Source organism: Vigna umbellata, chromosome 7 (genome assembly GCF_029865625.1).
Source record: "Vigna umbellata cultivar VRB3 chromosome 7, Vumbellata_1.0, whole genome shotgun sequence".
Lineage (NCBI taxonomy): Eukaryota > Viridiplantae > Streptophyta > Magnoliopsida > Fabales > Fabaceae > Vigna > Vigna umbellata.
In genome coordinates, this window is record NC_142171.1 from 34,816,840 (window position 1) to 34,888,928 (window position 72,089).

At 37.1% G+C, this 72,089-nt stretch overlaps 2 protein-coding genes, 2 long non-coding RNA genes and 1 pseudogene across 8 annotated transcripts; 3 read left to right on the forward strand and 2 right to left on the reverse strand.

Moving 5' to 3' along the window:
* Nucleotides 1–6,763: 6,763 nt before the first annotated feature.
* LOC148195839 (uncharacterized) lies at nucleotides 6,764–11,253 on the reverse strand. 2 transcript variants are annotated; one of them, XR_015780721.1, is made up of 6 exons: nucleotides 10,696–11,253; nucleotides 7,941–8,014; nucleotides 7,768–7,844; nucleotides 7,402–7,534; nucleotides 7,207–7,306; nucleotides 6,764–7,090 (listed from the first exon to the last, which is right to left on the reverse strand). It is a non-coding gene; the product is annotated as an uncharacterized LOC148195839 (long non-coding RNA). The 2 variants fall into 2 exon arrangements; XR_015780722.1 differs by having other exon boundaries at nucleotides 6,764–7,099.
* Nucleotides 11,254–14,283: 3,030 nt separating this feature from the next.
* LOC148195840 (uncharacterized) lies at nucleotides 14,284–15,404 on the forward strand (annotated as a pseudogene).
* An 8-nt stretch (nucleotides 15,405–15,412) lies between these two features.
* LOC148195841 (uncharacterized) lies at nucleotides 15,413–16,300 on the forward strand. Its single transcript, XM_088094192.1, has one exon. It carries the CDS (start codon nucleotides 15,413–15,415, stop codon nucleotides 16,298–16,300), a length of 888 nt encoding a protein of 295 aa, XP_087950318.1.
* A 16,565-nt stretch (nucleotides 16,301–32,865) lies between these two features.
* On the reverse strand, nucleotides 32,866–35,121 carry LOC148195842 (uncharacterized). Of its 4 annotated transcripts, XR_015780713.1 has the most exons (4): nucleotides 34,592–35,121; nucleotides 34,352–34,475; nucleotides 34,105–34,265; nucleotides 32,866–33,713 (listed from the first exon to the last, which is right to left on the reverse strand). It is a non-coding gene; the product is annotated as an uncharacterized LOC148195842 (long non-coding RNA). The 4 variants fall into 4 exon arrangements; XR_015780710.1 differs by lacking the exon at nucleotides 34,352–34,475; XR_015780712.1 differs by lacking the exon at nucleotides 34,352–34,475 and having other exon boundaries at nucleotides 34,105–34,351.
* Nucleotides 35,122–41,325: 6,204 nt separating this feature from the next.
* Nucleotides 41,326–45,990, forward strand: LOC148195843 (uncharacterized). Its single transcript, XM_088095301.1, has 3 exons — nucleotides 41,326–41,463; nucleotides 41,517–42,950; nucleotides 45,613–45,990. Exons 1-3 carry the CDS (start codon nucleotides 41,326–41,328, stop codon nucleotides 45,661–45,663), a joined length of 1,623 nt encoding a protein of 540 aa, XP_087951427.1. The 3' UTR covers nucleotides 45,664–45,990.
* The last annotated feature ends 26,099 nt before the right edge of the window (nucleotides 45,991–72,089 follow it).

Genomic DNA, 72,089 nt, shown 5'->3' on the forward strand with positions numbered 1-72,089 from the left:
CGGGTACCAAGAAAAACACGAGAAATATAGGATACGTATGCATTTACGACATCTCCACAAAAACATTAAATTTTGATAAAAGAATCTTGATAAATAATTATAAACTTTCCACATTTATTATAACCTTCCTTTTAGTCGTGTTAAGTTTAACAAAACCAATAACCTCTCTAATGCATTATAGAGAAACTCTGGATATCAAATTCAAAGAATTGGTGCGTCTTAGGTCTAGATTATATACTTAGTCTTGCTAAGAAAATGCAATGGGAAAAAAAGGAAACAATATAAAAAGAAACTATATAAATGCTAATGAAGAAAATATACAAACAGTGATGGGAACAATTTGAAAATGATATTTATGAATGAATAATACAAGATAAAACAATGAATGTATGCATGGAACCTGAATTTTTACAATTTTACAAAACCTGATGCAGATATGAAGATTCAACCTAAATTGTATCCACAATGCTGTCTTACGCAGAAAAAAAAAAGAATACTATGAATGGAGATAAACTGCAGATGCAATCAATGCAATGAATTTAGTCAAATCTGATGCAATCAGACTATATGCAAAAATGGAATGAATTTAATAGTATTGAATTGGTAAAAAACTGCAAAGTATGCACGAACTCTAAGTGGGTATTAAAGACAATGCATGAAAACGGGAAAACGAATACAGAATTTAGATTCCTATGTGACAGGCTACAAGAGAGATGTTTCTATGCAATTTTTCTGGTTTGAAAACAGAACTGGAGTTTCCAAGTTGCTAATGCAATTGAAATGACTTAAACAATTGAAACGGGCCATTTCTAAGCAAATAAGGCTAGATGAGCAATTGAATAACGGAAGAAAATAAAAATTTTCCTGATAAGAAACTAAATGAAAACTGGAATGACAATGCAAACAAAGAAAATACATAACCAAAAATGGCCAATTTGGCATCAACTATTATGCCCAAAGTGAGAATTCTAAATGCTTATACAGTGTAGGATTGGAAATAAAGAACAGAAATGTGGTTTTGATTTTGATTTGAACGTGGCACAATGAACATTTATGCAGCAAAAACAGTCCGAGACAAAATCTAGCAGCAATCATTACATTGGTTTGGTTAAATGAGTCTTAATTTTTTTTCAAAAAGACATTTTGGATTCGTTAAGCACAATCTGGAGTCTTTTAGTTTCCATTTCAGAATGTTAAAGGCTGGAAACTCATCCAATTCACTAAAGACTACAACAAGAAATCCTAGATTATGCTGAAAACTGAATGAGCATGGATGCAATAATCAATGCACCTACACCTAGCTTTAATATTAGAATCATGGCAAGAATGAAAAGAATGGACGTACCTAAATTTGATATTTCCTTTTATCAAAATTTAATCAAAACTAAGAATTACAAAGACAAAACATTACTTCTAAACAAACGAAAATAATACAAACTGAAAAAATTACAGAGCAAGATGGAATTAACAGAGCAAGATGGAATTAACAGAGCAAGAAAAGAATTCCAAACGGGTTATCACAATTAAGAATACAAAAATCATAATCTCGAAATAAGAAAACAAATTCAGATAAAAAGTTTGATCAAACACCTTATTTTTGAAGTTTCACCTCTCATTTCTTGGTTTGAAGATCTCTCCCTCTTTGATCTGCAACTGAACACAATTTTACATTGAACAAAATATTAATAGGACAAACAAGATATTTACATGCTAATGAAGAAAACAATGCTAATGAAGAAAATATACATGCAGTGATGGAAAATATTTTAAAGTGATATTTATGAATGAATAATACAAGATAAAAACAATGAATGTATGCATGCAAAAACCCGTTGAAACATAGAAATGTAAAGTCTAGGAACACAATTTTCATTTATTCTAGAAAAGGCATAGGTTCTACTTGAGTTTCTACTTGAGTAAATCCAAACTGCTAAACATCCGGAGCACAGGTTCGGATCCGCATTTGCTTTGACCCAATCTCTGTAATAACATAAAAAAAATCATCAAACTTTTGCAATAGAACAATTGCCCAAAGCATCTCGTCGTCCTCAGTACGATCATCACCATCCACTCATGAAACCAAGCTTTTGAATCAACTAAGAATTACCTAAGGAAAAAAAGATTAAAAAGAATCTATTGATTACATATATGCATAACATAATACTCTTTACACAAATAATTCAATATTTCAACACCAAGTCCTATTTGATTTTGGTATATTCTTGATTGCCATTTAGTTCCATCTCAATTGGAGTCTAATTGGAGTCAAGTATTTCTGAGTAGACAGCAGCACCAACACTTCAGTGTAGAGCTTGGAGCAGGCTAGAAACTACCATCCAAATAGGAAAGTTGTCTAACTTATCCTTGTTTTGAATTGTTGCTTCGGTTTTAGCTCTTAAGTGATAGTATTGAATGGATACTGTACTTATTGAAGTTTAAATATCTGTGCAGCTTTGGATTCATGAGAATAAGAAGGTTAGTGCACAAGATTGCAAATTGAGTGCAACTAGGATCCATTTTCCACGTCAATTGTGCAAGATCGGGAAAGAGAGAATTCTTTATTCTTTCTGGACTGCTTTTGTTTTTGGACTCTTTATATTTATTTATTATGTCGTATGTTCTTGCTATCTTTTAGTTCTTGTTAGTTTTTTACTTGGTTTAGGACTTGGTGTTGAAATATTGAATTATTTGTGTAAAGAGTATTATGTTATGCATATATGTAATTGTTGAATATAGGGAAAAACTATATTTAGATTAATCTCCCTTGTGTAAAATACACACATAGGGTTCTCTATTTATAATAGAAGAAATATGGGCTAAGCCCAAAATACAAATGAGAAATAATAACAAACTAACTAAAAGATAAAAGATATAATATATCTAACACTCCCCCTCAAGCTGGAGCATACAAATTGTATGATCTAAGCTTGAAATAGATGAACTCAGTGTTGAACTAGATGATTTGTCTTCAAGAGTGTGAGGCAAACATAGATGGACTAACAGCAGCTTGTGAAACTTCAACTTCAAAAGTGGATGAAGGAGAGCAGTGGTGGACAATGACAAACTGCAAGGACTGATTCCCAATCGATGATGGATGAGTGACGGGATCAACAGTGGTAGCTGAAAGCTAAGAGCTACAAAACTGCAGGGACTACACTAAATCTTCATCAATGATGGCTGGGTGACGGGATCAACAGTAGTAGCTGAAATCTACAAAACTGCAGGGACTACACCCATATATATGTGACTTGCAGTGTCTTGGAAACGTACTCCCCCTTAGTGTGAAGGGCGGAAATGTGGAATATCACAGTTGCTGGACCACTAAAACAAAACACAAGATTAAGCTACAATGCTGAAACAAAGGCATCAAAGATCCAAATTGGAGGTCCAAAAATTCTTTGCTGGACAACTCCCAAGTGGTGATACTTAGTAGTGTTTCACAAGAAGATCGGGCTAACTCTAGCATCGAACAACGGCAAACAGTGCTAACTCTAGCACCAAACAGCAACAAACAGTGCTAACTCTAGCACTGAACAGCGGCAAACAGGGCCAAACATCGGGCTAACTCTAGCACCGAAAAGTGGCAAACAGGGCCGAACAGCGGCAAACTAAACGGCGCCGGACAGCGGAAACGGCACCTGGACAGCGATCAATAGTGGCTGGACAGTGGTCAAACGGCGCGGACAGTGGTCAAACGGCGCGGACAGTGGTCAAACGGCGCGGACAGTGGTCAAACGGCGCGGACAGCGGGAAACGGCGCCTGGACAGCGGGAAACGGCGCGTGGACAGCGACAAACGGCGCGGGGACAGCGACAAACGGCGCGGGGACAGCGACAAACGGCGCGGGGACAGCGGCGATGGTCTGGTTGGCGAGACCGACTCCGATCATAAGTTGGGCAGCCATGGAGAGGGAGAAACCCTAAAAATTCAAAGTACTCCGATTTATGCAACGACCACAGATCCAGAAAGAGGGCGAAGAGGCGATCACGGCAGTGCTGATCGGCGGCGGAAATCTCCGGCGACGCGCCGGCACGCGCGGCGGCAGCAGCGGCAGCGGTGACTCTTGCGGCGGCGCGTGGAGGCGCGTGAGAGGTCCGTTCGCCGCGATCTTCATACCACGGTGGTCGCCCGGTCGAGACGATTCCGATGGTGTGGTCGCCGGTCGATTCTGGAACTCCGGCGGCGGCGGCGGCGGCGGCCGGAGGCGGCGACGGACTGGCCGGAAAGAAGCGGCGGCGACGGTGGAGAGATCTGACTGCACGGTGCTGACTGTGGCACAGATTTAAGAGAAAAAGAAAGAGAGAAGGGTTGCCCACTGAAATTTTAGGGGCTGCCGGCGGCCATGGCGGCCAGCCGCCGGCAGACAGCAGAGACACCAGAAGAAGATCAGAGAACCTGCTCTGATACCATGTTGAATATAGGGAAAAACTATATTTAGATTAATCTCCCTTGTGTAAAATACACACATAGGGTTCTCTATTTATAATAGAAGAAATATGGGCTAAGCCCAAAATACAAATGAGAAATAATAACAAACTAACTAAAAGATAAAAGATATAATATATCTAACAGATGGTAGTTTCTAGCCTGCTCCAAGCTCTACACTGAAGTGTTGGTGCTGCTGTCTACTCAGAAATACTTGACTCCAATTAGACTCCAATTGAGATGGAACTAAATGGCAATCAAGAATATACCAAAATCAAATTGGACAAACTGACATCTGCACATAAATCAGCAAACAAATTTAAAAAATTGGAAGTGAATGTCGTAGTAGTAAACAATTTTAAAAGTTGAAGTAAATGCAATAGACATTTTCTCTTTTGTTATGTTGATTGCACTCCAGTTTAAGCAATCTGCACAAGAAACAATTAGCAAGTTAGTTAGGCTAAACTCACTCAATTTGCCAATAGACTTAGGCCAAGTTAGCCTCAAAAAGCTCACTACGCTCTACGCTCTACTTTCTCTCTAGAAGCTTGCACACTCAAAGGATAAAACACTCAGCTGATTGTTAAGGAAATTAAGCATGGACCAGAGAATCCTGTGGATCACCACCACCCAATTTTAGGGGTGGGCAAATCAAATTGAACTCCACTGCACTATTAAAAACTACACTGAACTAAAAACTAGTTTGTCTAAACTGAGTTGAACTAAAAAATAGTTCAGACAAACTCAACTGAACTATTTTTTGTTTTATCAAATTGTACAAAACTACAATATAAACTGAACTGCACTACTAACTATACTAGTTTTGAACTGAATTGTACTAATTTTAACCAAAAACTCAGCAATTCAGGAACACTGACATTATAATCAGGGATAAAAACCTGAAACTGGATCAATAAGAGATATGCCAACAAAAATACAATGTACTTAACAGGTTCATCTTAAGTTATACTACATAGAAACTATAAATTGCACTAATCTATCATATATACAACATAAAAGCTATCTAAACATATTCAAAATGGTTCAAACAGTCTAAGAACTACTACAATATCTATTTCTATCACAAACCAAAAATTTGTCTACCTAAAGCCTAACTTACTTGACAGTCTAAGTTAAAATGCAAGAATTGTAACTACCCTATAATAAAACCTCAAGGTAAGTGCCGAAACAAGTTTTGAATATTAAAAGGTTACAAAAGACTGAACTAGTTACTAAGAATCATTAGCAAATCAAAATATACCTGTACTACTAAAAATTACAGCACTAACTAATAAAATTAGGTTAATAAAACTGTACTAGTTCTAAAATATGATTTTAACACTACCTAATAACAAAGTAACTATGCACACAACTTTAAAATCACTTAACTGAACTAACTGAACTAACTGAACTCATATTTACTTCATAAGGGTGAAAATATAAAATCTGACTATATAAATCTAAGAAACTGGATTAAATCAACAAAAACAGCACATAACACTAAGTACTCCTACAAACACAACTTAAAAATAACCTGATTCCTACAGGTTTCAAACAACTAATGAAAGCTAGAAACAAAGTTAACTACTATAATTGATGATAGATTCGAATTTTGACCTATTCACTAAAATCTATCCACTAAAACTACGCCTGTTTAAAAGCTATGCAGAATTATGACTTACTAAACCAAGGGAAATGTAACAGAAGCTATCTCAAGAAGTTCTAATTGGTAAAAATTAATGTAGAAAGCTTTAAAACAATACAAACAAATACTATACAAAAATTCACTATGCAAAGCTGAAATTTAAAACTAATCTACTAACTATAAATTAGAATGAACATATAAAATCTGAACAAACCTAATACTACTATAATCAACTAAACAATAACTAAGCAATTTCAAATTCATCTAACTATGTTATGACTACATGTATTTAGAAACTTGAAACTAAAAATACAAAAACTATGAAATACTTCACTTAAGAGCTAAAACAGAAGCAACAATTCAAAACAAGGGTAAGTTAGACAACTTCCCTATTTGGATGGTTGTTTCTAGACTGCTCCAAGCTCCACACTGAGGTGTTGTTGTTGTTGTCTACTCGGAAGTACTTGACTCCAATTAGACTCTAATTGAGATGGAACTAAATGACAATAAAGAATATACAAAAATCAAACTGGACAAACTGACATCTGCCCATAAATCAGCAAACAAATTTAAAAAATTGGAAGTGAATGTCGTATTAGTAAACAATTTTAAAAGCTGAAGTAAATGCAATAGCAATTTTCTCTTTTGTTAAGTTGATTGCACTCCAGTTTAAGCAATCTGCACAAGAAACAATTAGCAAGTTAGTTAGGCTAAACTCTCTCAATTTGCCAATAGACTTAGGCCAAGTTAGCCTCACAAAACATAACAAAAATTTGATCTGCAACTGAACACAACTTTACATTGAACAAAACATTAGTAGGACAAACAATTGATAAAACTACAACTCTGTATATAGCTTATCTCAAACAAAAAAAATAAATTAAAAAAATGCTGATAGTGCATGATAAAAATGGCAGGGTAGTAGCATAAATATACAATAATCTACCTTGGGAGTTGTAAAACTCGAGTTTCTACTTGAGTAAATCCAAACTGCTAGACATCGGGAGCACAGGTTCTGATCTGCATTTGCTTTGACCCAATGTTTGTAATAACATAAGTAACATCAAAAAAATCATCAAACTTTTACAATAAAACAATTGCACAAAAAACACACCGTAAAGACTAACAGTTAACACCTTTTCCATCCTCCCTCGCGGCTTTTGATTGGATTTCTCGACAGATGAGTTCCTTTGACATGCGATTAAAGCTTTTTTGTAGGGACACCAAAGAACAAGGCTAGGCACAAAATAAGCGAAAATAAAAAATGTTGTTACTAAATGATGATCAATTTCATATCCAGGGCCAACAAAAGCCAAAACACCAAAATATACCTCAAAAGGAAAATATGTTGGCTGATTTTACTTTGAACATTAAAACGTGGTCGATCCATTGATCAGTGAAGATGATCATACAAAGCATCTCGTCGTCCTCAGTATGATCATCACCATCCACTCCACCCTTTTTCTTCCATGTAAACGTAATACATCAATAATGAAAATATTACTAAAACAAATGAAATCACAAAATTGTACAAAATGAACAATGACAAAAAAGAGTAAATATACGCTTTTTCTAATTGAATGGGATGTTACTTAGCAATGTAATTTTATGCATTGGATCGGATGTATTTGCTTTAATACTAAAGGTTTTCAATGTAAATAAAACATATTATACATACAATAAGGATATTTGTTTACCTTTGTACAAAATAAAGAAAATGGACTTTTTGTCTTTTGATTAGAAATTTAAAAGTACACCAGACACCCAATTGTAACTATCAAGAAAAAACGAGTTAAACATAATTAGCAACAATAGAAATTTCATGCCACATTAATTACCACAAGGCAACAAATCAAGCAACACATCATACCCAAAGTATGCGACAAGCCATTTTGTGTACTTCCATAACTACAATGAAGTCTCATGCACCAAAGCCACCTCCTCCTATATCAGAAAAAATAGACGAATATGGAAGAACGACCGACACACAAGCAGATAATCTTTGCAGACAAACATTGTTCTTCAATAAGTGAAAACTGTCATATAGAGATAAAGTTGAACAAAAGTATTCACAAAAATGATCGACAATATTTATAGAATAATAAGAACATAGCATAAACCACAAAAATTTAACCACATATTGTCATAGAATATATCATAGGATATAAGATAGGGGTAAAAGAATTAAACGGGGGAATAGTGGAGAAGGCGGCCAAGGGGCCTATAAATGTAAACCTTTGGTAAGTCTGTGGGGGAGTTAGTCAATTGTATACTTTGTACAGACCGGTTTCGAACCTGGTGAGAGGGGTTAGGCCCTCGAGTTCCACTTTGTACTCAGTGATTGTTACTGTGAATAACATACCCATTGTTTGATTCTTTCTGTCTTGTGTGAGTGCATAGCAGGGGTGAGGAGGACTGTAGGTTCATACACTAAAGATCCCTAACAAATTGGTCTGACCTGCCGGATCTGTTTCGGAGGGAAGAAGAGCTAGCGAGGAGAAACGGGAACGAGAATCTGCCTGATCGGAGTGGGGGGTGAAGGATCAAGAAGTAATCAAGAAATTATCGGATCATCAAGGGAGAACTGCCGGATTCAAAGTGGGGTGTGCCGGTTCGAGAAACTGCCGTCTCGAGACGTTGCCGGAATCGTGTGGGGGTGAAGGAAATGGCGGTTGATAGAATGAAGGTGCAGACAGGAGCACTACGACCAAATTAGCAGCAATATGCCAAGATTATAAAGCAATACACCAAGATTTGCAAGAAATCATAAGGAGGTTGGGTGGTCGAGGCCACAACCAGGACGACCAACATGGGGACCAACGAGAAGAAAAGGAAGGGGAGAGAGGGGATGAACACCATGAAGTGAAACCCAACGGGAAGAAAAGGGTAGAAGTGCCCACTTTCGAAGGGTTAAACCCGTTAAACTGGATCGATAGGGCAGAGAGGGTTTTCGAGCTTCAAGGAGTAGCGGAGGAGGAGAAAGTGTTGTCCACGGACATAAGCATGTAGGGCAGCGCGGGCTACTGGTTCAGAGCCTGGAAGGAGAAAGCCAAGAATCGTTCATGGGATGGGTTGAAGGAAGCCCTGGTGACAAGGTTTGGAACCTATGTTGAGCGTTTGGCGGCATCGAAACAAACGGGGACGGTGGCGATGCTAATTATAAAGGATGTTGAAGAATTCCAGGGAGGCGAGAAGGTCGGGAACGGGAGCGGGATTAAAGACCGGCCGTCTTGGGGACGACCGAGCGAAGAAGTGACACTGTCCGAGACCTATTGCTATAACTCATTCCGATTGAAAGTTACCGAGCGGTCAGAGGCCGATCGCCATAATCCAGGATGACCGTTCGGTCCATGCCATCAGTGGCCAGAAAAGAGTCGAGGGACGGTTATTTTGGGGGAGGATGAAGAGGTGGAGACTGAGGAAGTTGAGACCGAAGTAGACCGGAAGCAGATGGAGATGTCCATTTTCTCAACTGGAGGCCTCACTCAGCCAAAAATGATGAAGCCGAACAGTTTGATAGGGGGCCGAACGAGTATGGTTTTGACCGACAGTGGAGCCAGCCACAATTTCATAGGCAAGGGACTGGTCAGGGATCGGGGTTTACCCATGGAGGATACCCAACCGTACCAGGTGAGCTTGGGGGATGAGCAGAGGAAGAAAACCAACACCGACCGAACGGTTGAAGTTAAGGGAAAGGAAACGAACGGTAGATTGAGTGTTGCCGAGCGCTCCGAGGTCGAACACAATATCCCAGGTGAGGTTGCCGAACGGTCCGAGACAGAATTAGACCTGAAGCAGACGGAGTTGTCCACTCTCTCGGCTGGAGGCCCGATTCAGCCAAAAGCAATGAACCTGCTCGGGTCGACAGGGGATCGAACGGTTTTGACCAATATAGGACGAAACCGATCGGTATTGACCAATATAGGACGATACCGATCGGTATTGTCTAGCATAAACCGATCGGTATTGACTAGTATAAACCGATCGGTATTGACTAGTATAGGTCAAACCCGAACGGTATTGACTAGTATAGGTCAAACCCGAACGATATTGACTAGTATAGGTCAAACCCGAATGGTATTGAGGGTGATAGGAAAGAAAGAGGAAGAATGGAAGATAGTGGGGTAGGAGTTGCCACCACCTAAGCCTCCAGACCTGATGTTGCAAGTAGTATGCAATGGGCTCAAGTTTCATTGTTCCAAGCTTGAGGACAAGGTTGTTTTGCAGCGGGATGTAATGATAGGATATAAGATAGGGGTGAAAGAATTAAACGGCGGAATAGTGGAGAAGGCGGGCAAGGGGCCTATAAATGTAAACCTTTGGTAAGTCTGTGGGGGAGTTAGTCAATTGTATACTTTGTACAGACCGGTTCAAACCTGGTGAGAGGGGTTAGGCCCTCGAGTTACACTTTGTACTCAGTGATTGTTACTGTGAATAACATACCCATTGTTTGATTCTTTCTGTCTTGTGTGAGTATATATCAGTGGTGAGGAGGACTGTAGGTTCTTACACTAAAGATTCCTAACAATGTGATTCAGAACACCAATTGCTTCTAGATAATTATCCAAACACTATCCACAAAAAATCACAAGAAGTGGAATACTTGAATGAAAAGATATTTCTACCATAATGTTTTGATTTTATTTGTGCGCCTCATCCTCTTTCGGAAACTTAAATTTCCAGTTCAAAGAAATCTACAAAATACAACAAGTAGGCAATGTTAAAAAGAAAACAACCACAATAACAAAACCATTTAGTTGAAGCAATTCAAACTTTGAGAACAAATTTGAACTTAAGTGGCAGAGCACTAAGTTCTAACCTTTCAGGCCTAAGTCTTATGTCTTAGTATACTAAGCCTTAATCCCTAATCATACTTTGACCTAAGCCTTCAAGCCCTACTATGTCCTATGTCCGATGCTCAATGTCGTATCCCTTATGCATTATGCTATAGGTCAAATGTTCTAAGCGCTATGCCCTATGTTCTAAGCGTTGACCGCTATGCCTTAAGCCCTCAGCCCTCAGCCCTCAGCCCTCAGCCCTAAGCCCTAAGCCCTAAGCCCTAAGCCCTAAGCCCTAAGCCCTAAGCCCTAAGCCCTAAGCCCTAAGCCCTAAGCCCTAAGCCCTAAGCCCTATGCCCTATGCCCTATGCCCTATGCCCTATGCCCTATGCCCCCTATGCCCTATGCCCCCTATGCCCCCTATGCCCCCTATGCATATAAATGGTACTCATACAATGCTAAACAATTCTTGGTTCAAAATAAATAGTGTCATAAAGAGAACATAAGATTTCTTATCTGTCACTACTACAATTGAAGGAGTAGCTCTTGGGAGCCAAGGGACACAACAGTGCCAATAATGAGGGTGATAGCGTTGGAAACAACTACGACTTCATCGGGTAGTATATAATTCAAGCCTCCAAGCTACACAACAAAGAAAAATCATGATAAGACAAACAATTTTCAATTGCAGACAATTACTACAACTAATTATATTTGAAGAAACAAATCAAATGTAATATTGTACCTTAACTTTCATCTTCAACCAAACGTTTGTTACATTTTGATCGTTGACAGTTAATGGTGGACCCAAAAACTGGGTAACAGTTCCCATTTCAGCAAGTATCTTATTCTTCCTTAAAGCCAATAAAATTCAATTAGTTTTAGAGCAATAATGAACTTGAATAATTTCATAGTGAAAAAGATAAACATAATAACTCATCGTAGATAACGAAATTTTTTCTAACAAGAACGAGAAACATATGGAATTACAAATTTCAAAGAATACCATTTATGAAGTCAACTACTTTCTCCGCTCCTAGTTGAGCTGCAAAGTATTTATTGCGAAGAGTCCCACAAGATGTATAAATCACTTGTAACAAAACAAATAGAAAGACATAGTAAAATTATCATGGTTAATTGGTTAATTGCACAATTGATATGGTAGATTAGGAAATGTTTGTGTAGTGTCATAGCTAATATAAGAAATTATCTATAAACCTTAATTTTGGAAAGCATAATAAAATAACCTGTATGGAACCATTCATCGATCAGAAACTCTTTTGTGAGATCTTTGAAAAAAAGGTTTTACCCCTCTACACAAATTTCTCTCCTTGGTGTGCTTGCTAGAGCATCATATCCCATTTCAGGAACAGATTCTAGGCACACATCAACATTTGGTACTGAGGGCCCACTGTTCCAAGCATTTCCATTTCATTTGGTAATAAGACAAAGGTTCTCGCACATGTTTCAGTCAGGTCAGGCCTGTTTGCATTTTAACAGGAGCACCAAGTAAATAAACTAGTATTCAAATATCCAACTCTAATAACTATTTGACAAATATAAAATGGCTATAACTGTTCTGAATTGAAAGTAGTACCCAAATTTTACGTAATTGAAATGCATTTGAAGTAAATCTTTCAACATTTACAAGTTAAATATGAAATGAACTAAAGAGTAAAGAAGAAAAACAAGAAACTCTTCCTTTAAAAATATACGGTTAGTTTTAAACCAGTTTTGGATATTTTTTTCAACTCCTATTACTATTGCTATCAAATGTTATCTGCTTTCTCAAATTTTACGTGATTACAACTAAGGGAACAATTATAAAACTGGTTCCATTCTACCTAGTGTTATTTTGAACTGTGACAAACACTCTTTAAAATATTATAACATATGTAATCCTTGGATAAAAATAAAATACTAGTATTTTCTAATAAAAAATCATTTTCAACTAAGAGCATATGTTTGTGTCACCATCACATGGAAATCAAATTAATGACATTTTTCTTGAAAAGTGATAGCATGATATAAGTTTGATTCTCATATTTAAAAAGAACATACCATATCCTTGTAGGACATTACAAGAAGTCACCACCCATAAGTAACCTTCTCCACATGTGCAGATAAAGGTGTTGCTCCAGACAAAATAAGACAAACTCTACCTCCTAAACCCTCCTACGAACTCTACCTCCTAAACCCTCCTTTGCCCGATGATGATTAGCAAAGCTGTAATCCATTGTATGCACAAAACAGTTGGTACGTATTATCAACCACACCTCACTAAATTGTAGAATTTTGTACATATTATCCACCACACCTTACTAAATTGTAGAATTTTGAAAGCTGGAAAATAAAAGCTCACCAATTTCGGTAGGGATTATCGCTAGGGCATGAGCGTTTCTTTCTTCTATCAAGGATGTTTTAGATGAACTATCATTCAACCCCTGCAGCCACGAAAAAGAATGAAGTTTAAGAAAAACATAATCTTAAACAATTGAACCTTCTATTAAAGTTTTACCAGCAAGTCTCAAGTTGTATGCTTATATTTAGAGCTAAGATTAGGGTAAGAGTTATGATTAGGGTTAGGGTAATGATTATGATTAGGGTCAAGGATATGATTAAGGATTAAGTAGAAAAAAAATGTTACATGACCACAGATGTTGCAACTTTTCTCACAACATCAAAGCTTTTAAGATAATTGTTCCTTGATAGCAGCAACTCTTTGTACAATAATAGATGACAAAAGTAAATTTTAATTGCATGAGTATAAGCATGAACATGGTGTAGAAACAAGATAACGAAAGGGTGACATACCCATGGTATCGTATAAAGGAACACAATAAAGTCCGAGTCCATGAGTCCATGAGCATTACAGACCGACGATTTTTTTGTCCATATGTTAAAGACTATTGGGTGAAAGTAGTTCAGGAGCCAGGGATACCCATAACTGGCACAATATAAGTATAGAGATATAATTAAAGAATTGAAACTCTCTGAATAGAGTAGATATTCAAAATATAAGAAACAAAGCTTCATTGTAGAAATATCTTATTCTCCTTTTAGCTCAATCAGTATCAAACTCTCTGATAGGAGACTAAGAGTCTATGAGAGGAGAAGGAAGAGTTAGTAGAGTTAGTTAACAGTTAGAAAGGGCGCGGGTTAGACTTGTATATATACGTAGTAGTTATCTGCTGAAAGACACTTTTGGACTACTTGTATTCTTTGTACAAGATTCGTTATTCCTGTGGGGGAGGTTAGGCTCCCATAGCTGCCCTGCATCTCACTTTCTTGTTGTTAATAATACGTGTGGAGGTTATTCAATGTTCAGTGTCAGCCCTGGGCGTGTGTTAGTGAGGTTTTCTTTAGGTTTCTTGATTAGAAACCTAACAATTTGGTCCGACCTGCCAGATGCAAATTTGGGGGACGACGCGAGAAATGGAGAGTGCGACGGAGGCGAGATTGGAAGCGATTGAGATAACGATGGAAGGGATGAAGGCGGAATCGGCGGCGGTACGGCGGGATTTACAACAATCATGAAGATTTTGGGTAAGCAAGCCGATTAGGCAGAAGGGAGTTCCGATGATAGTTCTGTGAATGACAATCGACAAAGAGTGGTGAGGGAGATCGGAGGCGGAGGAACCGACGTTGGGAGTAACGAACAGAAACCGTGGAGGAAGAGGGGGGAGTTGCCCGTGTTCGAAGGATTAGATCCATTGAATTGGATCAATTGGGCGGAGCGATTCTTCGAATTTCAAGGAGTAGCGGAAGAGGAGAAGGTACGATTAGCGTATGTGAGCATGGAGGGGAGCGCTGGCTACTGGTTCAAAGCTTGGAAGGAGAAAGCCAAGAATCGTTCATGGGATGGTTTGAAGGAAGCCCTAGTGATAATGTTTGGAACCATTGTTGAGCGGTTGACAGCATTGAGACCGACGGGGACGGTGGACGAGTATGTACAATACTTCAAGATATTGGCGGGTCGAACGAAGAGGGTACCGGACGAGCAGCTGTTGGGATATTTTCTTGCAGGATTGAAAGAGGACATCCGGAATCAAGTCCGACAGCATGAACCGCAGGAATGGATGGTGGCGATGCAGATCACAAGGGATGTCGAGGAGTTCTAGAGAGTTGCCGAACGGTCTGAGGACAAGTGCTATAGCCCATACCGATCGGGAGTGGCCGAGCAGTCTGAGGCCATAGAAGACCAATTGTCTGGGGGACGAACGTGCGGTGAGGTGACATGGTCCGAGGCCAATTGCTATGAACCAAGCAGATCGAAAGTTGCCGAGCGGTTTGAGGACAAGTGCTATAGCCCATGCCGATCGAGAGATGTCAAGCGGTCTGAGGCCATAGAAGACGAGTCATCTTGGGGTCGAACGAGCGATGAGGTGACACGGTCCGAGGCCGATCGCTATAACCCAGACCGATCGAGAGTTACCGAACGGTCAGAGGCCGATCGCTATAACCCATGCCGATCTGGAGCCACCAAGAGGGTGGGGTCAGTTTGGAATATGCACGGTCTGCCAGGGAACCGAACGGTATTGGTCATTAAAGAATGAACGGTTGAATGCAGGGGGAGGAGCCGAACGGCATAAAGATATGGAGAAGAGAACCGCACGGCAGAGGACTGTTGGATCCGAACGTGAGAGGACGACCGGAACCAAACGTGAGGAAACTGCTGGAACCGAACGGCAGAGGACTGTTGGATCCGAACGTGAGAGGACGACCGGAACCAAACGTGAGGGAACTGCTGGAACCGAACGGTCGAGGACTGCCAGAACCGAACGGGAGAGGACGTCGGGAAGCGAACGTGAGAGGATTGCCGGATCCGCACGGGAGAGGACTGCCGGACCCGAATGGAAGGGAACGGGAGGAACCGAACGGTCTTATAGCTACAGTAAAAGGCCGAACGGTTTTACACTCAAAACAGTCTCCTACTCATTGGCTGAACGGTCTTACAATTACATTCAAAGGCCGAATGGGCTTACAGTCCAAACAGCCTCTCAGTAATTGGCCGAACGGGCTTCCGATTAGAATGAAGGATAAGGAGGGAAAGGTGGAGGATGGAAGAATCAATGGCCGGGAGAGAAGGATGGATTTTGTGAAGAGATGGACCAGCAAACAAAAGAAGGGTCTTGCCGTTCGTGAGGCACCTACAGAGGGGAGAGAACTTTTTGAAGCTTTGAAAGACATCGAAGACCATTTCTTCAGGGATTATAATTCTGGAAAAGAGGTGACCAGAATACTGGAAGCTAATAAAATCCAAGAAGAATGGAAGTCATTGGAGGAGGAATTGCCACCACCCAAACCTCCAGACCTGAATTGGAGGGCAATTGCCAGAGGGTTCCATTCATATGAGTACACGATGATGAAGAGGAGCCATGAGATCAAGCCTCCCGTTTCCAACCTTAAGGATAAGGTTGTTCGGCAGCGGGGTGTAATGATAGGAGACTAAGAGTCTATGAGAGGAGAAGGAAAAGTTAGTAGAGTTAGTTACTCTAACTGTCTTAACAGTTAGAAAGGGCGCGAGTTAGACTTGTATATATAGGTAGTATTTGCTGAAAGACACTTTTGGACTACTTGTATTCTTTGTACAGGATTCGTTATTCCTGTGGGGAAGGTTAGGCTCCCATAGCTGCCCTGTATCTCACTTTCTTGCTGTTAATAATACGTGTGGAGGTTATTCAATGTTTAGTGTGAGCCCTGGGCGTGTGTTAGTGAGGTTTTCTTTAGGTTTCTTGATTAGAAACCTAACACTCTCCACCAAATAAACGACAAAATAGACACAAAAATAATAATAAATACTCAAACCCCAAATACAAGCAAATGTCAACACATGAATACTACAAAAAACTCCTACATGTAGGCTAACTACTTCCAAGCGAGCAGCAAAATTAAGATGGAAAAAACACACAAAACAGAAGGCAAGGGAATTCAAAATAAAATTTACCTCCATGCTCATAATTCATTCTGCTGGATTGGCACCCTGTATATATGAATTAAGCTCAAAAGAACAAAATGCTAGAAAATAAAAATAATATCATATCATATGCAAAAAAATAAAATATCAAAACATATAAACAAGGATCCAATATGCAAACTTATGTACAAAAGGGGAATTTGTCATATGCTAAGCACTTCAACTCATGAAACAAAGTTTTTCAATCAACTAAGAATTACCTAAGGAAAAAAAGATTAACATACTAACTGTATTGTTCAACTGAAGATTTAGTCACAATTGGTGCAGATTTTTTCTCGCGATAACTCATGCCAAATTCTTCATCAATTACCCAAGAAGGCTGCCAAAGGAGTTAGAATTAATATGTTGAAACAAAATAAAGCTAAACTTTGTGGACAAAATAAAGGAAAACAAAAATCACATGCTCCACTTTTGTTGTTTCTAGACAACTTTGTGCTCCCTTAATTCAATTCTTTTGGTCTGATTTTCCAATCCTGCACACATATATCACACAACTTAATATCCTCTTGGCTAAACAGATTGCAAGATACAATGCACAAGATAAAGAGTTCTCCCTTTCCCGGTCTTGCACAATTGACATGGAAAATGGATCCTAGTTGCACTCAATTTGCAATCTTGTGCATTCACCTTCCTATTCTCATGAATCCAAAGCTGCACAGATATTTAAACTTCAATCAGTAGAGTATCCATTCAATACTATCAATTAAGAGCTAAAACCGAAGCAACAATTCAAAACAAGGGTAAGTTAGACAACTTCCCTATTTGCATGGTTCTTTCTAGTCTGCTCCAAGCTCGACACTGAAGTGTTGGTGCTGCTGTCTACTCAAAAATACTTGACTCCAATTAGACTCCAATTGAGATGGAACTAAATGGCAATCAAGAATATACCAAAATCAAATTGGACAAACTGACATCTGCACATAAATCAGCAAACAAATTTAAAAATTTGGAAGTGAATGTCGTAGTAGTAAACAATTTTAAAAGTTGAAGTAAATGCAATAGACATTTTCTCTTTTGTTATGTTGATTGCACTCCAGTTTAAGCAATCTGCACAAGAAACTATTAGCAAGTCAGTTAGGTTAAACTCTCTCAATCTGCCAATAGACTTAGGCCAAGTTAGCCTCACAAAACATAATAAAAATTTGATCTCCAACTGAACACAACTTTACATTGAACAAAACATTAGTAGGACAAACAATTGATAAAACTACAACTCTGTATATAGCTTATCTCAAACAAAAAATATAAATTAAAAAAATGCTGAGAGTGCATGATAAAAATGACAGAGTATTAGCATAGATATACAATAATCTACCTTGGGAGTTGTAAAACTCGAGTTTCTACTTGAATAAATCCAAACTGCTAGACATCCGGAGCACAGGTTCGGATCCGCATTTGCTTTGACCCAATGTCGGTAATAACATAAGTAACATCAAAAAAATCATCAGACCTTTGCAATAGAACAATTGCACAAAAAACATACCGTAGAGACTAACAGTTAACACCTTTTCCATCCTCCGTCGCGGCTTTTGATTGGATTTCTCGACAGACGAGGTCCTTTGACATGCGATTAAAGGTCTTTTGTAGGGACACCAAAGAACAAAGGTAGGCACAAAATAAGCGAAAATAGAAAATGTTGTTACTAAATGATGATCAATTTCATATCCAGGGCCAACAAAAGCCAAAACACCAAAATATACCTCAAAAGGAAAATATGTTGGCTGATTTTACTTTGATCATTCAAAGCATCTCGTCGTCCTTAGTATGATCATCACCATCCACTCCACATTTTTTCTTCTACGTAAACCTAATACATCAATAATGAAAATATTACTAAAACAAATGAAATTACAAAATTGTACAAAATGAACAATGACAAAAAAGAGTAAATATACGCTTTTTTTATTTGAATGGGATGTTACTTAGCAATGTAATTTTATGCATTGGATCGAACGTATTTTCTTTAACACTAAAGGTTTTCAATGTAAATAAAACATATTATACATACAATAGGGATATTTGTTTACCTTTGTACACAATAAGGAAAATGGACTTTTTGTCTTTTGATTAGAAATTTGAAAGTACATCAGACACCCACTTGTAACTATCAAGAAAAAACGAGTTAAACATAATTAGCAAGAATAGAAATTTCATGCCACATTAATTACCACAAGGCAACAAGTCAAGCAACACATCATACCCAAAGTATGCGACAAGCCATTTTGCGTACTTCCATAACTACAATGAAGTCTCATGCACCAGAGCACACCTCCTCCTATATCAAAAAAACTCAATAGACGAATATGGAAGAACGACCGACACACAAGCACATAATTTTTGCAGACAAACATTATTCTTCAATAAGTGAAAACCGTCATATAGAGATAAAGTTGAACAAAAGTATTCACAAAAATGATCGACAATATTTATAGAATAATAAGAACATAGCATAAAGCACAAAAATTTAACCACATATTCTCATAAAATGTAATTCAGAACACCAAATGCTTCTAGATAATTATCCAAACACTGTCCACAAAAAATTACAAGAAGTGGAATACTTGAATGAAAAGATATCTCTACCATAATGTTTTGATTTTATTTGTGCGCCTTATCCTCTTTCGGAAAATTAAATTTCCATTTCAAAGAAATCTGCAAAATACAACAAGTAAGCAATATTAAAAACAAAACAACCACAACAACAAAACCATTTAGGTGAAGCAATTCAAACTTTGAGAACAAATTTGAACTTAAGTGGCACAGCACTAAGTTCTAACCTTTAAGGCCTAAGTCTTATGTCTTAGTATACTAAGCCCTAATCCCTAATCATACTCTGACCTAAGACTTTAAGCCCTACTATGTCATATGTCCGATGCTCAGTGTCGTATCCCTTATGCATTATGCAATAGGTCAAATGTTCTAAGCGCTAAGCCCTATGCCCTATGCCCTAAGCGCTAAGCTCTAAGCCCTATGCGCCATGCCCCATGCCCCATGCCCCATGCCCTATGCCCTATGCCCTATGTCCTATGCCCTATGCCTCCTATACACATAAATGGTACTCATACAATGCTAAATAATTCTTGGTTCAAAATAAATAGTGTCATAAGGAGAACATAAGATTTCTTATCTGTCACTACTACAATTGAAGGAGTAGCTCTTGGGAGCCAAGGAACACAATAGTGCCAATAATGAGGGTGATAGCGTTGGAAACAACTACGACTTCATCGGGTAGTATATAATTCAAGCCTCCAAGCTACACAACAAAGAAAAATCATGATAAGACAAACAAACAATTTTCAATTGCAGACAATTACTACAACTAATTATATTTGAAGAAACAAATCAAATGTAATATTGTACCTTAACTTTCATCTTCAACCAAACGTTTGTTACATTTTGATCGTTGACAGTTAATGGTGGACCCAAAAACTGGGTAACAGTTCCCATTTCAGCAAGTGTTAGGTTCCTAATTCAAGAACCTAAGGTAAACGCACACTAAACACCAGAAACTTCTGTATAACTCTCGTTGAATTATTCACAAACACGAATACAAGGTCTGGATACATCTAGAGAGCTTAACCTCTCCCTACAGGAATCACGCTTCCTGTACAACTCACACAACAACCTCCTTCTCTATTCAATTATTCACTCTTTTATACTACCCATCCCGCCTTTCCTAACTGTTATTGCAGTTAGGCTAACTAACTTCTAATTATTTCTCTTTCTCCTCTCATATACACGTAACTTCCTAACATTACCCTCCCCTTCTTCAGCAACCTTGTCCTCAAGGTTGAAATTAAAATCAGGATACTGATCTTGGATAGTCAACACGTCTTCCCACGTAGCTCCTTCGCTGCCACCCTCCTGCCACTGAACCAGGATCTGTTGTATTTTCTCATTCCCTTGCTGTCGTTGCCTCGTCCCCAACACTCTCACTGGCCAATATGTAGGCCCTTCTGCTTGTAGCTCAGTTGGTAGACCCTTCTCAACCTTCTTTGATCCCACCGCTTTCTTGAGTTGTGACACATGAAAGACTGCATGTATACGTGCATTTTCTGGCAGCTGTAGTCGGAATGCCACTGGGCCCACCTGCTGTAGCACCTGGAAAGGGCCAAAGTATCGAGCTGCTAGTTTAGGATGTAAACGAACTGGTATGGATGCTTGCTTATGGGGTCTAATTTTAAGATAGACCCAATCCCCCACTTTAATGTCTACATCTCTTCTCTTCTTATTCGCTTGATTCACCATTAAATCCTGAGCACGACTTAGGTGAAATTTCAGTTGCCTCAAAGCCTCGTCCCTTGTCATGAGGTCTTGTGCGACTGCCTCTACCACTGACTCCCCCGGTATAAATCTGTTCAAGGATGGAGGAGCTCTTCCATAGACCGTTTCAAACGGCGTGCATCTCGCAGCTCCTTGGTAGCTGGTGTTGTACCAGTACTCAGCCCACGGTAACACTGCATGCCAGTTCTTGGGCTGCTCTGAGCAAAAACATCTCAGATATCCCTCCAAAATCCGATTAATTACCTCGGTCTGTCCATCCGTGGCCGGCTGGTAAGCAGTACTCATATTGAGCTGTGTCCCCTGCATTCTAAAAAGCTCCCTCCAAAACGTACTCAAGAACAAAGGATCTCGATCACTCACAATTGAAACAGGGACCCCATGTAGCTTGACAACCTCTCGGATAAACACCTCCGCCACCGTTTTAGCCGAATAAGGATGTCTAAGTGCCATAAAGTGTGCGTATTTGCTCAGCCTATCCACCACAACCAATATAGCATCATAACCTTGTGATTTAGGTAGCTTTACAATAAAATCCATGGTGATCTCCTCCCATACTGCTTGCGGTATCGGTAGAGGTTGCAACAACCCTTGGGGGGAAGCTGCCATATACTTGTGCTGCTGACAAATCACGCATTCAGCCACAAAAGCGGTGACAGCTTTCTTCATACCCTTCCAATAAAGTGACTGGGCTATCCTCCTATATGTTCTAAATACCCCAGAATGTCCCCCGGTATTCGTTACGTGAAACTCAGCCAATAGTTTGGGAATCCAGGTAGATGTTTCGGATATTACAAGTCTCCCCTTGTAGTGCAGGCGGTCATTCTCTAGAGTATACGCCGCATGGCATTCGGGATCCCTCTGAATGTCAGCTATTATCTTTTTCAGCGTCTCATCTCTTTCCACCTCCTTTAATACCTCCTGAAAATCCTGCCAGTAGGACCTGGACATCCCTCGTAACTCTGCCTCCTCCATTTCTCCTGCTTCCTTCCTTGATAAAGCATCAGCCACCGTATTGGAACTCCCCTTCTTATACATGATTTCGAAGTCATAGCCCATCAACTTGGCTATCCAGTTTTGTTGGCTATATGTAGTAATCCTTTGCTCCAATAGATATTTTAAACTGCGTTGATCAGTATGCACCACAAACTTCCTCCCTAGTAGATAAGGTCTCCAGTGTTGGATGGCCAACACTAACGCCATTAACTCTTTTTCGTATACCGATTTGTTCATGGAAGTCTCGGACAGTGCTTTGCTAAAAAACGCAAGGGGTTTCTTGCTTTGGGTGAGTACAGCTCCTATTCCCCCTCCTGAGGCATCGCATTCAACGTGGAACTCCTGATTAAAATCAGGCAAAGTTAAAACTGGTGCTGTAGTGACCGCCTTCTTCAGTTCTGCCATGGCGTGACTGGCTTGCTCTGACCATAAAAATTTGCCTTTCTTCAACAACTCAGTCAAAGGCTTAGCTATTTTTCCATATCCCCTCACAAATCTCCTGTAATACCCCGTTAAACCTAGGAATCCCCTTAATGCTTTCAGAGTCTTCGGTTCTTTCCATTCTACCACGGCCTTGACTTTGTCCCCATCCATTTCAACTCCTGCTTCTGAAATTTGATGCCCCAAGTACGCTATTTTCTTTTTCCCAAACTCACATTTCCTTTTGTTAGCTATCCAGTCACTTCCTTCTAATACTTCCAACACCATATTTACATGTCCCAGGTGCTCCTCCCAGCTGGCACTGTAAACTAAAATATCATCGAAGAAGACCAATACAAATTTTCGTAAGTACCTTTGCAACAGTTCATTCATCGCATTCTGGAACGTTGACGGTGCATTCGTGAGACCGAAGGGCATCACGAGGAACTCGTAGTGGCCCTGGTGAGTCCTAAATGCCGTTTTGTGTATGTCCTCTTCCCCCATTCTGACCTGGTGATAGCCGCTTTTAAGGTCGATCTTCGAAAAATAAGCAGCCCCTCTCAACTCGTCCAGGAGCTCTTCGATGACAGGGATGGGAAATTTGTTTGGAATCGTCGCTCGGTTTAACGCTCGATAGTCCACGCAAAAACGCCAGCTTTTATCTTTCTTCTGTACCAGTATCACCGGACTGGAATATGGACTCGAACTGGGTCGTATTATTCCCGCTCGTAACATGTCAGCCACTTGCCTCTCGATTTCGCCTTTTAACAGATGTGGGTAACGATAGGGGCGGACGTTCACTGGGTTTTCTCCTTCTTTTAATGGTATCCGGTGCACCAAGTCTCGAGTCGGTGGTAACCCCTGCACTTCTCGAAAAACACGGTAGTGCTTCTGCAGAAGCGTCCCCATCTCTGCCCTCTGTGCTTCTGTCAAATCCACTTCTTCTTCCCTGTCCAGCTCATTCTCCACTCGGCCCAACTCCCAAATAATCAGCCATGACTCAGCATCTGTCATTTTCAACAAAGCTTGTGGCTCCACCAGCTGTCGGGTTAGAGCAGGATCTCCGTGTATCACCACCCTTTTACCCCCCGTGCAATACCCCATGGTCATTGCCCTCCAATTTAACACTACTTCACCCAATTTTTCTAACCACTCCACCCCCAATATAGCATCGACTCCGCCTAACTCAAAGAGATGAAACTTCTCTTCAATCTCCGCCTCCCCCAGAACAACGACGACTTTCTCACAGCAACCCCTTGTTATCTTTCTCTGTCCATCCCCTAGACTTACAGTATACGGGGCCGTATCTGTAATAGTTAGTTCCAACTCCTCCGCCAACCTCCGATTAATAAAATTGTGACTGGCCCCGCTATCAATGAGGACCAACACCTCTCGGTCTTCGATCTTCCCCTTCACCTTCATTGTTCGAGGTTGAGTTAAACCCCCCGCTGAGCATGCGGATAATTCCATCGGTTTGACTTCTTGATCGGTTTCATCATCGCCGCCGTCCTCCTCATCCTCCGCCAGCAACAAAACTCTCAAGCTCCCTTCGGCACAACGATGGCCCGGCGCAAAAGGACCCCCACACCGGAAACAGCGTCCTTCTTCCCTCCTCTTCAGATATTCGGGGTAAGGTAAGTTGCGCACCGCTCGCGCCCTGTTATCTCCACCTCCGACGGTACTTCCCCTTACACTACCACTTGTCGTCCCTCCTTCTCGTCTGTTCGCGCCACTGTTCGCCGTCCCCCCCGGTCGATTCACCGATGACCGATCGGCATCTCCTCGAACGACCGCCGACGAAACCCGCGTACTCGTGGTGTTCGGCCTAAAGCCATTCCACACCCCTCCCCGCGCTTTGAACAGGGCATCCTCCACGTCCCGTGCAATTCTCACCGCCACCATGAATTCTTGGGGGTCTTGGATACGAACCTGTCCCTTAACGTCCTCTCGTAAACCCGCGAGAAAAAACCCCAATACTAACTCTTCCGCCAATCCATGGGTTTGGCCCAGCAAGATTTCGAAATTTCTGACGTATTCTTCTACCGTTCCCTCCTGTCGTAGCGTCGCCATCTGTTCGAATACGGTTCCTCTGAAACCTCCTCCAAACCGATTCAACAATGCCAACTTCAAACCAGTCCACGAACGATCGGTTGCCTTATCTTTCCAGACCTTAAACCAATAACTGGCACTACCTTCCATGCTAATGTAGGCAAGTTCCACCTTGTCCTCCTCCGCTACCTTCTGGATGTCGAAGAAACGTTCTGCCCGACTAATCCAACTGTGCGGCTCCATTCCCTCAAACGCCGGTAGGTCCACCCGTTTCCGCCAATTCTGTTGGAAGCTACCTTGGTCACGTCTTTCTTGATTATCGTTCACTGAATTACTGCTTCCGTCAGACCTTCCATCTTGATTGTTCGCTCCTCCTCCCATGATCCGCATCATCTGCTGCATGTCCCGTCGTATCGCAGCGGTTTCCGCCTTAATCCCTTCTACCGTAATTTCAAGGTTCTCCAACCTTCCCTCCGTTTTGCTCTCCATCTCCGTCAACCCCTCTCTCGAATCCGGCAGGTCGGACCAAATGTTAGGTTCCTAATTCAAGAACCTAAGGTAAACGCACACTAAACACCAGAAACTTCTGTATAACTCTCGTTGAATTATTCACAAACACGAATACAAGGTCTGGATACATCTAGAGAGCTTAACCTCTCCCTACAGGAATCACGCTTCCTGTACAACTCACACAACAACCTCCTTCTCTATTCAATTATTCACTCTTTTATACTACCCATCCCGCCTTTCCTAACTGTTATTGCAGTTAGGCTAACTAACTTCTAATTATTTCTCTTTCTCCTCTCATATACACGTAACTTCCTAACAGCAAGTATCTTATTCTTCCTTAAAGCCAATAAAATTCAATTAGTTTTAGAGCAATAATGAACTTGAATAATTTCATAGTGAAAAAGATAAACATAATAACTCATCGTAGATAACGAAATTTTTCTAACAAGGACAAGAAATATATGGAATTACAAATTTCAAAGAATACCATTTATGAAGTCAACTACTTTCTCCACTCCTAGTTGAGCTGCAAAGTATTTATTGCGAAGAGTCCCACAAGATGTATAAATCACTTGTAACAAAACAAATAGAAAGACATAGTAAAATTACCATGGTTAATTGGTTAACTACTTCCAAGCGAGCAGCAAAATTAAGATGGAAAAAACACAGAAAACAAAAGGCAAGGGAATTCAAAATAAAATTTACCTCCATGCTCATAATTCATTCTGCTGGATTGGCACCCTCACAACCAGTATATATGAATTAAGCTCAAAAGAACAAAATGCTAGAAAATAAAAATAATATGCTATCATATGCAAAAAAATAAAATATCAAAAAACAACCACAACAACCAAACCATTTAGGTGAAGCAATTCAAACTTTGAGAACAAATTTGAACTTAAGTGGCAGAGCACTAAGTTCTAACCTTTAAGGCCTAAGTCTTATGTCTTAGTATACTAAGCCCTAATCCCTAATCATACTCTGACCTAAGACTTTAAGCCCTACTATGTCATATGTCCGATGCTCAGTGTCGTATCCCTTATGCATTATGCAATAGGTCAAATGTTCTAAGCGCTAACCGCTAAGCGCTAATATAAACAAGGATCCAATATGCAAACTTATGTACAAAAGGGGAATTTGTCATATGCTAAGCACTTCAACTCATGAAACAAAGTTTTTCAATCAACTAAGAATTACCTAAGGAAAAAAAGATTAACATACTAACCGTATTGTTCAACTGAAGATTTAGTCACAATTGGTGTAGATTTTTCTCGCGATAAGCCATGCCAAATTCTTCATCAATTACCCAAGTTGAAGGAAATGCAATAGCAATTTTCTCTTTTGTTATGTCGATTGCACTCAAGTTTAAGCAATCTCACAAGAAACAATTAGCAAGTCAGTTAAGCTAAACTCTTTCAATCTGCCAATAGACTTACCTCACAAAGCACACTACGCTCTACTTTTTCTCTAGAAGCTTGACACACTCAAAGGATAAAACACTCAGCTGATTGTTAAGGAAATTAAGCATGGACCAGAGAATCCTGTGGATCACTACCACCACCGAATATTAGGGGTGGGCAAATCAAATTTAACTGCACTGCACTATTAAAAACTACACTGAACTAAAAACTAGTTTGTCTAAACTGAGTTTAACTAAAAAATAGTTCAGACAAGCTGAACTGAACTATTTTTTGTTTTATCAAATTGTACAAAACTAAAATATAAACTGAACTGCACTACTAACTATACTAGTTTTGAACTGAATTGTAGTAATTTTAACCAAAAAGTCAGCAATTCAGCAACACTGACATTATAATCAGGGATAAAAACCTGAAACTGGATCAATAATAGATATGCCAACAAAAATACAATATACTTAACAGGTTCATCTTAAGTTGTACTACATAGAAACTATAAATTGCACTAATCTGGCATATATACAACATAAAAGCTATCTAAACATATTCAAAATGGTTCAAACAGTCTAAGAACTACTACAATATCTATTTCTATCACAAACCAAAAATTTGTCTACCTAAAGCCTAACATACTTGACGGTCTAAGTTAGAATGCAAGAATTGTAACTACCCTATAATAAAACCTCAAGGTAAGTGCCGAAACAAGTTTTGAATGTTAAAAGGTTACAAAAGACTGAACTAGTTACTAAGAATCATTAGCAAATCAAAATATACCTGTACTACTAAAAATTACAGCACTAACTAATAAAATAAGGTTAATAAAACTGCACTAGTTCTAAAATATGATTTTAACACTACCTAATAACAAAGTAACTATGCACACAACTTTAAAATCACTTAACTGAACTAACTGAACTCATATTTTCTTCATACGGGTGAAAATATAAATTCTGACTATATAAATCTAAGAAACTGGATTAAATCAACAAAAGCAACACATAACACTAAGTACTCCTACAAACACAACTTAAAAACTAACTAACCTGATTCCTACAGGTTTCAAACAACTAATGAAAGCTAGAAACAAAGTTAACTACTATAATTGATGACAGATTCGAACTTTGACCTATTCACTAAAATATATCCACTAAAACTACGCCTGTTTAAAAGCTATGCAGAATTATGACTTACTAAACCAAGGGAAATGTAACAGAAGCTATCTCAACAAGTTCTAATTTGTAAAAATTAATGTAAAAAGCTTAAAAACAATACAAACAAATACTATACAAAAATTCACTAATTTAAAACTAATCTACTAACTATAAATTAGAATGAACTTATAAAATCTGAACAAACCTAATACTACTATAATCAACTAAACAATAACTAAGCAATTTCAAATTCATCTAACTATGTTATGACTACAGGTATTTACAAACTTGAAACTAAAAATACAAAAACTAGCTTATGCCTAGACTAATGCTACTGAATAGATCAAAGACAAAAAAGATCCTACAATTCTTGTTAGTATTAGATTTTAAATAATGAGTTGAGCGTAGCAAACACGTGGTATTAAATATAATATATATGAAGATATCCCAAAAGAATGCAGCACCAGAAATTCCAATGCATCACCACCTATGTCAAGTATTCATCAGTAGACATCAGAATAAATGTAAAGTTTCAGCAGCTCAATGAAACATACCAAGGAATTTAATTAAGAAAGCTACCTGCATAGGGATTGGTCCTGTAGGAAGTCACACTCATACATTTATTCTGCAACTAAATACAAAAGTGATATCTAATAACAAAGTAACTATGCACACGACTTTAAAATTACTTAACTGAACTCATATTTGAGTCATTTGGGAGAAAATATAAAATCTGAATTTATAAATATAAGAAACTAAATGAAATAAAAAAAAAACAGGACATAACATAAGTACTCATACAAACACCAATTAAAAACTAACTACCTTATTCCTACAAGTTTCAGACAATTAATCAAAGCTAGAAACAAAGTTAACTACTAAAATTGATGACAGATTCGAATTTTAACCTATTCACTAAAATCTATCCACTAAAACTATGCCTATTTAAAAGCTATGCAGAATTATGAGTTACTAAACCAAAGGAAATATAACAAAAACTATCTCAACAAGTTCTAATTGGTAAAAATTAATGTAGAAAGCTTAAAAACAATACAAACAAATACTAAACAAAAATTCACTATGCAAAGCTGAAATTTAAAACTAATCTACTAAATATAAATTAGAATGAACATATAAAATCTGATCAAACCTAATACTACTATAATCAACTAAACAACAACTAAGCAATTTCAAATTCATCTAACTAAGTTATGACTACAGGTATTTACAATATAAGTATAGAGATATAATTAAAGAATTGAAACTCTCTTAATAGAGTAGATATTCAAAATATAAGAAACAAAGCTTCATTGTAGAAATATCTTATTCTCCTTTCAGCTCAATAAGGATCAAACTCTCCACCAAATAAACAACAAAATAGACACAAAAATAATAATAAATACTCAAACCCCAAATACAAGCAAATGTCAACACATGAATACTGCAAAAAACTCTCACATGTAAGGTAACTACTTCCAAGCGAGCAACAAAATTAAGATGGAAAAAACACAGAAAACAGAAGGCAAGGGAATTCAAAATAAAATGTACCTCCATGCTCATAATTCATTCATCCTGGATTGGTACTCACCCATTCAATTCACTCGTTTCCTTTTATAAACTTTCAACATTTTATAAAGAAAATCTTATTCTGCTTTTCTTTAATTTTTTTAAAACTGAAAGGAAAAAATAAACATTTAAACTATAAAAAGTTATTTATTTTTCAATTAAGCTTTTATTTTCTTAAAAATTCATTCAATTTAGTCATGTATTAGTTGATAGTATTTTATACTTATTTATTTATTTACTATTATTCAAGTAAAAAAATACCACATAGTTGTAATACTATGTAGTATGTACCGCATGCAAAAACAAAAACAAAGCTAGAAACTCGGTCAAAATCAAAGGCTCGTTAGTAAAAATTATAAATAAAAGAACTTATTAGTTAAAATCATTAAATTGAAATGACAGTGAACTAACTCTCAACACAATAAAATCCTAGTTTCTTTTTTAATGGAGTAGAATTCACAGAACAATTATTAATCTCCACTATATCTAGGAATTAAAATGAGAATTATAGTGTTTACTAAGTTAGAATTAATCAAAATTAGAATTACCCTAAAATAATAGCTAAAATCATTGTATTAACACATTTACAAAACCAAGAATTTTACACTGTAAATCAAAAATGTCATAAAAACAAAAAACAAAAAATTAGACCCTAAACACAACTTAATAAAAGAAATACAATTAGCTTAGAAAGATCTGAAATTAATTTAGTTTTTTCAATTATCACCCTTAAAAACTCTCTGAATTTTATTTTAAATTTATTTATTTGCCTTGTGTTTACAAGCCAGTAGAACGCATAGAAAACACCATAACTATTTACACCACTTTGAAAAAAAAATAGTGAGAAACATGAATTAGACATTTTGGTGGGAAATAATATAGTAATTAAAATTAAGTATCGTGGCAGATTGTATAAAATTTAGCACTAGTTGTATAAAATCATGGACATGACATGAGTACAAAGAAACAGTACTTAGTTAGACTTAAAAAGTACATGAACTTTAAAATTCTCAACACCATAACCAATTAACTTCAAAGCTCGAGAATTCATAGTGTCAAACTTTAACTCTTTGCATGATTCATATAACCCTTCAAAAACTTAGCACCTTAGATGTGATGGTCTAAAAGCTCATTATGATTGTCAAAATCAGGCAAATCCAATAACCATCACCTTACAAGATCCCAATGTTGGCACCCTAGATGGTCTAATTCTTTCAATTTTCCAGTGTTATAGTGGCGTGTTATGTATTGTTTGTGAGTGTCCAAAACTATTGTAATTTTTGTAACTTTCTATAGCATGAATTAAACTTGAACAGTTAAACTTGTTCACCACTTGAGAGGTTCTTATTATTTTTTTCTACAAAGTCTTATCTATAAGGGAAGGTCCAAACATTATAATTAGAAGTTGTTTGCACAGAGGTGACAACCATAAGTGATTTGTGTACTCACTATAAACAAAAGTGACTTGTGTAATAAACCAGCAACAACAAGGTGAACCAGTGATACGACAACCAACCCAACCCATTGGAAAACATCATACTAATAATAGCAAAAGAAAACATTTACCTAAAAGAAAACAACTCCCAAACTGCAAAGAACGGCAAAGTCAACCAAACAGACATCTGAAATTAAAACAAGAACGGTAAAGAAAAGAGAAAAGATAAGAGATAAGCGAGAAAAAACCTGCAAGGCGTTGACGAAACCATGGAGGCCTCATCGTAGGTCATGGTGGAGTTGAGCGGTGCGACGGTTGGGCGCTCATACTCCATTGCTGCAACGGAACCGAAAACACACGCTGAGAAGATAAGCGACGAATGAAATTGCGAAAAGGAAAAAGAGAAAATGCAGCCGAAATGCCATGGGTGAAGTTAATCAAACAAACACAGACCTCAAATTAAAGCAAGAACGGCAAAGAAGAAAAAATAAGAGATAAGAGAGAGGAAACTTGCAAGGCGTTGACGAAGCTCTTGTTGCGCTCCATGGAGGCCTCGTCGTAGTCATGGCGGAGTTGAGCGGTGCGGCGGTTGGGCACTCAAACTCCATTGCTGCAACGGAACCGCACGCTGAGAAGAACGATGCTCTAATGAGTGCATAATGAATGCGAATTGAGAACTAAAGAGAGAGAAAAGAAAACTCGAAGAGAAAAAGGAAAAGAGTTACCGTGAGGTGGCAAGTGATGTGTGAGTGGGAGCTTATTTAATGCACTGCCCACGTGACATTATGTTGGCGCCACCTCTATTAACCTTTCCCGGTGAAAAGACACCACTACCCTCTTCTTCGGTTGCCTTTTAGATTCTATTAACCAACCACGGTAAAAAACACCACTACCCTCTCGGTTGCCTTTTAGATTCGTTAGCCTCATTGGTTGACCGTCCAATGAATTTTTTTTTCTTATACCTTATATTCATTTTAATTTTAAATATTTTACAAACTAAAACAGCTTTTATATTTAAACATAAATTTAATTATTCAGTTATTTTTTAAATGTGATAAAGACTATTTTGTGTACAAAAAATATTTATTATTAAAATGTTAAATTTTATAGTTTGATCACTCATTATTTAAGTTAAATGATTTCATTTATTATTTAATTGTGTATAAAAATTTTAAATGGTTGTCTTTATTTTTATTTCTCTAAATTTTATTTTTTGTTTTGAAAGGAAGCATAAGTTATTACTATGTTGAATTCAGATTACTTAATGGGCACAAAACAAACAAAAAAACCAATACATGTTGTTTCATGTTTGTCAATCTTAAAGGTCACATGTCATTTAAAAAACGATGCATGGCTTTTACTTTCTAGACCACATACTATTCACTTAAGATCTAAGGATAAAGATCTGACCTTCTGACTCTTACATTAAATAACTCCTCTGACTAGTCATTGTCTCTATACCTTTAGGCAGAACTCAAAGAATGCAGCAACTTATATCCATGCCTTGTGAAATTTCTAACATACAAACCCCTATTTATAGTAGAACTCAAAGTATGCACCAAATTATAGCCTTTACACCAATGACCAGCAAAATTTCTTGCATATTACTCATTTATACCCGAACTCAAAGAATGAACCAGCTTATATCAATGCATAGCAATAAAGTGGCACTCACCTTTAATCTTGAGTCAGAACACAATTTATTAAACATACAGCAAAAGTAAATCAGTCATCAAAACATGTAATGTACAGTTGTGCATGTAGTTCTTAGTTCTCACCATATAAAACAGTTCAGAGAGCTCAACACCAACACAAATCCAAAAGAGAGGTGTCCCCCAAAAATATAGTAATAGATAAATTATAGTGTGATTTACATGCAAAAGATGTCAGCAAATTTAAATCAATAAAATATCCATCAACCATGTCAGTAGGTGTCCATCATAAAAACATGAGACAACAATTTTAGAGAAAAGTAATGTGAAAAGGAAAAGAGAGTAAATGATTACATAGTTGAGGATGGAGGTGGTGACAATTGTGATTAACTTTAATTGATGTCGTTTCTTGATTATTTGAAGAAGAAATACTTGCAAAACGTTTTCCTATCAGCTTCTCCTGCACTGTTTCACTGCCATGCATTGCTTATAAGTTTTAAGAGAAAATATTGATAGAGATATTCGACTTGCATATCAAGCTCCCATTAATCACAAGAGAATATAAGTCAATAGACAAGTTAAATATACATTATTTAAATGGATTCAAAATACACATGCATGAGATGATTTTTTTAACCATGATTCAAATTCAAAATGCTATCAAGTAACCTTGAGAAAAACTCCCAAGTAACCTAGAGCAAAACTCCAAAATCCAAAATCTTGTGTCTGCGAACACTATAATCAAAGTGCAGAACTAATACTCATAAAAATAGAGTGGTGCCCTATTATATATAGAATCCTATTGTGATTCATCATTGACTGAAGAACAACCTACCAATTATCTCTCATTGACTGAATAAATAGTTGTACTTGGAGTACAGACCAGAGCAAGACCCCATCCAGCTGGATCACAATTTCTTGCCGCACCAGCTCGTGAATCTAAAGCCATAATCCATGTGTATGCACAAAACAGTTGTACATATTATCTACCACACACCTCACTAAATTGTAGAATTTTGAAATTTGATAAACAAAAGCTCCCCAATTTCGGTAGGGACTATGGCTAGGGTATGAGCGTTTCTTTCTTCTATCAAGGATGCTTCAAATGTACTGTCATTCTACCCTTACAACCATGAAAAAGAATGAAGATAGTTGAAGAAAGACATAATCTAAAACAACTGAACCTTCCTTTAAAGTTTCACCAGTAAGTCTAAGAAAAGCATAAAAAAACACCTTTTCCTTTGCAATCTTTGAGAGCTCTTCAAGTATGTAACTTTTTGCTCTAGCATCTTCACTGAGAGAATTGAAGTCCTTGGATATAGCATTTTCTTATGCCCATTATTCAGGTACTTCCTTTCTGGGATTAACAACAGCAAGGAAGGCCTCAAAACTGTTTCCATAAACCCATATCTGAAATAGATGTCAACATACAAGGTCAACATACAACATTCAGGGCACACTAATATATATCAACATGCACCAATACCAGGTCAACATACAAGGACACTTGCTGATGTGAAAATTTATAGTGTTTAAGAAAAATATTTCTAACAGGAAGCTACAATTTGATTGTGTGTGGCGATGAAAGAAAAATATCAAAGCCTGTTTAGTTTATACGTCATGATAAAAAATATCAACCTAAGACAGAGGGTTAGTAGGACCACTGAAGTAATCACCTGTAGTAGTATATGAGTAACATTTTCTAATCTTCTACATATTTTTCCAACTAGATATAACCAATAAATTTGCTAGAAATTAGGACAAAAAAACTATTGGAAGGAATAGGGTTCTCAGGACTTACAGATTCAATACATGATTCCTACATCTGCATTGTCTTCTCAATTGTTAGAATATTTACCCTATATACGTGTTTATGGCCTTCTTCTTCAAGCTTCCAATTTTGGACCTTCTTCACTCCTTTTCCCAATTCTCAGCTTCAACACCACCCCCCTTCTTCCACCCCTTTCAACAACAACAACCCACATAAAAAAATCGCAACTTACGAAAAAGGTATAAATTTGAAGGTGAATTGAGTTGCATTTTCATACCTGGGTGTGTTGAAGATGGAAAAGAAAACATAGAGTTATGAGAAAAGAGAAAAGAAAGTTAATGAGAATGGTGTTCGTATAAATGTTGGCAGGTTCTTGCATATATAGGAGCAATATTTCGACCCTAACATTAGTTCAAGAACCAACAAGAATACAAAAAAAACACATCAAATAACCCAATTTCAGGAATACAATACATTTCAGATGTTATACAATCACAAGAAAGGTGAGGTCCCATACCTTTTTCCGATTTCTTTCCTTACTCCAAAATTCTACTTTCGTTTTGTATCTTTGTCTCCCAATTCCAGCATTTATACCACCACTCCCTCTCTCGGTGTTTCTCACTCCTTCATCCCAAACGACCATGGAATGCTCTTTTCTCTCATTAACCTTACAACCCTCCTTTTCGTCAGTCTAGGGAACGGAACATTACTGTCAATGCTTGAGGCAATGCCGCCGTAAGTACGCGCACACAAGTGGTGATGAAAACGATATTGAACGAATTGGAAGGAGCAAAGAGAAGCACGAAGGAGCGAAACGAAAAAGATGCACCAAGAAGAACAACAAAGAAACGGAAAACAAACAATAAATTAAACTTTAAGCGGGCAAGAACATAAAAGAAATTGAAACCGGAAGATACAACAGTACCTTCCCCCAATGGCTACTTTGTCCTCGTTGGACCAAGAACACTCATAATGTATCAAACTCTCCGCACCCCTCCAACTCACAAAAGAAGAAAACAGAAGAACTCGTAGTACTCTCTAAGTAGTCTGTTACTACTTAGAATTGAAATAGAAAAAATATGAACAGAAGGATTAAATAATAAAAAAATAACCTGTAAAAATAACCTTGTTAGTTTCATTTATCATTATTTTAAGATTACAATTTTTTATAATTTTATGTAGTATAACTATTTAAAATTATTTTACTTTTTGTTCTTATTATACGTATTCTTTTATTTATGGTGTTTACGATAAGAATTAGAATTTTATATATATATATATATATATATATATATATATATATATATATATATATATATAGGGGTTTGCTAACGCGCGTACGCCTGTTTTTCAGTTGGTACATTTTAGCAATGTGTACCGGGTTTTAATAGACAAAAATATCCTTATATATCATGGATTCTAAGTTTTAAGGTTAAGGGTATTTTAATAATTTTCATTCTCAAAACTTAAAAAAAAAAAAAAAAAACCTCAAACCCTTACTCACCTCTCTCATTTCTTTCAATCCTTTCTCTTTCATCTCTCTCACTCCAACCTTTTCTCTGTCATCCCGTAGCCCCAATTGAAAAAAATCAGAAACACATGCCTTTAAAAAAATTTCCTTTGTAAAGAGTTGAGTCATTGACATATTCACCTTCAAGGCAAAGGTTCATTCAAGATCTCTTCAATTTCACCATCTTCACTAACCTCTCTAATTTCATCATCTGTATTTGTTGAATCATCATCTCTAAAAAAACCCTTCAGGCCAATTACCAATTCTTTAGGACGTCATTATGCTTGTGAAAATTAGATAAAATTATATACGACAAAAATTATAAAATGAAAACTCATTATAAAGTCATTTTTTGTAAGAAATTGTTTAACAACTAAGTGTTTCTAATTTTTTTCCAGGCCAATTACCAATTCCTTTGATGTCATTATGCTTGTGAAAATTAGATAAAATTAGATTAGACAAAAATTATAAAATAAAAACTCATTATAAAATCATTTTTTGTAAGAAATTGTTTAACAACGAGTATTTCTGATTTTTTTCAGGTCAATTATCAATTCCTTTATGCTTGTGAAAATTGGATAAAATTAGATAAGACAAAAATTATAAGATGAAAACTCATTATAAAATCATTTTTTTGTAAGATTGTTTAACAGCAAGTGTTTCTGATTTTTTCAATTGGGACTACAGTAGGGATAACAGAGAAAAGATTGGAGTTGAGAAAGAGGAAAGAGAAAGAGTTGAGAGGAATGAGAGAGGTGAGTAAGGGTATGGGGGATTTCTTTTTTTCCTTTTTTAGTTTTGAGAATGAAAATTATTAAAATACCCTTAACCTTAAAACTTAGAATCCATGATATATAAGGATATTTTTGTCTACTAAAACCTGGTACACATTGCTAAAATGTACCAACTGAAAAACAGGCGTACGCGCGTTAGCAAACCCCATATATATATATATATATATATATATATATATATATATATATATATATATATATATATATATATAAAAGAAAAGAAAATGTGCGAAAAGATTTTTTTTCCTTTTAAGCGTAAAAACTAACAAATTTATAGAAATATTAAAAAATTGGTTTGAGTTATGTAATTTTTTATTACTAAAAAAGTATTGACTCTACACTATTTTTAATATATTTCTTTTAAGTTTATTAAAATGTTGTAATTTGTATATGTATAATAGAAGGAAAATTCACTAAATAATAAAAAAAACCTTGTAAAAGTTATTACTTTCAATTAGTTTTTACCAATAAAAATATTAAAAATGAATGTATAGCAAACTACTTTATTCTCACATTTGTTATCTCTGAATATCTTTATTATATATCTATTAGCTTTTTAATGATTTTTATTTTGAAAGATAATCACATTTTTTAAGAGATTTTACTTGTCAAAGTATTTCAAACTTGTTACGTTAATTTTAGACAAGATTATAAAATAAATATTATACTACAAGTATCTTACAATTCTTAATTATTTTGTTTATTAATTTTTATTTCTTATGAAAGTATGAAACTTGAAAGAAATTATAGAAAAAAAAAAAGAACAGTTCTGTAAATAGTCACATACTTTTGTCCATTCGTGATTTTTTGTTGACAATAGATACAACAAAATAGAATATAAAAATTTAAACAAAACTTCAAATATTTCAAACCTACTTAACAAATAAAAATATACTATAATATCTTAATTCTTCCTTGTATTGAATAGACATTTTTCTTTTCAGTATTATCAAAATATATTTAATTTAATTCTCAATTTTATTTGAGTGGTAACTTAGTATACCAATTATTATTAATTTAACGATAACAAATTTATAACAATACTGTTTAAGAAAAATATGAAATATATATGATTAATTAAAATTAACTTTTTCTTTACGAAAATAATATATATAAATAATAAATATCGAATGGCACTATAGAATTACAACAACGCAAATTTAATAAAAGAATTATATTAACTCTTCTTTCAAAATATAGAACAATTTAAAAATATTAAAATAATAAAAATGTTTGTTTTTAAAATCTTTTTCACAAAAGAGAAAGTCTTTAAACTTTCTTGAATCGTAAGTAAGAATATGTGCAATGCTGCAGTTTATTTAATCAAATGTAATGACAGTATAATCGATTAATGCAGAAAGAAGGGATAAGAAAATTCAAACACTGAATTTTTATACTGGTTCGGCCAAGCCTACATCCAGTGTCCTTCCAATCAACCCGAGATGGAAGTCAATGCACTATATAGATCTAAGTTTTTACACCAAGGGCTTTACAACAACCTCATGTCAAAATGTAAATCACCTCTCTAACTCACTAATCTAACTATAGGCAATACAAAAACAGACAAGCAGCAAGAACACTCCTTTTCTGCTGTCAACCCCTTTGAGACACCCTCAAAGTCAAGAACCAAGTTCTTCTTCCTGTAACACCACAGGGAAACTAGCAACACTCAATGTTTGCCAAAGCTTTTCCTGATCAAGCAGAATGCACCTTCCTGTGCAGAACGACCAGACTTTGTATATCAACCTTGCTTCTCAAGAAATCTTCAAGACTTTATCACCATGGTAATTCTTGTTTTTTGGAGCTTTTCTCTGTTCTGTAAGAACTCAGATCATTCACTGAAAACGGATATGAAAGTGTAAAATCGTTATTCTTCTTACATAATGCTTGGTCAACATATTTAAAAATATTAAAATAGAATGGCTTAATTTTCAACACCAAGAGGGGGGGTGAATTGGTGAAATACAAAACCAATGTTTTCTTTAAATCTTTTTTGCAAAGTAGATGACTTTAAAAACTTTCTTGAAACACAAAGAAAAAGATTTTTAAGTGCAGCGAAAATAAAGTTGATTAAACGCAGTACAAAGTCAATTAAGTAAAAGTGTAGGGATAGAAAAATCAAACGCTGCTTTTTATACTAGTTCGGCCAAGCCTACATCTAGTGTCCTTCCTCACCAGAAAGCAAATGCATTATAATGATCAAGATTTTTACAACAAGGCTTTTATAGAGACCTCCACGTCAAAAATATAAAACACATCTCTAACCCTGTAATCAAAATATAGGCATACAACACACAAAGACCAACAGCAAGATGTCCCCTCTTTTGCCGTCTTCAACCCTTTGAGAAACCCCTCAAAGTTCAGAATGCAGCACGTCCTCTTCCTGTAGTCACAACAGGGCAACAACACAAATCTTCACAAGATTGAATTCCTGATCACCAAAACAGACATCTTCAATGCAAATTTGATCAGACAGTAAAAGGACACAATCCTTGCTCTTCAAGCTATCTCCAAAGATGAACACCACGATTTTCTTTAAGAGTTCTTGGAGCTTTTCCCAAATCTATAAGACAACACTAATCTGAAAATTATCACACAATTTGTTAGATTCTTTATGTGATCATGGATGGGCCAAGTAATGAAGAGAATAGAAGGATGACAAGAAGCATGGCTAAAAGCAATCATTTTACTTCTTGTCTTCTTTATACATTTGTACCAAAAAAAGTAGAATAGGTTTCATAGGCGTGTATTTGCCTCTTTGATTTCTTTCTCTTAGTTCTTGTGAATAAACGCTTATAAACTCTTCTTTCTCTTTAAGAACAAGCAATGTGGGACTCTCTATGGCTTGGTTTTAAAAAGAAGCGAAGAGGAAATGGGCGTCTTAGGCGTGTAGCATTAGATAGCATAACTAGTTTTCATGTTTTGAACTATAGGAGAACTAGTTGCCTTATAAACCCTTTGGAGTGGAGAGAATTGAGCAATGTGGGACTCAAAAGTCCCTAGAGGAACTGCAATAGCTGCTGGACGGCCTTCACACTCATAAGTCCCACATCTCCTAGATCTTGCATCCTAGCTCACTCCAAAGGTTATATAAGAAGGCTTAGGGGTCTCTTTTTTGTACCTTACCTTGAATCAATTGAATTTTGAGTTGATTTGCACTTTTGCAATCTTCTTTGAGATAGTATTCTGTCTCCAAAGTCCCTATTTTGGGTAGACCTTATCTTGCTCGAGCAAGTGGCGGTCCTCCTTTGATGCTTATCTTGGAGCTTCCTTCAAGTGGCGCATCTTCAAATCATAAGTTTCCTCTTCCTTAATCTCTTCCATTTTTAATTTCTTTCCCATTCTCTTAAATGTCATTTAGTATATTCTCTCTAGGTATGCACTTCCCCATCATGTGGTATCATGAGCCTTAGGTTTTTGATCTCTTAGGAATTGCATGCTAGAGTAGAATAGCTTAGATATGTTCATTTACGCTGAGCCATTTTCGGTCTCGCCCAGCCTCTGCGTGAAAATACAGTCAACTTGTATGATTTAGTTTAGCTTCATTGCTAGTCCGTTTTCCATGCAATTTTTTTTCAAAGTTTCGTCTGGATGTCTATTTTCACGTATAGTTTTTACTTTGTTCAAATTCGTTCTGTGCTGTTCCCAGTAAATTTTTTACTCCCCTATGTCAGTCCAGTGCTTACTGTTTGAGTGACTTCTAATCTGTTTGCATTGTTTGCTTGTTGTTTGGTACTTGTGGTGGTTGGATTTGATAATTGGACGGTGCTAAGACCTCCCAACACTCTTAAGCAAGGATTCAACACTTCATATCACAGTTTGGAGGTGAGTCTCGTGGCTATCCAGAACTTTATCCATGCTGACATTTCTTCAAACAACAACAATGCTATTGGAAGTCTTCAACAAGTAGGTGTCCTTATTCCTTTTTGCTTGCTGTTCCAGCTTTAATTTCTTGTCTTGGCTGGATTGTATGTGTCTTTCCTTGCTTGTTAACTTTGAATTGAGTCATATGTTTGTCCTCTTTAGGAGTTTTCTAGAGTATTTTTCTGAAATTGCATAGCTAAGAGTTTTTTACATCTCCGTGTTTGTATGCTGAATTGAGTTTGATCATCATAGGATTTAAGTGTGTAAACTTTGCTTATATATTCTGCATTAGTAGAGGTCTTAAACCAATCAAATATTAGCTTTGTGCAAACACACCTAAGCACCTCAATTTTACTTGGCCGAGACTAGCCAATCTCCTAAACTGCATGCACCACAAAAAAATTCAAAATTGTTTTGCATTGTTTGTGCTGGTCTGGCCGTAAGCTATCTTCATTGTTGGTGTGTTTGCTAGCTTCATTTGGAGCCTCTATTTTACTACAATTACATAATATATAGGTTTGAGGTTTGCCAAATTATTTCCAGCATTAATTTGATCTTACTCTTCATGTATGCCTAGCATGTTGGTGTGATTTACTTCTTAGTTGTGTCAATTTGTTTGTTGCTGTCTTGTTCATTTTGTGCCACTTTTTTGCCTCCTTTTTTCTTGCTGTTTTGTCTTCATAAAACCATTAGATTGCTGCCTCCTTAGTGTGTGCCAAGTTTCTTGATTTTTAGGTTCCATTTCCATCATTTGTCTTGTAGTTTTCATTCATTTTTTGGTTTCTACCATGTGGGCTGTCTTGATTTGGCTCCTTTGCATTGAGGGTGGATTATACATCTTTCCATTTGCTTTAGACTTGAGTTGGTGCTCTCAAAGTGAACTTGTGAGACATTATACTATTTTTAAAAGAAGAGTGCTGACCTTGTTTTGTCTTGAGAGCCATTTTACCGTGAGTTTTGAGCCATTTTTCCTTGCATGCTTTGAGTGCAACCGTGAGTGTGCTACTGTTTTGTGGTTGCTGTTTGGACCGTGTGTATCCACCATTTCTAACCTGTTTTGTGTGTAGTTTTTTTTTCCTTACCATGTCTGCAGGTTCCAGCCGTGCTTCATCCAATGGAGATAGCCACCATGGAAGCCCTTCCAGTAAATTTGATTTGATGAAGGCCTTCCAACAAATGCAACATCAACTTGACACCCTTAGCAAACGGCTAGACACGGAGGTAAAGACCAAAAAGGAAAGCACTCTCATGGTCATGAGCATGGTTCCTCCAAGAAAAAGCAAGAAGACAAAGCTTTGGATCCAAACCTTGCAATGCCAAAGTTGTCTTTGCCAAGGTTCAAGGGAGACACCGATCCTAGTGTATTTTTAGATTGGATAGCTAAAGTAGAACAAGTTTTTAATTTGTATGATGTACACGGACATTTGCGTGTAAAGCTAGCTACTTTAGCCTTAGAGGGATACGCCATGCAATGGCTACTTAGGATGAACATTACTAGGGGCTCACCCGCGAGCTCTTGGGAACATTTTCGGTGCTTGTTGTACCAACGCTTCGTACCTCCATACTACCATAGGGACCTCCTGATTAAGCTCCAACGGCTTACTCAGGGTAGACGAAGTGTGGAGGAGTATGCGCGTGAGCTCAAAGTGCTCTTATACCATACTAACACTAATGAGACTGACTCCGCGAAAATAGCTAGATTTATAAGTGGTCTCAATAGAAACATCCAAGATGTTGTAGAGCTCCATGATGATGAGGATTTAGATATTGTGGTACATAGGGCTATGAAAGTTGAAAGACAAGTTTTAAGAAAAGAGTCCTATCGCCACAAATTTTCCACTTCTTCAAAAGACAATATTTACAAAAGCTCATCATCAAGGGAAAAGGAAAAGGATGTTTCTAGAGAGATTTCTCATAAATCTTGGCCATCTTCTACTAACACCGTGCCTTCTTCCAAACCTAAGTCACCAACGCGACCTAGTCAAGTAAAATGTTTTAGGTTCTTGGGTCATGGTCATATTGCATCTGCATGCCCAAACAAGAGGGCAATGTGCATTAGAGGAGAAGAGGTTGTCACCGATGACTCTCCTCCTTCTTCACCTTCACACACTTCTCACTCTTCTTCTTCCTCTAGTGAAGATGAGTACAAGGTTCCATTTGATGGTGACCTACTAGTTATAAGACGTCTCTTGGGTCAAGTCCACAAGGACTCTGAAACGACTCAAAGAGAAAATATTTTTCACACTAGATGTCTTATAGCTAGCAAGGTTTGCTCCATGATCATAGACAGGGGAAGTTGCACTAATGTGGCTAGCACACGCGTAGTGGAAAAGCTCAAGCTACCCACTATTGCGTATGCCAAGCCCTACAAACTTCAATGGTTAAGTGAGGAGGGTGAAATCTTGGTAAATAAGCAAGTCCATATTTCCTTTTCCATTGGCAAATACCAAGATGAGGTTCTTTGTGATGTTGTACCCATGGAAGCAACTCACATTTTATTAGGAAGACCATGGCAATTTGATAGAAATGTTCAACATGATGGTCTTACTAATAGAATGTCTTTTACTTACCAAGGGCGCAAGGTCGTCTTAAAACCTCTAACTCCAAAGGAAATACATGAGGACCACCTCATCATGAAATCCAAGAGAGGTGAAGAAAAGGAGAAGGTCAAGAATAATCTCCTCATCTCTCATAAAGAGGTAATTAAAGTTATTGAAAAAAGGGAACCTATCTTTTGTGTTGTTCCATCCCAGTGTCTCACATCCACTCCTATCCTTAAGTCTTCCAAGCTAGATAGTTTGCTAGAGGAGTTCCAAGATGTGTTTCAAGATCCTCCAAAAGGTTTACCACCTATTAGAGGAATTGAGCACCAAATTGATTTTATTCCAGGAGCTTCTCTTCCAAACCGTCCAGCTTATAGAACAAATCCCATGGAAACCCAAGAAATTCAAAGACAAGTAGAGGGTTTGTTGTCCAAAGGGTGGGTTCGAGATAGCATGAGTCCATGTGCTATGCCGGTCATACTTGTTCCTAAGAAAGATGGTTCATGGCGCATGTGCACAGATTGTAGGGCAATTAATAACATCACCATTAAGTATAGGCATTCCATTCCTAGGTTAGATGATTTATTAGATGAGCTTCATGGTTCCACCATATTTTCCAAGATTGATCTTAAGAGCGGATATAATCAAATTCGAATCAAAGAAGGGGATGAATGGAAAACCGCTTTTAAGACCAAGTTTGGTCTATATGAGTGGCTTGTCATGCCTTTTGGCTTGACTAATGCTCCTAGCACATTCATGCATCTCATGCATCATGTTCTAAGACCTTTCATCGGCAAATATGTAGTGGTCTATTTTGATGACATTCTCATTTATAGTGTGTCTCTCAATAATCATTGCATGCATGTTAGGAGTGTTCTTCAAGCCTTAAGGGAGGCGTCATTATTTGCTAATTTAGAGAAGTGCATCTTTGGCATGGAGCAAGTAGTTTTTCTAGGCTTTGTTATTAGCTCCCAAGGAGTTAAAGTCGACTCCTCCAAAATTGATGCTATTAAGGAGTGGCCTATTCCTCAAAACATCAAGGATGTGAGGAGCTTTCATGGCCTAGCCAGTTTTTACCGTCACTTTGTGCCTAATTTTTCTTCTCTTGCCGCTCCTTTAAGTGACATAGTTAAGAAGGATGTAGGTTTTAAGTGGGGGGATGAGCAGCAAAAGAGTTTTCAAGTCCTTAAAGACAAGTTAACTCATGCTCCCATTTTAGCCTTGCCTGACTTTTCTAAGTCATTTGAAGTTGAGTGTGATGCTTCTAATGTAGGCATTGGGGCCGTGCTTCTTCAAGAAGGACACCCTATTGCTTACTTTAGTGAGAAGCTTAAAGGGAGTCACTTAAATTATTCCACCTATGATAAGGAATTATATGCTCTCATTCGAGCTTTGCAAACTTGGCAACATTACTTACTTTGAAAAGATTTTGTGATCCATAGTGATCATGAAACTCTAAAACATTTGAAAAGCCAAGGCAAACTCAATAAGAGACATGCTAAGTGGGTGCAATTCTTAGAACAATTTCCTTATGTAATCAAACACAAGAAGGGTTCTTCTAATATAGTTGCGGACGCACTATCAAGAAGACATACTCTTTTGACTACTCTTGAAACAAAGTTTCTTGGGTTTGATCACATCAAGGAATTGTATCAAGATGATAGTGATTTCTCTTCTTTATTTGACCAATGCACTCATGGACCACACAAGGATTTTTTCATTAACAATGGCTTTCTTTTCAGAAATAAATGCCTTTGTGTGCCCAAGAGTTCATTGCGTTTTCTCTTAATTAAGGAAGCACATGAGGGAGGTTTGATGGGGCACTTTGGGATTGCAAAAACTTTAGCTATTCTTCATGAGCATTTCTATTGGCCGCATATGCATAAACATGTAGCTAAGTTTTGTAATCAATGCATTCCATGTAAGCATGCTAAGTCCACCACCCACCCTCATGGCTTGTACACTCCTTTGCCTGTGCCTAGTAGTCCTTGGGTTGACATTTCTATGGATTTTGTTTTGGGTTTACCTAGGACACAGCGAGGGATGGATTCTATCTTTGTGGTAGTGGACCATTTTTCAAAGATGGCACACTTTATTCCCTGCCACAAAGTAGATGATGTTGTCCACATTGCTAACTTATTCTTTAGAGAGGTTGTGCGACTACATGGTTTGCCTAAGACAATAGTTTCTAATAGAGATTCCAAGTTCCTTAGTCATTTCTGGCGATCTTTGTGGAACAAGTTGGGTACTAAACTTCTTTTCTCTACCACTTGTCATCCACAAACTGATGGTCAGACTGAGGTGACTAATAGAACTTTGGGACAGTTGTTGAGATGTTGTCTTGAGGGCAATCCACGCCAGTGGGAAGAGTTGCTACCCCATATTGAGTTCGCATATAATAGGGTTGTCAACTCTACTTCCACTCATTCTCCTTTTCACATTGTTTATGGGTTTAACCCCCTCACTCCATTGGATCTCCTTCCCCTTCCTAACCTTGAGTCCATGTGCTTAGATGGTGTGTCCAAAGCGCAATTCATTAAAGATTTGCATAATAGAGTGAAGACGTGCATTGAACACACCAACCAAAAGCATGCATCTAATGTCAATAAACGTAGGAAAAAGGTTACTTTCTTTTCTGGTGATTGGGTGTGGGTTCATTTGCGTAAGGATGGATTTCCTTCGCAACGAAAATCCAAACTCAATCCTAGAGGAGATGGTCCTTTTCAAGTCCTACGCAAAATAAATGATAATGCATATGAGATTGATTTGCCTGACAACTATACTGTACATCCTACTTTTAATGTGGCTGATCTTTCTCCTTTTGCAGATTTCACAGATTCGTGGTCGAATCCTCTCCAACCTTGGGGGGATGATGTGATCATGGATGGGCCAAGTAATGAAGAGAATAAAAGGATGACAAGAAGCATGGCTAAAAGCAATCATTTTACTTCTTGTCTTCTTTATACATTTGTACCAAAAAAAGTAGAATAGGTTTCATAGGCGTGTATTTGCCTCTTTGATTTCTTTCTCTTAGTTCTTGTGAATAAACGCTTATAAACTCTTCTTTCTCTTTAAGAACAAGCAATGTGGGACTCTCCATGGCTTGGTTTTAAAAAGAAAAGAAGAGGAAATGGGCGTCCTAGGCGTGTAGCATTAGATAGCATAACTAGTTTTCATGTTTTGAACTATAGGAGAACTAGTTGCCTTATAAACCCTTTGGAGTGGAGAGAATTGAGCAATGTGGGACTCAAAAGTCCCTAGAGGAACTACAGCAGCTGCTGGACAGCCTCCACACTCATAAGTCCCACATCTCCTAGATCTTGCATCCTAGCTCACTCCAAAGGTTATATAAGAAGGCTTAGGGGTCTCCTTTTTGTACCTTACCTTGAATCAATTGAATTTTGAGTTGATTTGCACTTTTGCAATCTTCTTTGAGATAGTATTCTGTCTCCAAAGTCCCTATTTTGGGCAGATCTTATCTTGCTCAAGCAAGTGGCGGTCCTCCTTTCGTGCTTATCTTGGAGCTTCCTTCAAGTGGCGCATCTTCAAGTCATAAGTTTCCTCTTCCTTAATCTCTTCCATTTTTAATTTCTTTCCCATTCTCTTAAATGTCATTTAGTATATTCTCTCTAGGTATGCACTTTCCCATCAATTCTCAAAACTTCTTACAGAATTCAAATTTGCGTCAATATATAGTTTTTCACAATTTTGACGCTCTTCAGTCGACTTTGCCACTAATGAAGTCGAATATAGTCATGACAGTTATAAAAGTTAGTAGCAGTCATAGCAATTAATTGATTACGCAATTAGTGCAGTTGATTCACAATTAATGCTTGGTCAAACATATTTAAAAATATAGTCGTTAGACACTTTAAGACAAGCATTAACAGAATTTCAAAACATAACAAACTTAGTCGAATGGCTTGCGCACATAGTCGACTTTGTAACAGTTAAAAACATAGTTTTGAAAAACTTTCTCTTCAAAAATTCTCACAGCACACTTTGGAAAAGTTTGTGCAAAGCCAGGACTTTTAATCGACTTACTTCATAATGAAGTGGACTTAAAACTGTTGTTTTGCTACACAATTTAAGTTCAACTAAAGTGCATGTGGTTTTTCTTTTCCAAAACAATTTTCATGCAATCACAGATTAAATCTCACATATATAACATAGTGAATTGCAATGATCAACACAACACAAACATGAAAGTAATGAACATGTAACACATAAATAGATTAACTTTGTCTAATAAATCAATAAATAAAGAAGTATCGTTCAAGTAATAAACTTGGTAAGACCAAGTATCGTTCTTCCCAAAGGACTCACGGCCTAGTTTAGTTGTGTGGTTTCTTGATTAGCTAAGACTTAAAGACGAAATATTTGGATTTTATATGCAAAAGACGAAAATTAAATATGTATGCATGAAGTTTTTGATCAATGGCAAAAAGCAAAAGATAAACACTTTCAATGAAATATATGTATGAATATGTTGTTGGGGGTCAATTTCATCTTATCCACTCTCATATATTTTAGGAATTCAACATTCAAATCATCATTGTTAATGCCACTCTCTAAAGTACCTTTCAAGAAGGCTTCTCCCTAATCACGAGTTCATACAATTCCTAGCATTCCTAATGATCAGTTCATAAGTGCAGGAGCTTAACGACAACCAATATAATATTGGGAGAAATTCCCCGGATCTAGACTTCCCCGTACGCGCCCGTATCGACAAAACCAATAATCATGCATCGAATGAGTTAAACAATGCAAGCATTACGCAAAGAGGAAAAACCCTAACTAATGGTGAAAGAAAGCATAGATCTTAAATAAAAGATGTAAAAACAAATTCCATATATGAGAGCTTCAAAAGATTACATTGATTCCTGATGGACAAATTTATGAACACCAAATTATGATGTCACAAACTTGTTTTCAATCGGCAAGTATGACCGAATCGTTCAAGTAATAAAACTTGGTAAGACCAATGTTGTGAGGGTCGCACCTCCCACAAAAGTTGTGCATATAAGAATGCAGTATAGACTAGGAAGTGACTCCTAGGTCGTCTCTCAAGGACCAAATGTGGTTCGAGTCTTAGGTCAAACACATAGTGGGGGGGGGTTTGTGATTTTTTTTTTGTTGCGGAAAAACTTAAAGCTAAAATTAAAATTAAACACAACCGAATACAATTGAAAACATTAAATTAAATAAAGAGAGTAAACTGAATGGTCCTAAAGCAAGATGTGTGAACTAATTTAAATGCACTAGAAAAATCTGAAAACTCATCTAACACTATTGAATTCAACGCATCAACAGAAGCACAATTTAGCGAAAGTAAAATAGTTGGAATGAAAACACGATTCATGAGCACATGTAGCGAGACTAAACTTTAATTGGAAAAAAGGGCGTTAACCACTTAGGATGCAGTAGACACTTCAGCAAATGCAATTCAGCTATTAAATGCAACTATTGAGGTAAAGAAATAAATTGCTGATTGAAGACATTCCCCAACGCATATCATTCACGCACATAACACTTAAAAGTAAATTCATGAACAGTAAAGATAAAAATGAAATCAGCCAACTTCTCCAAGTGAAATCATCAATCACTGTGCGCTTCTAAAAAGAAAATGAATCTGCCCTCCGAGAGCTCCACGTGACCGTGCTCATCCAGCTCCTACCTACCACATTTAAATCACTTCTTCATCCTCCAACAATTTCTGCCAAATGTCCCATCACCCTATACTTTATCCTAATCCACTCTTTTTATTCTCTGAATAAAATTAAAGACACCATCCACCTTCACAGTAGCCGCATACCACTCTCTCCCCCTTGCGTGCTTCCTAAACGTGTCACCATTTCACTTCTTTCTCCAAGAAAGAAATTAAAAACTCATTACCGATTCATTCCAGGACGCTCCCATGCTTGTGCTCCAAACCGAAAGAAACACTACACCGTGCTCTTCTTTCCAAGTGTCCACCTTTCATTCTCTACTCCAGCTAAGCTAATAGAAATACTCTCCTAAAGTCAATCACCGTTCCATCTCTTCATGCAAAGTGAGTCACGCTTCACTTTTCTTCCAGCAAGCCGAGAGTCACCATTCCCGTATGTTCATTCTCTATCACCGCTCCATTTCTCTCTCAGCTCATCATCCACACTTATCCAAAAGAAAGAAGAAAACATTTGTGTTGCTACTGTCTAAAGAAAGAAAAGAAAAACTGATTTCCCTACTGGAATAAAAACCAAGATGTTTCATTCATCCCTTTGTGCTCGCAAAAAGAATACTAAACGGAGAAGTAAATGTGCTTCATTTCTCATCCATTGTGACAACGTAAAAAAAAAACTCAGTTCAAGCATAAGCATTAAAATGCCCTCAAAATAACATTCAAAAGCAAAGCAAAGAGCCATCCACGGCAGCTGGAAAATAAAATGAGAGAGTGGCGGCTGGAGCTTCCAAGTGTGCACATCAAACCCGTCCAGGCCGTCACCCGTAACCTTCCATTTCTACAATATATGAAAAAAAATTTGCTCCAAGGAAAACTCTCGTGAAGCTGGTAGCTGTTCCCCCGTTAGGTCACACTCCTTTCTACTATGGCGGCTGTGTGTTCTCCTCGTGCCTCTGCTGGGCGTTAATGTGCTAGGTGCACCTCTCCATTCAACTCTGGACCGCTTCCCTCCATTCTCTCCAAGCTGGACGTGGATTCCTTTCCAAAATTTGCTGGACCGTGCCAAACAAAATGGGACCGTGGGTGCTGCCAAGTGTGGGCCGAATCTCTCCAAGTTGCTGAATGCACCGTGAACGTGTGGAATTCTTTTCCATTTGAAAGCTGGATGTGCACCCTTACAGTTCCGTGTGCTTGCTGTCCAACTACAGCCCCTACTGCTGGAACGTGTGAAGGCCTCTTCTCTAGAAGAATTGAATGGCCCAAACCGTGACACCACCTGCTCTTATGCTGCTTCATGGGCCCTAGGCCGTGTGCTTTTAATTTTGTAGCAAAACCATGAGGGCCCCTCCAATAAGCACACACCGAGAGTTGCTTCTCATCTCCAACTGAAAAGTCAAAAGTTTATGTGTAGAGTGGAAAGCACCGAGAATTAAAATCTGCACCTCTTTTCCATTATGTGGGCCGTGACCTATGGCATGTGGCTGCTTTAAAATGAAGAAACATTTTAGGACGCGTGGCTGCTCACCGTGTGCACCTCTCCAAACGAATCCAGCTTCTCAATGTGCACCCCCCAATTTAAATCCACACCTCTCTTTCATTTTATTTTAAAATATATTTGATGTGGCATCTTTCTTTTGACCTCCAAATGTTCCAAAATTTATCCAAGTTTGACCGAATCGGTATGATTCACCCAAGTTCAATCACTATACAACCCTCAGTGCACCAAGGGCTAAGGTTCTCGAGGAGGCTCTTAATGCTGAACTTCTCACACTCCAAAGGAAGGCAACTCCCCAGAATGCAGACGAGAGAAAAAGTTGTCATTTCCATCAAAACCGCGGCCATACTATGGAAGAATGTATGGTACTGAAAGATGAAATAGAAACGCTCATCCGAGCGGGCCATCTCCATAAGTACGTAAAGGAAGAAGGGGCCCAAATAAAAAGTCCCCATAGAGGAAAATCTCTACGTAGAAGTCCCGAACGGTCATATCATAGAGACGACCGAAGTCGGGCACTATCGAAGTCGGAGGCACTACTGTAGTCGTAGTCCTAGTTGTAGTCATGAACATGACCGCTCAATCCGTGGGCGTATCGATACCATTTCTAGCGGTTTTGTTGGAGGATGGGTGATGACAAATTTATGAACACCGAAAAACGGCGCAACAAACTTGTTTAACAATCGGCAAGTGTGACCGAATCGTATCAAGTAATAAAACTCGGTAAGACCAAGTATCGTTCTCCCAAAGGACTCACGGCCTAGTTAGTTATATGATTTGTTGATTATTTAAGACTTGTAAACAATTGATTTTAGGCTTTAAATGCAGAAGACAGTAATTAAACATGTATGCATGAATTTGATCAATGGAAAAGAGGAAAACAAACACTTTAATAAATTAAATGGATGAGTATGTTGTTGGGGTTATCAATTTCATCTTATCCACTCTCATATACTTTTAGGAATTCATCATTCTTATCATCAATGCTAATGCCACTCTCTAAATTACCTTGCAAGAAGGCCTATCCCTAATTACGAGTTCATACAATTCCTAGCATTCCTAGTAATTAGTTCTTAAAGTGCAGGAGCTTAAAGGCAACCAATATGCTATTGGGAGAAATTCCCCGGATCTAGACTTCCCCGTACGTTCCCGTATCGACAAAATCAATAATCATGGCAATGAATGAGTTAAACAAAGCAAGCAATAAGCAAAGAGGAAAAACCCTAGCTAAAGATGAAAGAAAGCATATATCTTAATATAAGACATTAAATCAAATTCCATATATGAGAGTTTCACAAGACTACATTGATTCCCCAACAACAATACAAGGTTTAGTTCACCATATTCATGGTGAAACTAGATGAACAATAATGAAAGAATGAAAGAGATAGAAAAACCCTAGAAAGAGAAGAGGAGAGTCGTCATCATCTCCCAATCTACCCCCAAGGGGTGAAAAGTGTGTTTCTGCTTCCTCCCAGCCAAAGATACAAAACCCTAAGACATCTAGGTCTTTAAATAGGACATAAAAATAATAGAAAACGGGTCCAGGCCCAAACAGATCATAAAATCGCAGAAAACTGGCCCAAAACTCGTATGGTTGACTTTTTCCGTATTCTGGTTGACTGGTTGACTTTTCTGGTTTTTGGTTGACTTTTCAGCACTTCAATCATTCGGTACTTCAATTCTTCTTTCAAATCATTCAAATCATTCAATTAGCCTACAAAATCAAGGGAATCTTGCACAAAACCATTAAATTCACTTTTAACTCTCTTATTCACAAAACTAAAGCAAAAATATGAGTTCAAGCTAGTTTCTATGTCTTAAAGGTTGCTTTTGGTATCAATTTTAAGCATAAAAATAACGGTTTTTCAACCGTTATCAATGGGCGTCATCCTCGGTCCGCAAAAAGCACCTAAGGAATTTGAAAACCGTTCACATGGTGGAGAGAAAGCCTCAATCCTGGCCACCTATTACCTTTACTGATGTCGACTTTCATGCTCTTGTCCTTGATCAAGATGATCCCAGTGTTGAAGCTTAATCAATTATATGCTCTATGTATTCAATTAAGTTTGTTATTGTTGAGATTGTTGATAGGGGGAACACTGGTTTAGCTGAACCCACAATCTAAGTGATATCTGAGTTTTTGATGATGACAACACATAATTAATAACACACATGTATTTGGTGTTACATGTTCTATGCTTACATGTTATATGCGTTTTTGAGAACATGATTGTGTTGTTTGTGTTGTTCATTGCATTTCACTATATGTGATTTTATACATGAATGCATGACACATGTTTTTGAAAAAGAAAAACCATAAGCACTTTTGTTGAACTTAAATTGTGTGGCAAAACAATAGTTTTAAGTCGATTTAATTATGGGGTGAGTCGATTAAAACTCGTGTCTTTGCACAAACTTTTTCAAGTGTGTTGTGAGAGTTTTTCAAAGAGAAAAGTTTTCAAAATTGTTTTACTCTGTTATAAAGTTGATTACATGCATGTTGCATTCGACTGAGTTTGTTATGTTTTGAATAATTCTTAATGCTTGATATAACTGTCACAATGACTATATTTTTTGTTGAGATTGTTGATAAGGGTAGCACTGGTTTAACTGAACCTACAATCTCAGAGCTTCTGGTTTTTTATGATGACAACACATAATTAATAACACATGTGTTTATGTGTTACATGTTCATTACTTTCATGATTATGATTATATGACCTTAGAGCTTCTGATTTTTGATGATGACAACACATACGCCCCCATTCAGCAAAGACAGGTATAATATAAGCATAAAAATAAAAGATAAAGACACACAAATGCAAATCGAATTAATAATTAAAAATAACGGAAGAGAGAAAATGGGATCTTTTAATAATTGATTAGATAAAAAAAAGGAGAAAAGTAGAGGTGGAGATGGGAGAAGAGAAATGGACTCACTCAGATTCTTGGCTCGGGGTGTGACCCGACTCGAAGGCAATCAGATCGGGCGGGCGAGGGTGGGCATTGAGAGCGGAGGGAAGGGACCGGATGGGGCGGAGCTTCTGGGGGTTGTGGCGGTGGGAGAGGAGGTCGGCAGGGAATAGAAGGTCGCCGGAATCGGGAAATGGAGCGACGTGGTCGAGGACGGGGAAGTGATCGGCGGCGAAGAGGTCCATAAAATGGTAAAAGAAAAGGGAAAAAAATAGTGGCGCGAGGGTTTTGAGAAGAGGTGAAAAGTGAAGGAGAATGACTACTTCGTTACTCTGTTGGTAAATTAGAATATAACTAAGAAGAGGTAACGTGAGATATTATAACCATTTTCTAAAACTCCGTTATAATACATTAATAATAGGTTTTTAACGTTTTAAACTTATTTACAAGTTTGCTACTGCATTTTATATTATAACTGATTTTCAAAACTGCGTTATAATATGTCTTAAACTTATTTACAAGTTTGCCACCGCGTCTCATATTATAACTGATTTAAAAAACTACGTTATAATATCTCCCTATTATGATGGATAATTTTTATCCGTTATAATAGATTTGTTATAAAATGTCATTTGAAACTTTTTTAGAGTCTTATCTTGATGATAACATCTCATTATTTTTATTTGCATTTACATTATATATATTTTTGTTTATTTTAAATAACAAAATATTAGGAAAGCCTGTATTTGATATAATTTCAAAGATTAAATTCTTCATTTTTTGTAGTTTCTTTTTTTATATTTTTTTTAGATGTCATTTCTTCCACTTGTCTTTCCTTAATTAAATAAATAATTTTTCCCCCTTTTTATACAAGATAACCAGAAACAACTTCCTCTTCAACTTCTTTTTTTCTTAGTGAAACTCTTCAACACAAGAAAACAAATTGCTGCTACTTGTTTCCTACAATAAAAAAACATAACTATCCCAATTCACAAAAAAATAAAACAAAAATAAACAACCATGAATAGAAAATGACTTACATTTCATTCAGCATCTCCATAACTATGAGAAGTCGACAAACTTCTTTTTTCACATGGTACATGACTATAATGATAAATATACATCTTTATTTTATATATATTTATCAAACATTTTTTTTATATATTTCTTTCTTGTTATCACATTATATATTCTATAAATTTATCACTTTCATTTCCTCTTGTGTTGAATTATTTTTTTATGTACACGAATAATTTTTATTTTTACAAAATTTTTCAAGAGTTCCACCTATTAGCCATGGAACCTTCACTAATCATTATTTTTTTTTCTTGTATAATCCTGGTTTTTAAATTTAATATAAAATAAATAAATAATATTAATATTATTAACAACATTATTGTTATTATTATTATAACAAAAATTATTAAATACTAGCAATAAAATAATGGTAACTATTTAAACTATTTTTTTCTTTTATTATACACTTATTCCCTCTTCTTTCATTTTTTTTTTCACTTTATGAAATATACCATTATAATTTTTATTTCTTAGTGAATTTTTGGTATTATCCTAATTATTTTTTGTTGTCTTTAATCACTGGTAGAAGTGAGTTTATCATCATGTTGTTGTTATGATTATGTTATTGTATTGTTATTTTTATGTTATTTTTTTATCTATTAAATAAAGATAATGAGTTTGTGATTTTTTTTATATAGTGTTTAGTTTTATTATTTTTACTTCAAACTTAAACTTATAAATAGATTATTTTTTATGTCTTTTTTATTATATTCTCAAAAGTACACTGATAAACACTAATTTTAATATTTTAAAATATATTAAAAGAAATTACCACATAAACAACAATGTATTTACAAGTTCAGGCCTAAAAAACACAAAAAAGAAAAAGAAAAATAAACCTAACATAAAATATGCTACTTATGAAAATAGTACATACATTGGATTGCTACTTATGAAAATATCCGACCCCCCGTATCAGATGTTTAGGGTTCTGATAGGGTGGTTGAAGAATTAATTGTCTTCAGCCCCTTAAACGTCCGTGGGGACAGGCACTGACGTCTATAATATTATAGACGTCCGTCCTGGGGGGCTTGGACGTCTAAGAGGCTGAAACAAATGAACGCTTCAACTCCCTTGTCAGCCCATTAAACGTCCCTTGGGGAGGGGGACGGACGTCTATAATATTATAGACGTCCGGCCCCCCATATCGGACGTTTAGGGTGCTGACAGGGTGGTTGAAGAATTAATTGTCTTCAGCCCCTTAAACATCCGTTGGGAGGGGGCCCGGACGTCTAACGCTTCAACTCCTCTTTTAGCCCATTGAACGTCCGTGGGGGAGGGAGACGGACGTCTATAATATTATAGACGTCTGTCCCCCCACAACGGACGTCTAAAGTTTCACTTATTTACGAATATGCCACCGGTCAATTATTTACGTTGGGGCTTTTGTGGATGGACGTCTATGGGGTGACGTTAAAGGCCATTTCTGCACTAGTGGAAGTGAAGGAAGTGGAGGAAGTTGATGAACAAATTTATGATCACCAAAATATGACGTCACAAACTTGTTGAACAATCGACAAGTATGACCGAATCGTTTCAAGTAATAAACTCGGTAAGACCAAGTATCGTTCTCCCAAAGGACTCACGGCCTAGTTTAGTTATGTGATTCTTTGATTAGCTAAGACTTAAGGACGAAATAATTGGAGTTTAATATGCAAAACAGAAAATAAACATGTATGCATGAGATTTTGATCAATGGCAAAAGCAAAAGACAAGCACTTTCAATGAAATATATATATATGAATATGTTGTTGGGGGTCAATTTAATCTTATCCACTCTCATATATTTTAGGAATTCAACATTCAAATCATCATTGTTAATGCCACTCTCTAAATTACCTTGTCAAGAAGGCCTTGTTAGCAAAAATCAAAGATGAAGTTTTGATGATGAATAGATTTGCACAAGTCAAGATCCATAGAGACAAATTGAAGATCTCTGTAATTTATAAAGCTTTTATAATAATCAAAGTGGTAGTGCTCAAATAAGTATTAGGGTTGATTCTTGTAATTTATATTTGATTTATTTACTGTTAAGAATCATCCACAAGCTGTTTTAATCGATTAAACCCAGTGTTAATCGATTAAAACGAGGCTGACACTGAAAACCCAATTACCCCTGTAATAATCGATTAAGGCTATTAATAATCGATTAGTTAATCGATTATTCCTGAGAATAATCGATTAACACTAGTCGTTGGGGGTTTCAGATTTGAAAAACTAGCCGTTGGGGGTTTCAGATTTGAAAAACTAGCCGTTGTACTCATTATTAATCGATTAATATTTATGTTAATCGATTAAATGCGTTAGATGGCCCGTTTTCGAAGAATGGAAGGGTATTAGGCTGAGTCTATAAATTGGCTCTCTGTTGATCTCAAATAACAACTCTTCCCTTGTGCTCTAGTACTCATAAATCATTGAGACTTGTGTGCTCTTATTCGGCTTGTGAAACTCTTGTCTGTGGAGCTGGTGAAGTGCTGCTACGGTGACAAAGGAAATAGTCGGTTCATCCTTGGTGTGTCTAAGGAGGTGTTCGGAAGAGAATCATCCTTCGTGAAGTATTCGGAGGAGGTGTTCATCCTTTGTGAAGACTCAAAGGAGGTGTAGGTTCATCTCTTGTGGTATCAAGAGAGGTGGTTTCTAAACTTTTACAAATTGTGTTTCTTTGTGATTGTAATTTGTAATTGTTTTGTGTTAGTGAAAAAGGTTTATCTTGTTTGAGATAAGCGACTAGACGTAGGATTGGTAAGATCCGAACCAGGATAAAATCACCTGTGTAATTTTTCTCTTTCCCTTACTCTGTCATTTATATTTAATCATTCGCCCAGTAAGAAAAATTAAGAGAAAAATAATAAAAGGCACAATAAAAGTATATAACCAATTCACCCCCCCCCTCTTGGTTTGTTCCACGCTAATAATTCCGTTGTAGCGATTCTAACAATTGGTATCAGAGCTTGCTTTGATAGTCATTCAAATGGCAGGATCACATCAAACCTTTGCAGAGGGTGCATCAATCAATAGACCCCCACTATTCACAGGTGAGAACTATGCATTCTTGAAGGTAAGGATGCAAATATTTATTGAATCTATTGATTGTGAAATTTGGGATGTTATTGCGTCTGGTTCTTCTGTTCCTACTAACAATATACAGGAACCAAAGCCCCGTGGTCAATGGACCATTGAAGAAAAGAAAAGATTTCAGAATGACGTAAAAGCTCGGAATATCATTGCATCAGCATTAACTGTTGATGAGTTCTACAGGGTTTCTGTCTGCAAAACTGCTCAAGAAATGTGGGACGTACTCAGAGTGACACATGAAGGAACAGATGACGTAAAGAGGGCAAGGAAGAACTCCCTAATTCAAGAGTATGAAATGTTCCGAATGAAGCAAGGAGAAACAATTTCCGACGTTCAAAAACGCTTCACCAACATTGTCAATCATCTCATTGGACTGGGTAAGTCATTTGATACGGATGAACTTAACATTAAAATTTTGAAGTCTTTAGACAGGTCGTGGCAACCTAAGGTGACTGCAATCTCGGAGTCACAAAATCTCAACACCATGACTATGGCGGCACTTTTTGGAAAGTTGAGGGAACATGAACTTGACCTCGGAAGACTAGATGAAGAAGAAGCAAAAGCAAAAACCAAGAAAAAGAGTTTAGCCTTGAAATCTGAGGTAGAAAGGAGCAAGAGCAAAATGGAAGATGAAGATTCAGAAGATGAAGAAAATTTGAGACTCATGATAAAAAGGCTCAACAGGTTCATGAAATCAAAAGACAAAGGAAGATTAAAATTCGAAAAGAAAGAAAATCAAGGATCTTCCTCACACTATAAATGTTATGGTTGCAGAGAAATGGGCACTTAAAAGCGGACTGCCCAAATCAAAAAAAGTTTGAAGATAATAAAGATTTGAAAAATAAAGTTTTATTTTTTGAAAAAGGTAAATTTACTAGTAGTGATGAATGTGCTTCTTGTGAAAATTTTAAGAAACTACTAGAACACACAACCTTAGGAGAATGTAGTAAAAATAATGAAAATAAGGTTGTTAAAAATAAGTATGTTCCTAAAATAAAAAATAAACATAATAATAGAACCCGTAGAACATGGGTAGAAAAAGGAACAACTTATAGGAACACAAACTTTGTATCATGCTTTTATTGTATGAAAAAGGGTCATACTTCAAATAAATGTAAAATTAAGCATTATAGTGTTCCAAGTGGTAGATATGTTTGGGTTGTAAAATGATTCCTCTTTTTCTAAATCTAACCCAAAGGACCCATACAAGTAGTTGGGTACCTATTGTTTAATATTTATAATTTCTTTAAAACAAAATTTAAGAAAATTTTATTCCAAGGCCGATGAAACTATTTTTTTGGATATCTTCTAATATACAAAGCATATATAGTTTTCAATCGGAAAACATTTGAAATAGAAGAATGTGTGCATGTTTGATAACAGTTGAAAAACTGTTATTTTCATGATTAAAATTGACACTAAAAGCAACCTTTACACTTAGAAACTAGCTTGAAATCATGCTTTTCTTTATATTTTTGGAAATAAGAGAGCTGGACAGGTTTATGCTTGATTTCAGTGTTTTTGTGCAGGTTTTAAGGTGAATTTAGTGAAAGAAGTGAAGAAGGAGAGAGATGGAATCAGAAAAGTCAACCAGAAACCAGAAAAGTCAACTAGTCAACCAAAAAAGTCAACCAGTCAACCAAAAAGTCAAGCAGTCAACCAGAATACGGAAAAAGTCAACCATACGAGTTTTGGGCCAGTTTTCTGCGATTTTATGATCTGTTTGGGCTTGGACCCGTTTTCGGTTATTTTTATGTCCTATTTAAAGACCTAGATGTCTTAGGGTTTGGCATCTTTGGCAGAAACGAAGCAAACACTCTCTCTTCCACCCCTTGGGGTAGATTGGGAGATGGTGACAGCTCTCCTCTTCTCTTTCTCGGGTTTTTCTATCTCTTTCATTCTTTCATTATTGTTCATTTAGGTTCACCATGAATATGGTGAGCTAAACCTTGTATGTTTGTTGGGGAATCAATGTAATCTTTTGAAGCTCTCATATATGGAATTTGTGCTTGCATCTTAATCTAAGATTTATGCTTTCTTTCCTCATTAGTTAGGGTTTTTCCTCTTTGCTTAATGCTTGCTTTGTTTAACTCATTCAATGCATGATTATTGATTTTGTCGATACGGGAACGTACGGGGAAGTCTAGATCCGGGGAATTTCTCCCAATAAGTATATTGGTTGCCTTAAGCTCCTGCACTTGATGAACTAATTATTAGGAATGTTAGGAATTGTATGAACTCGTAATTAGGGAGAAGCCTTCTTGAAAGGTACTTTAGAGAGTGGCATTAACAATGATGATTTGAATGTTGAATTCCTAAAATATATGAGAGTGGATAAGATGAAATTGACCCCCAACAACATATTCATATATATATTTCATTGAAAGTGTTTGTCTTTTGCTTTTGCCATTGATCAAAACCTCATGCATACATGTTTATTTTCTGTTTTGCATATTAAACTTCAAATATTTCGTTCTTAAGTCTTAGCTAATCAACGAACCACAGAACTAAACTAGGCCGTGAGTCCTTTGGGAGAACGATACTTGGTCTTACCGAGTTTATTACTTGAAACGATTCGGTCATACTTGCCGATTGTTCAACAAGTTTGTGACATCATATTTTGGTGATCATAAATTTGTCCATCAAGTTTTTGGCGCCGCTGCTGGGGACTCGTGGTTTAACTGGTTAATTTGTGTGATTATTGATTATCTTTGACTTATTTTTTTTATTTTTAATTTAAATTTCGAATTTATTTTATTTTATTTTATTTTTCTGTTTTCTGTTTTTATTTTCTGTTTTTTATTTTTCGGTGATCATAAATTTGTCCATCAATGTTGTCTTTGATGATATTGTAGACCTTGAGGCAAAACCTCTTGAGTCAGTTGAATTAGATGCAGGCAATGATGAAGATTTGTAGAAGACAACAAATGAAGCGAAGAATGATGACAATCCTCAAGATGAAGATCTAAACAAAATGTGGAAACAACCTAGAGGATTATCATTACGCAGTTGGAGGCATATCTAAAGGGGTAAACATTAGAAGAGATCTAAGAATTTTTAGAAATATCTTAGGATTGCATTTTTAAATGCGTTCCAGTTTAGCATTTTTGAAAAACTAGCCATATTTTTATGCTTTAAAATTCCTATCTTATATAGTTCAATGTATGTTTAAACAATGTTTTATAAGTTCTTTATCCTAAAATTATTTGCTTTAAATATCCTATTGTGTATGTTTAAATGAATCTTTAAAATTTGAAATACTTTTAGCTCATATGCATACATGCTTTTATTAAGGGGGAGTATTATCTTAGGGGGAGAACATCACACACAACTTTTTAATTATGATCAAAAAGGGGGAGAAAATGTTTAAAGCTTATTTGCTTATTTGTGTCTATTCACTAATGCACTTTTTCTTCCATAAGTTGTGTTTTATCCAGATTATTACTAAAAGCTTTAAATCAAAGGAGTTTTTGATCATCATAAAAAAGGGGGAGAATGTTAGCAAAAATCAAAGATGAAGTTTTGATGATGAATAGATTTGCACAAGTCAAGATCCATAGAGACAAATTGAAGATCTCTGTAATTTATAAAGCTTTTATAATAATCAAAGTGGTAGTGCTCAAATAAGTATTAGGGTTGATTCTTGTAATTTATATTTGATTTATTTACTGTTAAGAATCATCCACAAGCTGTTTTAATCGATTAAACCCAGTGTTAATCGATTAAAACGAGGCTGGCACTGAAAACCCAATTACCCCTGTAATAATCGATTAAGGCTATTAATAATCGATTAGTTAATCGATTATTCCTGAGAATAATCGATTAACACTAGTCGTTGGGGGTTTCAGATTTGAAAAACTAGCCGTTGGGGGTTTCAGATTTGAAAAACTAGCCGTTGTACTCATTATTAATCGATTAATATTTATGTTAATCGATTAAATGCGTTAGATGGCCCGTTTTCGAAGAATGGAAGGGTATTAGGCTGAGTCTATAAATTGGCTCTCTGTTGATCTCAAACAACAACTCTTCCCTTGTGCTCTAGTACTCATAAATCATTGAGACTTGTGTGCTCTTATTCGGCTTGTGAAACTCTTGTCTGTGGAGCTGGTGAAATGCTGCTACGGTGACAAAGGAAATAGCCGGTTCATCCTTGGTGTGTCTAAGGAGGTGTTCGGAAGAGAATCATCCTTCGTGAAGTATTCGGAGGAGGTGTTCATCCTTTGTGAAGACTCAAAGGAGGTGTAGGTTCATCTCTTGTGGTATCAAGAGAGGTGGTTTCTAAACTTTTACAAATTGTGTTTCTTTGTGATTGTAATTTGTAATTGTTTTGTGTTAGTGAAAAAGGTTTATCTTGTTTGAGATAAGCGACTGGACGTAGGATTGGTAAGATCCGAACCAGGATAAAATCACCTGTGTAATTTTTCTCTTTCCCTTACTCTGTCATTTATATTTAATCATTCGCCCAGTAAGAAAAATTAAGAGAAAAATAATAAAAGGCACAATAAAAGTATATAACCAATTCACCCCCCTCTTGGTTTGTTCCACGCTAATAATTCCGTTGCAGCGATTCTAACAGGCCTATCCCTAATTACGAGTTCATACGATTCCTAGCATTCCTAATAATTAGTTCTCTTAGCACAGGAGCTTAACGACAACTAATATAATATTGGAAGTAATTCCCCGGATCTAGACTTCCCCGTACGTTCCCGTATCGACAAAATCAATAATCATGCATTGAATGAGTTAAACAAAGCAAGCATTAGGCAAATAGGAAAAACCCTAACTAATGATGAAGGAAAGCATAAATCTTAGATTAAGATGCAAGCACAAATTCCATATATGAGAGCTTCAAAAGATTACATTGATTCCCCAACAAACATACAAGGTTTAGTTCACCATATTCATGGTGAACCTAGATGAACAATAATGAAAGAATGAAAGATAAAACCCTAGAAAGGTGAAGAGGTAGCCTGAGCATCCAAGATCCTCCTTCAAAGGGGTGGAAGAGAGAGTGTTTGCTTTGTTTCTGCCAAAGATACCAACCCTAAGACATCTAGGTCTTTAAATAGGACATAAAAATATTCGAAAACGGGTCCAAGCCAAACAGATCATAAAATCGCATAAAACTGGCCCAAAACTCGTCTGGTTGACTTTTTTTGTATTCTGGTTGACTGGTTGACTTTTTGCTTGACTGGTTGACTTTTCTGGTTGACGGGTTGACTTTTCTGGTTTCTGGTTGACTTTTCTGATTCCATCTCTCTCCTTCTTCACTTCTTTCACTAAATTCACCTTAAAACCTGCACAAAAACACTGAAATCAAGCATAAACCTGTCCAGCTCTCTTATTTCTGAAAATATGAAGAAAAGCTTGATTTCAAGCTAGTTTCTAAGTATAAAGGTTGCTTTTAGTATCAATTTTAAGCATGAGAACCTTTGAAAAGGTATGTAGGAGTGTGTGCAGAGAAGAGAGTCTGAAAGTATAAGCAAATGCGCAGCTTAGGGTATAAAAATACCCTAATGGGCTTGGGTCTCGCTAAGGGGCAACCAAAGCCAATCTGCGATAGTACCGCTCAGCGGTTGTTTTACCGCTCAGCGGCACTTTCGTGAAGTGCTCTTCTCCTTCTTTTCTTAACCTAAGTGCCTCCTAAACATGCCCCTCACTGGTTCCCTGCAATTCAATGTTTAGAATACTTATGCAAACCCTATTATGCAACTAAAATGAAACAAACAAAAACAATCAATCAACTAGGTTGCCTCCCAGGTAGCGCTTGTTTAACGTCACGAGCCTGACCCAAAGTCCACCAACACCCATCAGTAGGTGTTTAAAACTTACCAACACCCATCAGTAGGTGCAAAATTTTCTCATCAATACCCATCAGTAGGTGTTACACACTTAGTATCCTTCAGTAGATACTTAACCACCTAGCATCCATCAGTAGATGCTATGTTCAGCAAAATATTCACAAAATCATGTTCAACAGATTAAAAATTACAAACCAAAATAAAATTAAAAGTTTTTTAAATCACTGGGTTGCCTCCCAGCAAGCGCTCTTTTAACGTCATTAGCTTGACCCAGTAAAGCTCAAGTTCCTTCTTTATAGTTGATGTTGTCATTCCACCAACTCCTCAGCTGTTTCCTGTGAACTGTTTTGGTCCTTCTAGAATGTGGAGACTCTATCTCTATCATCTCCTTCTCTTTAAAGCCCTTCACAACCCACAACTTGTTCTTGATTCTTACAGGTGTGCCAAGTTGGAGTCTTCTTTTCTCCCAGTCACCAGGAATTTCTCCTCCTCTTCCAATCTTTTCTTCCTTGTGTACCTGAAACAACAAACAATGGTTACCTACAACCTTGAGATTTTCATCTTTACGGCTAGTCATGGGTGCATCTTGAAATGCAGCTTTATAACTAGCTTCTTCCTCCTGTGTTTGCGTCTCATCTTTAAAGACGTCTATAACCACTCTCTCCTCCCTGTCCTGGAGCACCACTATACCTTCATTTACATTAATGATAGCTCTGGCCGTTTTCATAAACGGTCTTCCAAGTATGATAGGTATCTTCTCTGTCTCCATCTTCATCACCACAAAGTCTGCCAAGAACTGAAGTTTGCCAACACAAACTATAATGTCCTCTGCAATCCCACATGGCTCCTTTGAAGATCCATCGGCCATTACTAGATTAACCTTTACAGGTTTCACATTAACATTGCCGATTTGCTCTAGTAAAGAGTAAGGTATCAAGTTAACACTTGAACCTAAATCAAGGAGAGCTTTCTTCACCTTTTTCTTCCCTATGGTACAAGGGATAGAAAAACTGCCTGGATCTGTTGCTTTAGGAGGGAATAACTCTTTTTTAACAGTTATACACTCCTTTGCCTCATCATCTCTACGTCTTTTCTTTGTAGAGATTTCTTCATTAGATTTAGTGTAAACCGTAATCTGTTGTAGAATCTGTTCCCAAGGTGCATCATTATCCACCATTTTGAATAATTCTGTGAAGTCTAGTTGTTTCCCTTGATGGATTGGAAAAGGAAAAGTGCTTTTGCTCTCTATTTCTCTTCTCTCTTCTGTATCTAACTCAACTTTCTCATCATCAACACTCTCTACCACCTTGCACTCTTCTCTGGGGTTAACCTCAGTATTAGCCCCAAAATTTCTATTTGGCCTTTCTTCCACCTGTTTGGTGATCTGCCCCATCTGAATCTCCAAATTTTTGATAGCAGCTTCAGTGCTCTTTTGGGTAGACTCAGTTTTCTGTATGAAATTGTTGAGAGTTTCCTCCATCCTCATGGACCTTTCATTAAGCATAGATAACTGTTGCCATAAGGTGGGTTGCTGCTGCTGCTTATTATATTGACCAGCTTGCCCAGTTTGCCCTTGACCAATACTTGGGTATGGTTTCCACCCCTGATTGTAGCTCCCTTGACGGTACTGGTTGGTCATGTAGTTTACATCCTCTACGGCTTCAACTGGAAAGGCACATTGACCATTGATATGGTCGCCTCCACACAATTCGCACAACTGGGTTTGTACCTGTGCAACAATTTTCAACTCTTTGGGTAATTGTGCAAAAGTTTTAGTCAGAGTCTCCAGCTGTTGAGTTAGAATTTTGTTTTGAGCTAGCAGGGCATCATGTGTCTGTAATTGGAGGACTCCTTTTTGCATAGGAGCTCCTCTCTCATTGTGTAGCTCATTATCACTAGTAGCCATGTTTTCTATAATCTCTGTTGCTTCCTCTGGAGTTTTCCATTTAATATTGCCTCCTGCTGAGGCGTCCAACATCATCTTGGTTTGTGAACCAAGCCCTCCAAGGAAAGTGATAACAGTTGAAAAACTGTTATTTTCATGCTTAAAATTGATACTAAAAGCAACCTTTATACTTAGAAACTAGCTTGAAATCAAGCTTTTCTTCATATTTTCAGAAATAAGAGAGCTGGACAGGTTTATGCTTGATTTCAGTGTTTTTGTGCAGGTTTTAAGGTGAATTTAGTGAAAGAAGTGAAGAAGGAGAGAGATGGAATCAGAAAAGACATCAAAAAGTGCAAAAGGAGAAGCCGCAAGTACCGCTCAGCGGCAGTTTACCGCTGAGCGGCACCTAGGAGCTCACGGGAGGACCGCTGAGGGGCAAAATGGCCGCTGAGGGGAAGAAACGACTCACGCACTTACCGCTGAGCGGTACTTTACCGCTGAGCGGTACTTTACCGCTGAGCGGCACACTTATGGGCTTGGACCTAGATTTTTTGTAATTTTAGAATAGTATATAAGCTTTAGGACGTCCTAGGGTTTGTATCTTTGGCAGAAACGAAGCAAACACTCTCTCTTCCACCCCTTGGGGGAGATTGGGAGATGGTGACAGCTCTCCTCTTCTCTTTCTCGGGTTTTTCTATCCCTTTCATTCTTTCATTATTGTTCATCTAGTTTCACCATGAATATGGTGAACTAAACCTTGTATGTTTGTTGGGGAATCAATGTAATCTTTTGAAGCTCTCATATATGGAATTTATGCTTGCATCTTAATCTAAGACTTATGCGTTCTTTCATCATTAGTTAGGGTTTTTCCTCTTTGCTCAATGCTTGCTTTGTTTAACTCATTCAATGCATGATTATTGGTTTTGTCGATACGGGAACGTACGGGGAAGTCTAGATCCGGGGAATTTCTCCCAATAAGTATATTGGTTGCCTTAAGCTCCTGTGCTAAATAAACTAATTATTAGGAATGCTAGAAATCGTATGAACTCGTAATTAGGGAGAAGCCTTCTTGAAAGGTAATTTAGAGAGTGGCATTAACAATGATGACTTGAATGTTGAATTCCTAAAATATATGAGAGTGGATAAGATGAAATTGACCCCCAACAACATATTCATCAATATATTTCATTGAAAGTGTTTGTATTTTGCTTTAGCCATTGATCATACTCATGCATACATGTTTATTTTCGTCTTTTGCATATAAAAATCCAATTATTTCGTTCTTAAGTCTTAGCTAATCAACAAATCACATAACTAAACTAGGCCGTGAGTCCTTTGGGAGAACGATACTTGGTCTTACCGAGTTTATTACTTGAAACGATTCGGTCATACTTGCCGATTGTAAAACAAGTTTGTGACATCATATTTTGGTGTTCATAAATTTGTCCATCAAGTTTTTGGCGCCGTTACCGGGGACTCGTGGTTTAACTGGTTAATTGGTGTGATTATTGATTATCTTTGACTTTAATTTTGAATTTCTGTTTTTATTTTCTGTTTTTATTTTTCGGTTTTTATTTTATCTTATTAGATTTGATTAGATTTTATTTTATTTTATTTTATTTTATTTTGTTTTCTGTTTTTGTTTTTTTATCTTCTATCTTGCTATCTTTTATCTTCTTATCATTTATTCTTTGTATCTTCTCTATCTTTTTGTGCTAACAAATATTTTCTAGAGTTTTGTGCCTAATGCTTGCAGGATGCAATTCGATCAAGAATTTGACTATATGGGCACTCAATTCTTCCAAGGTCAACAAAGGAAAGCAAGATATCTCATCTTTCAGGCAAGGAATGGAGGAATCACTAGGTCATGCATGGGACAAATACAAAAGCCTATTAAGAAAGACACCCACGCATGGCTTTGATGATGTACAAGTAGTCCTAACCTTCCTTGGAGGTCTTGGTCCACAAACCAAGATGATGCTTGACGCCTCAGCAGGAGGAAACATCAAATGGAAAACTCCAGAGGAAGCTACGAAAATCATTGATAATATGGCTACTAGTGATAATGAGCTGAACAGTGAAACAGGAGCTCCTATTCAACAAAAAGGAGTTCTACAGTTGCAATCCAATGATGCCTTGCTAGCTCAGAACAAGATACTAACTCAACAATTGGAGAATCTCACAAAGATACTTGCACAACTGCCAAAAGAGTTAAAGACTGTTGCACAGGTTCAACCACAAATGTGTGAATTATGTGGTGGTGATCATATAAATGGTCAATGCGCCTTTCCAGTGGAAGCTTTAGAGGATGTTAACTTCATGGCCAATCAATTTCCATACTGTCAGGGGAACTTCAATCAAGGGTGGAAACCACACCTAAGTATTGGTCAAGGACAAAGTGGGCAAGTTGGACAATCAGGGCCATTTCACAAGCAACAATAGCAACAACCAACCTTTTGGCAACAAATGTCTACACTTAATGAAAGATCAACAAGGTTGGAAGAAACTCTTCAACAATTCATACAGAAAACTGAATCTTCTCAAAAGAGCACTGAAGTTGCTATTAAGAACTTGGAGATTCAAATGTGTCAGATTACCAAGCAATTGGAAGAAAGGCCTGACAAAAATTTTGGGGTTAATACTAAGGTTAACCCCAGGGAAGAGTGTGAAGTGCTAGTGAGTGTAAATGTTGAAAAAGTTGAGTTGGAAAAAGAAGAGAGAGAAGAGAGAAAAGAGAGAGAAGAGAAAGAAGAAGAGAAAATTTGTGTGAAGATTGAGAAAGTGAGTAGAAAAAGAAAAGAAAAAAAGAAAGTGAGAGAAAAGAAAAAGAGGACGAGAGAAAAAAAGAAAGAATCATATGAAAAACCTCTTCCTCATCCAAAGAAGTATCATAGGAAGGAAAAGAAATTTAAGTGCCTCATGGAAATCTTCAAGAAATTGGAGATTAAAGTTCCTATGATTAAGACATTGCAACAGGTTCCTAGTTTGATCAAATTTCTGAAGAAGTTTAGTAGAAAGAAGAAAAAGAAGATGGAACATGAGCTTTATTGGGTCAAGCTAGTGACGTTAAAAGAGCGCTTGTTGGGAGGCAACCCAGTGATTTAAGAACTTTTAATTTTTGGTTTGGTGATGTAATTTTGAACTTTTGGGTATTTTTGTTTTTGTTATAAGTTTGTTACAGGGTTTACATCTATTGATGGATGTTAGGCGGAAGAGTATCTACTGAAGGATACTATGTTTGTATACACCTACTGATGGGTGTTGGTAAGGAAGATTTGCATCTACTGAAGGGTGTTGGAGGATTTTGGGTCAGGTTCGTGACGTTAAACAAGCGCTACCTGGGAGGCAACCCAGTTGATTGATTTTATCTGTATTGTTTGTTTTGATTCTATTTTAGTTGCATAATAGGGTTTGCATAAGTAATCTGAACATTGAATTGCAGGGAATCAGTGAGGGGTATGTCTAGGAGGCACGTAGGTTAAGAAAAGAAGGAGAAGAGCACATCACGAAAGTGCCGCTGAGCGGTAATTTACCGCTGAGCGGTACTCTCGCAGATGGGCTTTAGTTCCCCTTAGCGGGACCCGAGCCCATTAGGGTATTTTTAAACCCTAAGCTGCGCAATTTCTCATACTTTCAGGCTCTTCTCTGTACAAACACTCCCACATACATTCTCCAAGGTTTTCCACATCTTTTCACTCTTCCCTCTTAAGAAAATTTCTCTTCCACTCACTTTTTCACTAGTGTGCTATCAAAGTTTGGGGTTGGAAGAGAGCATTCTAGCTTGGAAGCATTCTCATTGCATTTAGTATCTCCACCCAAGTAAGTAAAATGCATTTCGTTCATTCTAGGATTCTTGAATTTGAATGTGATTGTCAAAGCATGAATATTTAGGGGTTTTGATTTCTATGCATGATTTGATGATATATTTGATGTTTGAACCGATTAAACTGCATGATTATGAACTGGAAAACTGAAAATTGCATTTGGGTGGAGTTAGGACAGCTTTAAAACAAGATTTTCAAAAATCTGTAGAGTTACCGCTGAGGGGTAAACTGCCGCTGAGCGGCACTCTGCCAGATTTGGTTTTTCTGGTTTTTTGTGATCTGAACTATGGCACTGGTGGCGTTGAGGGGAAATTCTGGCCCTCAGCGGTGGTTTAGCTTTTCAAGGAGTTGTGTTCTATGTTTTACTAATGATTAACATCATGTTCTGTGGTTTTGTATTTGTGTTTGAATGCAGGAATGGCATCCTCTTCAGGAAAGAGATTGAAAACCATGGCAACCAAGAGAAAGGAAAAGGAACCAGAGCAACCCCACTCTAGCAGGTTCCTGATGGAATCGTACTTGATGTAATCCTCCTTTTGTATTTTTATCTTTTATAGTTTAGCTCTTAAGGAGCATGGGTTACTATAAATACCCAGCTCCTCTATTGTATTGGGACTTTTGAGATTAATGAGAATTAAATTTTCTAAAATCAGAAATTATTCTCTCTTGAAAGTCAAGCTAGAGAGTCCAGAGAGACTCCCTCTAGCCACCTTCCAAGCACACTCTCATTCTTCCATTTCTCCAAAATTCCACGGTGCTTCTCTCTCATCCTCCACGCTATCTCTCCTTCGCTGCCACCTCCCTTGCACGCGTCAGCTTCTCATTACGTTTCCACTCCAAAGTATCAACCACGTCTTCAGACCACGCCTCTCATTTCTTCACTCGTGACATCTTTCACGCTTCACCTTCATTCCTCTCCCGTAAGAACATCACCACATTTCTCTCATTTTCCACTTCGAATAAACCTCATCAGTTAGGGTTTTCTTCTTGAGTGCATCACCATCACAGATCTACATCTCGTCCTTCGTAAGTTTTCATTTCTCTTCATGAATATACATCTCCTTCCATATTTGCACCTCATCTTCACCGTTCTTTCGATTTCCACCGATTAAAAACCTTGTTTCCCGATTCAATCCATTTTCCACCGTTCAATCTTCATTTTGAACCGATTAATCGGTTAATATTGGGTTTCCTTCCATTTCTAGGGTTTCTATCGAATTTAACCCTTTATTTCTTGTTTTTCTTCGAGTTTTTGTCTTTTTCCGCTGCGTTCACATATGGAGGAAGCTTCGAAGGAGCTCGCAACACGCACGTTCGTCGTCTCCTCGGGCGTTCGTCCATCAAGTGGTATTCAGAGCAAGGTCGAACACGCTTCGAAGATAAGTATCGATTTCCTTGTGTCTTTTCGCTTTGTTTTTGATTCTGAGTTAAGTGTTTCGCGTCTCTGTTTCGAGTTTTCTGTTGTTCTTGCGTTGTTTCGCGTCTCTATTCATTCATCTTATTTTGTCTCGGTTTGATTTTGATTCTTTGCGTTTTGTTCCGTCAATTTCTGAGTTGTTCATCATTTTCCTGTACTGTCTTGTGTTTAACTTTTGTTCGTCATTGAATCAATTCCATATGTTTGTTCTGGTTTGAAGTTGAACTATTGTGCATCTTATTCAGTGATATGTGTTTTCATGTGTTTAGGTTTCCAATTTCTGATTCTGTGCTTAAATTTGTGCTTTGAGTCTTATATCATTTTATTCGGTGAATCCAATTTGTTTAAGTCTTTTATTTTCTGAATCTTATTCTGTCATGTTCTAGTCTTGTGGTTTGTTTTTAATTATCATTTGAATTCGAGCTTAACTAGTTGTTGCTTATGTTTTGTGATTCATTTGAGTTGCCTACACTGAGTAAGTTCTGCTCACCATATATAAGCTATGACATTGTATTAATGAGCTTGGTGGCAGATTTCAGTGGTAGAGATAATGAATCTCATGTTTTTTTTTTTAATCTGTTAATGTTTGTTGATAGCTTTGCATTGGTTCACAGCACTAATTTAGTGCCTAATTTGTTTCTGGTTATTTCTGCACTTGACTGAGAATTTGATTGAGCCAGTACCACATGCATCTGATTGATTGAGCCAGTACCACGTGCATACTATATAAGCAATGAATTGCTTTGGCAAAGCTTGGTTGCACTGAGAAAACTCTAGTAGAGTCTTATTTGCAGTTGACCGAACTGCATATTTCCTTGCTTGAGTCATTTGCTTTATTTTTGTTCATTTCAGTAGTAGATCATTGCTGGAATTCGGTGTATTCAATTCTAGAGTCATTTGTGTCTTGCATTTGGTGTTGTTTAAAATTCTATAATTTTTTTTTGAGTTGAATCATTTGTTTCTATCATGACTTATATCTTGTGAAGTTGAATTGAAATAGAAGTCAAATTCTATGTTGTGAATTGTAGCAAAAGAAAGTGAAAGTATAAAAGCATGAGTTCTTGTGATTTGAAAAAGAAAAAGCAATTAGAAAAGAAGTATTGATTGAACCACATAAAGAGTCAAGTGGCAAGTGCAATTCACAACACAGTTTCACTCCTAATGTTTCTCTCCTTTTTCTGGTTCATCATATAATTGGATTGGAGTGAACATTTTAGAGCAATTGGCAATGCATTATTCTATTTCAGTTACAAATCTGTGTGGTCATGTATGATTCATCTTGAAGTGATTTTTATTGTTTTTAAAATCTGTTCTAGTTCTATTCCTTAGGTTCTATTTGTTGTGCTTACTTTGATCAAAGCTTTGTTTCTTGTTTGTCTTAATTGAATTTCCTGGTTTTGCCTCAATGCATGTGCATTCTATTCTGCTGTTGTAATTTGAGCTTTGTTTGTTTTCATAATCTGATCTAGAGTTGATCTTGAGTCAGTTTCATTATCTTTTGTGTTGTCATTCCATTCTTGTGGTTGTCCTTTCTGTTCTGGTTTCTGATTTTGATCTTAGCCTAGCCATTCTTGATTGAGAAGTTTTTACACTTTGGTTTCTGGAATTTGAAGGAAGGTTTGTGTGCTTGGTAGTATCTTAGGTGGTGGTGGTCTGAAAGATTCTCCAGCTTTGAACTGCCAAGGGAGAATCTCCCTTCCAAACCTTTCCATTTTTTTTTGTGCTTTGAGCTTCCAGAGAGACCTGTTTTTTTTTGTGAGCTTTGTGTGGCTACATCTAAAGCCAAATATCCTTGTTGAGAGTGTGTTCTTACTTCAGTTCTGAATCTGAATTGTGCTTACCAATTAGATTTGTGCAGTTTTTGTTTTGATTGCCATTTATAGGTGGTGTTTGAATTACAAAAAGCTGCAACAGTACAAAAGTTGAACAAGGAGTCTCATGACACGTGAACTGAATGGGCTTTGGAAGTGCAGACCAGAATCTTTACTGATACAGTTGTAGAAGTTCAACAGAGTATAGCTTGAGCAACCAGTAGCAGCCATCTGAACTAAAGGGAGTTTCTTTCACCTTAAATTACTTCTGTTTTGGCTGAATTATTACTGTTATAGCTTGTTATTGCTTAGCATTATTTGAAGGTTGACCTGGTATGATA

Excerpts from the sequence above, each read along its gene's own strand:
- LOC148195841 (XM_088094192.1), top strand. The coding sequence starts at position 15,413 with ATGCAGGGGGAGGAGCCGAACGGCATAAAGATATGGAGAAGAGAACCG.
- LOC148195843 (XM_088095301.1), top strand. The coding sequence starts at position 41,326 with ATGTCTGCAGGTTCCAGCCGTGCTTCATCCAATGGAGATAGCCACCAT. Across the intron at positions 41,464-41,516 it reads GCAAACGGCTAGACACGGAG|AAAAAGCAAGAAGACAAAGC; the intron begins GTAAAGACCAAA and ends GGTTCCTCCAAG. Across the intron at positions 42,951-45,612 it reads CTCATAAAGAGGTAATTAAA|ATTTCACAGATTCGTGGTCG; the intron begins GTTATTGAAAAA and ends CTCCTTTTGCAG.